The sequence below is a fragment of the Triticum aestivum genome, chromosome 4B (genome assembly GCF_018294505.1).
Source record: "Triticum aestivum cultivar Chinese Spring chromosome 4B, IWGSC CS RefSeq v2.1, whole genome shotgun sequence".
Lineage (NCBI taxonomy): Eukaryota > Viridiplantae > Streptophyta > Magnoliopsida > Poales > Poaceae > Triticum > Triticum aestivum.
In genome coordinates, this window is record NC_057804.1 from 461,154,970 (window position 1) to 461,227,058 (window position 72,089).

Here is a 72,089-nt window from a genome sequence, read left to right on the forward strand (position 1 = left end):
TTCCTCCAAGTATTAACCGTTGGATATGTGTATTGCATTCCACTCTCTTGTTGAGAAATACACAATTTATGGAGGACCACAATTTCTATTGGTCTTCTTAGCTTTTCGCCCATTTTGACAATTGATGCCAATGGGGGAGAAGTTTCAGAGAGTTTTGTGGAGAAGTTTAGAGAGTTATCTCCTCTTGCTTTGGTTTTGTTCCTTAGCATTTGCATCTCATACGCATGCACTATAGGTTGTTGCATTGCATAGTGAAGCATAATTCCTGATATAACTCTCTTTAAAGTGATTGTCATCAATTACCAAAATGGGGGAGATTGAAAGAACATGCGGTGCCCCCATGTTTGGTTTTGGTAATTGATGACAATCTCTATGGACTAATGGTTGTCTTGAGTTATATTTGAAGGATTTGTCCATAGGATTTTCTTGAAGTCCATGTGTTGGTTTCAAGGAGTTTATGAGTTGACCAAGGTGCTATTAAGGAATTATCCAAAGATTCGTGATGCGAGTGTTGAGCTTATTGCAAGCATGTCTTGAAGAAGAAGGTTGTGTGATCATTCATGTTTACCTTCAATACATCATCCAAATGAAGAGAGTTGCAAAGATTTAAGGTTGATCAAGACTAAGTCAATAGTGAATCAAGTTGATCAACTCACAAAGCGTAGAAGATGTACCGAGAGGGATCAAGTGATCCCATGGTATGGTAAGCATTGTCCATTGCACTTTGTGTACTAACCCATGGTCTATGTGAGAGTTCTATGTGGGGTTAGGTACGTATCCATGGGCTTGCATCAAGAGGAAGATATCATACAACCCATGGAAAGGATGACATCAAGTGGTGATTGTCATCAAGATTGCCGTGTGCAAGCTCAAGTGGAGCATCATGAAGAGACCAAGTTCTTGAGTCTTGCCATCCATTGTGGTGTCAATGGACTTGTGAAGATGAGCCGAAGAGTGGCTCACCCATAGTGGACTATGGGGGAGCAATCATCTAGTCTTCATCGAGCCAACGCAATCAAGAAAGGTGGTCCATCTTGAGGGAGTCAAGATCTTCATCATCTAGCTCAAGTGGACCATGTGCAAGGCAAAGGTTTGCCCTTGATAGGTTTTCTATTTTACCGGTCTCATGGTGGTAGTAGGGAGACCGGGTTATACGATCGTTTGCCGTACTATCAAGGCGGGCTCTCAAGTTGGTAGCTTGATCGTATCGTTAGTAGAGAGCTCAAACCCTTGCATCCTTGCATCATGTTTCTTGGTTCTTGTTTGGTTATCTTTGTGAGTCTTAGAGCTTATGGTCATCTTGATGACAAGCTTGAGTTCATCGAAAACGGAGTTCACATGCGTCCTCTATGATGTTTTCGGTGTTGGAGGTTTTACCGGTCTTTTCCGAGGAAGGGTTCTCACCATTTTCCTTTGGGACTTTTCTCATTTGCTTATTGTTGATATTTCTATCAAGATTGTGTTATCCCATGTCGTTAGCTTTCCAACAAACTTGGTTTCGTTGAATTCGGAGTCCGTTTGCAAAAGTTGTGGCTGTTTTGGTAAAGGCTGCAGCAGTACTACCGCGACTAGAGTGGATGTATTTTTTACTACCGCTCCAGAGCAGTACTACCGCGGCTCCTGAGCGGTAGTACCGCCACAGAGCAGTACTACCGCGGGTCCTAAGCGGTAGTACCGCTCCGGACCGAAATCTCGTGTTTTGCTCAGCGGAAGTAGGCACAGAAGTATTTTTTTGGTACCGCTCGCAAGCAGTAGTACCGCTACCATTTGCGGTAGTACCGTGAGGTCGAGCGGTAGTACCGTGAGGACGAGTGGTACCACCGCTCCGAAGGTTCTTTTGGCCTTTTTGCCTCCTCGTTGTTGTGTTTCGAAGGGGTACTACCGCCCTAGCGGTAGTACCGCTCTGTGCGGGCTGTGAGCATAACGGTTGGATTAGGGAGCTCCTATAAAAGGGGGTCTTCTTCCCCATTCAACCTTATCCTTTGAGCTCGTGTTCTTCCCCCTTTGTTGACCTTCTTCGAGCATGCTAACTCTCAATCCCTCCATGGATTCTTGCTAGTTTTTGAGGGAAAAGAGAGAGGAGATCTAGATCCACATTTCCACCAATCACTTTCTCCTCTATGTGAGGGGAACCCCTTGGATCTAGTTCTTGGAGTTCTTGGTGTTCTCCTTCTTGTTCTTCCTCTCATTTTCCTCCCCAGCATTAGTTGCTTCGGTGGGATTTGAGAGAGAAGGACTTGGGCACTCCGTGTGCCCTTGCCATTGCATTTGGTGCATCGGTTTGAGTTCTCCACGGTGATACGTGGAAGTTACAAGTTGAGAAGCTTATTACTCTTGGGTGCTTGGAACCCTTGAGCTTGTTCCTCTTGGGTGCTTGGGCGCCCTAGACGGTTGGTGGTGTTCGGAGCTCAATCATTGTGGTGTAAAGCTCCGGGAAAGCGTCGGGGTCTCCAATTAGGTTGTGGAGATCGCCCTGAGCAATTTGACGGGTACCGTTGACCGCCCCCAAGGGTTGCCAAAGTGTACGGGTTCGGTGACCGCCCCCAAGGGTTGCCATTTGTACGGATTCGGTGACCGCCCTCAAGGGTCCCTTAGTGGAATCACGGCATCTTGCATTGTGCGAGGGCGTGAGGAGATTACGGTAGCCCTAGTGGCTTCTTGGGGAGCATTGTGCCTCCACACCGCTCCAAACGGAGATTAGCATCCGCAAGGGTGTGAACTTCGGGATACATCGTCGTCTCCGCGTGCCTCGGTTATCTCTTACCCGAGCCCTTTACTCATGCACTTTACTTTGTGATAGCCATATTGTTCTTTGTCATATATCTTGCTATCACATAGTTGCTTATATTGCTTAGCATAAGTTGTTGGTGCACATAGGTGAGCCTAGTTGTTTTAGGTTTTGTGCTTGACAAATTAACCGCTAGGTTTACTCCGCATTTGTTCAAGCCTAAACCATAATTATTTTAAAACGCCTATTCACCCCCCCTCTAGGCGACATCCTCGATCTTTCAGTCGTCATCATCAACCATCCTCCATCACCAATTTCATGATGCTCACCGCCGTGCGTGAGTAATTCCATCGTAGGCTTGCTAGACGGTGATGGGTTGGATGATATTTACCATGTAATCAAGTTAGTTTTGTTAGGGTTTGATCCCTAGTATCCACTGTGTTCTGAGATTGATGTTGCTATGACTTTGCTATGCTTAATGCTTGTCACTAGGGCCCGAATGCCACGATTTCAGATCTGAACCTATTATGTTTTCATGAATATATGTGTGTTCTTGATCCTATCTTGCAAGTCTATAGTCACCTATTATGTGTTATGATCCGACAACCCCGAAGTGACAATAATCGGGATACTTCTCGGTGATGACCGTTGTTTGAGGAGTTCTTGTATTCATTATGTGCTAATGCTTTGTTCTGGTTCTCTATTAAAAGGAGGCCTTAATATCCCTTAGTTTCCGTAAGGACCCCACTGCAACGGGAGGGTAGGACAAAAGATGTCATACAAGTTCTTTTCCATAAGCACGTATGACTATTTACGGAATACATGCCTACATTACATTGATGAATTGGAGCTAGTTCTATATCACCCTATGTTATAACTATTGCATGAGGAATCGCATCCGGCATAATTATCCATCACTGATCCATTGCCTACGAGCTTTTCATATATTGTTCTTCGCCTATTTACTTTTCCGTTGCTACTGTTACAACTACTACAAAAACCCAAAAACATTTATCTTTACTTTTGCTACCATTACCTTTATTACCATACCACTTTTGCTACTAAACACTTTGCTGCAGATACTAAGTTATCCAGGTGTGATTGAATTGACAACTCAACTACTAATACTCAAGAATATTCTTTGGCTCCCCTTGTGTCGAATCAATAAATTTGGGTTGAATACTCTACCCTCGAAAGCTGTTGCGATCCATGCTCATCATTCTAGGACCAAATTTGGATGCTCATCATTCTAGGACCAAATTTGTAACCATAGAAAATACCATGCTGTTCTAAAAGACTCTCAAAATAATATAAGTGAATCATGAGAGACTTACAATTTCTATAAAATCAAGTCACCACCGTGCTCTAAAAAATATAAGTGAAGCACTAGAGCAAAAACTATCAATCTCAAAAGATACAAGTGAAGCTCATAGAGTATTCTAGCAGATTCTAATCAAATAGGCTTCTCCCAAAAGGTGTGTACATCAAGGATGATTTTGGTAAACTAAAAAGCAAAGACTAATATAATACACGACGCTCCAAGCAAAACACATATCATGTGGCGAATAAAAATATAGCTCCAAGTAAAGTTACCAATGAACGAAGACGAAAGAGGGGATGCCTTCCCGGGGCATCCCCAAGCTTAGGATTTTGGCTATCCTTGAATAGCTTGGGGTGCCAAGGGCATCCCCAAGCTTAGGCTCTTGCCACTCCTTATTCCATAGTCCATAAAAGCTTTACCCAAAACTTGAAAACTTCACAACACAAAACTCAACAGGAAATCTTATAAGCTTCGTTAGTGAAAGAAAACAAAACCACCACATAAGGTACTGTAATGAACTCATTCTTTATTTATTTTGGTGTTAAACCTACTGTATTCCAACTTTCCTATGGTTCATACCCTTACATACTAGCCATAGATGCATCAAAATAAGTAAACAACACACGAAAAACAGAATCTGTTAAAAACAGAACAATCTGTAGCAATCTGTAACTAACGCAAACTTCTAGAACTCTAAAAATCCTACCAAAATAGTACGTACTGGACAATTTGTTTACTGATCAGCAGCAAAAATAGTCAATGCAAAATCACGTTTATGTGATTTATTGAATTTTTTTCTCGTGAGTGCAAAGTTTCTGTTTTTCAGCAGAATCAAATCAACTACCATCATAGTTTATCCTATAGGTTCTACTTGGCACAAACACTAATTAAAAGATAAAAACACATGTAAATAGAAAGTAGATGCAAAATTTATTACTAAACAGGAACAAAAACAAAAAACACAAAGAAAATTGGGTTGCCTCCCAACTAGCGCTATCATTTAACGCCCCTAGCTAGGCATACAAGCGAAGATAGATCTAAGTAGTGCCATCTTTGGCACTTGATTCATAAGTAGCTCGCATGATAGATTCATAAGGTAATTTAACTTTATTTCTTGGAAAGTGCTCCATGCCTTTCTTTAATGGAAATTGAAATCTAATATTCCCTTCCTTCATATCAATAATCGCACCAATCGTTCTAAGGAAAGGTCTACCAAGAATAATTGGGCAAGAAAGATTGCAATCTATATCAAGAACGATAAAATCTACGGGCACCAAATTTCTATTTGCAACAATGAGAACATCATTGATCCTTCCCATTGGCTTTTTAATGGTAGAATCCGCAAGGTGCAAACTTAAAGAGCAATCATCAAGATCATGGAAACCTAGAATATCACATAAAGTTTTCGGAATTGTGGAAACACTAGCACCCAAATCACACAGAGCAAAACACTCATGATCTTTAATTGTAATTTTTATAGTAGGTTCCCACTCATCATTAAGCTAACGGATGGGTCATGTCCATCACATCATTCTCCTAATGATGGGATCCCGTTCATCAAATGACAACACATGTCTATGGTTAGGAAACATAATCATCTGTGATTAACGAGCTAGTCAAGTAGAGGCATACTAGGGACTATATGTTTTGTCTATGTATTCACACATGTACTAAGATTCTGGTTAATACAATTCTAGCATGAATAATAAACATTTATCATGAATTAAGGAAATAAATAATATTTTTATTATTGCCTCTAAGGCATATTTCCTTCACTGCCTCATGGGCACCTCGTGTGCCCTTCGGACTCCGTTTTCTTGCACGATACTTCTTTTGGTCGGTAAAAATTCATTATATAATGTCCGGAAGGTTTTGACCACCGTATAATGGCAAAATCCTCTGTTTTTTTGAGTTGTTTCCGCCACAGATTAGAGCAATATGTCATCCCAGGATTCAGGGGGAGAAAGCTATGTGGCTGATTACCTTGCAGACCCCAAGGTCTACAAGGACTTGGAGCATTGTGGTTGGACCATGGAGGAAGAAGAAGACTACGATCCTAAGGGAAAGGAGGAAACGAGCTCGGGTGAAGATGAAGTCCCACTACCTCAACCTGGGGATATGCACGTGGAGTTTAAAAATTCAAGCCTCCCTAATAGAGCAAAGAAACCTAAGATCGAGTTTATCTCTTTTTGTCTCTTGCAGGAGAACAAACAGGAACTATGAAAACGATATTAAGCCTTGAGCAGGAGATCGATGACCTAAGGGAGAAAAATTCTATCCTCAAGCGCAAATTAAGGAAGAAGCCTACATCATCAACAACTCCATCATCTACACCTCCGAAGAAAGAGACCTAATCACATGGGTATGGGCACTCCCCTTGGCAACTGGCAAGCCTGGGGGAGGTGCCCCGGTATCGTATCACCATCACACTTCTATCTTTACCGTTTTTCTTAGTTCGATCCTTTTGGTTATATATTGATCTAGTAGAATAAAGTTTAGTATGATCTAGTTTTGAGTTTTTGTGTTGATCCCTATCTATGTAATCGAGTCCATGAGCTACATAATAAAGATTAGTTTTGAGTCGAGGGCTTTGCTATCTTGCTATGATCTTGAGGGAATAAAAAGATAAAGAAAGAATAAAATAAAAAGAAACAAAAAGATCATATTGATCTTATGGAGAGTAATGACTTCACATATAAAGAGTACTATGAATAAAAGTTGTTGAGAGTTGGCAAACATAGTTTTGGTCATCGTTGCGATTAATAGGAAGTAATAAAGAAAGAGAGGTTTTAACATATAAATATACTATATTGGACATCTTTTATGATTGTGAGCATTCATTAAAATATGACATGCTAAAAAGTTGATGTTGGACAAGGAAGACAACGTAATGGGTTATGTTTTCTTATATCCGAAATAAATTATATTGTCATGGATCATCCCACATTTTGAGCTTGCCTTTCTCCCTCATGCTAGCCAAATTCTTTGCACCAAGTAGAGATACTACTTGTGCTTCCGAACATCCTTAAACCTAGTTTTTCCATGAAAGCACACCATATCTACCTATGGATTGAGTAAGATCCTTCAAGTAAGTTGTCATCACTACAAAAAAATACACTTCCGTGATGATACGTGTTTGTCACAGTAGGTCGCGTTTTTTGTCATGCATGTACATCCATGACGATTTTATGACAGAATCAAGATAGTCATACCTGTGCTGTCGTAGAAGTGTTCCATGACATTACCAAAATTATCATCACGGAAGTGTCCACTTCCATGATGATAAGCCACGCGTCACAGAAGTGATTTCGTCAAGGGTGACCGACACATGGCATCCACCATAACGGAACGCCGTTAAGCTATCGGGTCCCGTTTTGGATCCGATAACCCGTTAACAACCCGAACCAATGGGGATTTTCCACGTGTAAAATCATCATTGGCTGGAGGAAACACGTGTCAGCTCCCCATTGGCACAAGTGTCACTCATCCAATGGCCGTGATGCGTTTATGAAATGTTGACACATGGACTGGCCCAAAAGTGGCCCATAAAGTTTAAATGGGCCGGCCCAACTAAAGGGCCACAAGATTTTGCGGTCCATAATGGGCCGACCCAGCAAAAGGCCCATGAGATTTTGTGAGCCATAATGGGGGGCCCAGCTAAAGGCCCACAAGTTTTTGCGGGCCATAATGGGTCGGCCCAGCTAAAGGCCCGCAAGATATTGCGGGCCATAATGGCCGGCCCAGCTAAAGGCCCCGATGACTTTGCGGACAATAATGGGCAGGCCCAGCTAAAGGCCCATGAGATTCCACTGCCCATAATGGGCCGGCCCAGCTGAAGGCCCAAAAGATTTTGATGACACTAGTAGGCCAACCCATTAACAGGCTGCCATGTTTTGGGTCAAATGCCGGCCCATATTTGATCCAGTCTATTAACAGTCTGCTACATTCCGGGCCTAATAGAGGCCCATATGAGATCCAGCCCATTAAAATCCTACCATGTTCTGGGCCAAATTACGGCCCAGATCAGGTCCGGCCCTTTGAGAGGCTTTGGGCTAAATTATGGCCCATATCAGATTCGGCCCGTCAACTGGATGCTATGCTTTTGGGTCCATTTGATAAAGGGCCATTTAGTAATTCGACCTGATATTAGTTTCGACCTGTTAAAGGCCCATTTAACATTCCGGCCCTATATATATTTCGGCCTGTTAAAAGCCTGTCATATAGTTGGGCCTAACTACGACCCCGTTTGCATCCGGCCTGCTCACAACCGATAATCTAATTGGGACAAACAAGGACCGAGACAATTTTGGCCTGTTATAAGCCCATGATTTGATTGGCACAATCATGGTCGGGGTCTATTTCGGCCTGCTGCCGGCCCGTGAGCTGTTTGGCACGTTTCAGGCCCAACCTACTTTTAGGCCTCCTAAAAGCCCATTGAGTTTTCCTGGGAAAATAGGGCCGGCAGTTTACTCGGCCTATTAAAGGTCCGAATCTACTAGTGGGCCAGTTTACATTTAGGCCTGTTAACGGACCAAGATGACGAGGTCCATGATGCGGATCATACATAGTGATTTGCATGACGGCCCGATTATGTATCGTAATTTTACGGTTTGGCCGGTTTACTGCGAAGACAGGATATATGTACAGTAAAATAACTGCAGCATCGTGAATAAGAAAAAATCCTAGACTATACAATAAAGATATTACGGCATATTACATCCACTGGGCATCTAAGTTCGCCACTATGATAATAAAGCACAAGCAGACAAAAGATCACCACTAGTGCAATTAAACACGCCGACAAAATGATATACAAAACCGACATCACTTCAATAGAGTTCAAGAAAGGTTAGCCCTGCTCGGAAGCTGCAGCGCAAGCAGCTGAGCAAGCTGATGAGACTGCACTTGTTTGACACTTATGTCCTCCACACTCTGAAAGATAGACAAGCAGACAGATGGCAGGTTTTGCACATATAAGTATCAGTGCTAACAATTCATCACATTTCTTACTAACGAATAAAGTGACACAGTTTAAAATAGCATTAACACAATATGGTATTGTTCAGGTCAAGACATGGCAGGAAATGACATTGTGAAGGAGTTGGGAGATTCACGACACCACTGGATTACAGATCAAGAACTCATAAGTATCAATGGTAAGTGTGCTACCAATTTACCCATTTCAGATTGGCAAAATAAGATCACTTGCTCTGTATAGTTTAATTTACATGGCATGAAGAAGGAACTTGGTTGTACAACTGAAAACTTAAATTGAGAAGGACAAACTTTTGTTTTTGAACTACATAATAAACTTTAAACATGCAATTTGATGCAAACACCAAAAATAAACAGCTGTTGTAGTCATTGAGGGAGTCCTGGATAAGGGGGTATCCGGACAGCCGGACTGTATACTTTGGCCCGACTGATGGACTATGAAGATACAAGACTCAGGACTTCGTCCCGTGTCTGGATGGGACTCTCCTTTGCGTTGAAGGCAAGCTTGGCGATTCGGATGTTAGATCTCCTTCTTTGTAACCGACTCCGTGTAACCCTAGCCTCCTCCGGTGTCTATATAAACCGGAGGGTTTAGTCCGTAGGACGACAACAATCATACCATAGGCTAGCTTCTAGGGTTTAGCCTCTATGATCTCATGGTAGATCAACTCTTGTAATACTCATATCATCAAGATCAATCAAGCAGGAAGTAGGGTATTACCTCCATCTAGAGGGCCCGAACCTGGGTAAAACAGCGTGTCCCCTACCTCCTGTTACCATTAGCCTTAGACGCACAGTTCAGGACCCCCTACCCGAGATCCGCTGGTTTTGACTCCGACATTGGTGCTTTCATTGAGAGTTACTCTGTGTTGTTGTAGCAAGGATCGATGGCTCCTTCGATCATCAACAACAACACGGTCCAGGATGAGACTTTTCTCCCCGGACAGACCTTTGTGTTCGGGGGCTTCGCACTGCGGGCCAACTCGCTTGGCCATCTGGAGCATATCGACAGCTACGCCCCTGGCTATCAGGTCGGGTTCGAAAACTCGAACTACACGGCCGATATCCTCGAAGACTTGATCTTCGACAGATTCAGGCCTACGCCAGGAGCGCCGAACAGTCACAACGAACACGGCTTAGATCTCCTATCAGACAATATTCAGGATATTGCACCTGTAGTAGCTCCGGACCTAAATCTGGAGTAGATCACATCGTCCGAGGATGGGTGGATTGTACGCACCTGGGCCCTTCGAATCCGATTGGGCTCCGGTAATGGAGTTTACCGCTGCAGATATCTTTCAGCACTCGCCCTCCGGTGACATGCTGAATTTATTAGGGTCTCCCTCTCTGTCAGGACACTCTTGGCCGAACTATGTCCGGCTCGAGTGGGAAGCAGGCGACGAGGAAATTCGTTACCCACCCATCACCCACTTCATTGCCACTGTGGACGATTTAACCGACGTACTTGACTTCGACTCCGAATACATCGACAGTGAGGACGATGATGCAGGAGAAGAACAGGAACCACCGCCCACGGGGCGCTAGACATCCACCTCCTCATATGATATATATATGGTGGACATGCCCAAAGAAACCAAGGGCGATGAGGCAATAGAGGATAACCCCTTAGGGAAGAAATCAAAGCATGGGTGTCATCGGCGCTGCTCTAAGCCCCGCCACAGCAATACCAACACAGTAGATGAAAACAATCCGGATGGTGCCAAAGATGAATACAATCCCGATCAGCCTGCCTTCGAGTAGGCAGGACAGGAAGACGGGCAAGTTAGCCTAGATGAACAGGCGACGGACGGATACTTGGAAGAGGACAACTACATGCCTCCCTCCGAAGATGAGGTGAGCCTTGGCGACGGTGAATTCGGCGTACCTAAGGATCCCGTAGAGTAGAAGCGCTTCAAGCGCCGGCTTATGGCCACTGCAAGAAGCCTGAAAAAGAAGCAGCAACAGCTCCAAGCTGATCAAGATCTGCTCACAGATAGATGGACTGAGGTCCTGGCAGCCGAGGAATACAGACTCAAGCGCCATACTAAAGGTTTCCCAAAGCACAAATTGCTACCTCAACTCGAGGAGGAGGTCCTGAAGCCCACACCCCGACGCCAATACATTCCGACCCGGGACAGTACGCAGAACCTCGACACAGCAAACATAAGCGTCACAAGAACAATAATGACACCCAAGACACGGGAGTAGACACCGGATCCCGCGACTCCCAGTCCGGTCAGCAGAAAAAGAAAAATCTGGGCCCATCTGGCCTGGACCGCATACTTGACCGCCCATGTCAAGTTCATGGTACCACAGGAACGGCAGCCAATCATACCAATAGAGAATGTCGGATCTTCAAACAAGCTGGCTGGTCACGAGCCGGAAACAATAAGAAGGGGTCCTAACGCAATAAAGACAACAAGGAGCCTAGACCATTAAACATTATACGACAAAGGAAATTTCTCCGCAAACCAACAAGGTGAACGTGATGAACACCATACACATCCTCAAATGGGAACGAATGTGTACTCTTCAGGACGTCGACTCAACAAAGCAAGTCGCCCTAGGATAAAAAATACGGCCGATCATCTTCGATCATACACACAGTCCAGCCTATTCCAATAGTGGCACTTCAGTTGCACTTATCCTCAACCCAACAGTTGGCGGGTTCCACTAGACACGAGCCCCTAGAGGCAGCAGCCCAAATTTGCTGCACTACGACACAGTGCACCAGATAAATATTGATCGCTCAAGGATCAGACTCGCTAAGAAACATCTTCTCAGGATGTTGTTCCGGGTACAAAGGTCAGTCTTACAGGCCCACCACCCTGGAGGTTGTCTTCGGATCACCAATCACCATGCCGAAGAGTCGGTCTTTGGCATCATCCCCCTATACGGTAACTATTACGTACTGCTAGGACGAACCGCGTTGGCTTGATACAATGCGGTACCAAACCGTGCCTATGGCAAGCTTAAAATACCAAGCCTACGTGACACATTCACAATTACGGGAAGGGCCGAACTCCACCCCATCACCGGAAAGTATACCGCCGCTGAGGTAGCGAGTTGTGCCTTTCTATCGAACCTCGATTCGACAGCCAACCCCACAGACACCAACAAAGGAGTCTGAGCTACTTTACAGCATGATAACCCGGCACGACCAGGCTCCAGCCAAGCACTCCTGCATAAGTTCGGGAGGGCCCCGCGGCTCAACCGCCCTATGACACACAAATGTCTCTAAACATTTTATTTCCAGTCTCACTTTTGCGTAGAACGGGACTGGCGATACGAAATCAACTTGGATGCACAAAGAGGGAACACATAAATATTCCCCAAGAAGACAATCCGGATACACTTCAGATTCACACACAACTTCCCCCCACCCGGTCTCAACAGGTTCCGCCATCATACCTCTTTTTATAAGCGTACACCGTACTCATACACATAGATGTGTCACTCGACTACAACATATAGAGTTATATGACACTTACTGGCTACCATTCCTCGTTGACACCTTTTTTGTCATAATGGCATCCGCACATTGTGCCATACACTAATACGCCAGGGACTTCATTGTACCCATAATATGGCAACAAAGTCCGACCACCTTCTCGGTCGCCCGGCACCCCGAACTTATAGCATTATATGCATCAACTCTGAATCATGTCTTGGGTCATTAGTTGGGTTTGCCCGGCTCCAATGTTTTGGTACCTTACGTTCCGCTCTATCGGCTAAGGTAGCGCTTGGAGAACTACTGCGATTGTGTCCTGGTTCTTTCGGACGAGCACCTCAGTAGAGAAAGCCGAAAACTGACTGTCATGATACGGCGAGAGCTAGTCAGCTGTTCGAGAGGTTGTAAAATCTTTAAGGATTCATTCCGCATAATGCCATAACAAATGCAGAGTGCGACGTATTGGTCTTCCGATCAGGTGCGGTTAGAGCCCCTCGTACGGTCTTCCGAACACCAGGGGCTGCACCTACCATACTCTAATTCCTATGGCTAAGTGAGAGTGATAAAGCCCTATAGTCTGATTGCCTGGTTCACTGTGCTGAACACATCCTTCATGGACCCAAAAATGGGATAAAGAGTGTTCAGGTTTGTCCCGAACACCCCTGTACTTTCTACGTGGGGGCAGAAGCTGATGACTGGCCAACTCTCAGGATTTATATATATCAAACGGCCGCACATGAGGAAAAACTTTTATATTAGAGGCAATACATAATGAAAGTGCCAGCGTTCCGCATTACAAAGGACAACATGACTGTCTTGAGGCTAATATAACGTCCTTGGTACATCGCTCCACCACAAGGCGAGCTCCTTTAAGGACACCATCATAATATAATTCGGGCTTGTGGTGCTCCTTACCCTCCGGCGGTCCCTCAGTCATCAGTTTTTCAGCATCAAGCTTCCCCTAGTGCACTTTTGCACGGGCGAACGCCATTCGTGCACCTTCTATATAGACCAACTGCTTAATAGCTTCGAGCCATGAATAAGCACTCACGATCCGCTTCACAAGCCCGAAGTAACTGGTTGGAATTGGCTCGGCGGGCCATAGCCGTACAAGTAAGTCCTTCATGGCTAGTTCGGCCGCCTGGTGCAGTTTGATTAGTTGCTTCAGCTGATCGACAAATGGCACCAGATAATTCGGCGCCAAATATTGCAACCAGAAATGCTTGTCCATAGTCTTCTTCTCCTCAGCTCGGTAGAATTGACCAGCATCGGATATGCTGCGTGGCAGATCCGCAAATGCCCCTGGAGAAATAAGATTTCAATTCATCGTCTCGCATCTCTCTTGTCACTACATAAAAATCGCTTTGAATAAGAAAAATCCTTATCGGCCGCAATCCTCCTTGAGGGGGTCCTGGATAAGGGGGTATCCGGACAGCCAGACTATATACTTTGGCCGAACTGTTGGACTATGAAGATACAGGATTGAAGACTTCGTCCCGAGTCCAGATGGGACTCTCCTTGGCGTGGAAGGCAAGCTTGGCGATTCGGATGATAGATCTCCTTCTCTGTAACCGACTCTGTGTAACCCTAGCCCCCTCCGGTGTCTATATGAACCAGAGGGTTTAGTACATAGGACGACAACAGTCATACCATAGGCTAGCTTCTAGGGTTTAGCCTCTCCAATCTCGTGGTAGATCAACTCTTGTAATACTCATATCATCAAGATCAATCAAGCAGGAAGTAGGGTATTACCTCCATCGAGAGGGCCCGAACCTGGGTAAAACATCGTGTCCCCAGTCTCCTGTTACCATTAGCCTTAGATGCACAGTACGGGACCCCCTACCCGAGATCCGCCGGTTTTGACACCGACATTGGTGCTTTCATTGAGAGTTCCATTGTGTCGTCGCGATAAGGCTTGATGGCTCGTCTCGTTGCCAGGGACAACATCACCTTTGGGGGAGCCCTGGCCTTAGGCCATAGTCTCCGGCTGGGCGGCTTCATCATGACCACCCAATCGGCTGTCGCGCCGACGATGACTTCTCAAGTCATCAAAAACAGCCTCCACGTCAATTCGAAATTCGCGAACAGATGAACCCAATGGAGCTCTCTTCCCTCAATGATCTCTTGGATCGCATTGCCGCCCGGGGCGTCGCCATGGACTATGACCGGATTGGGCTTAAACCCGACCAGAGGGAGATTTACTCTCCGTCGGTCACCCATGAGATAGCGGTACTGGAAGAGCATCATCTGAATTCTCCCTCTATTTTGAGGACGAACTATGTCTGGATTTCTGAGCTCTCTAAGCCGGACACCCGCCCGTGGGAGGACATGGCCCAAACCTCGAATTTAGAGTCGGGCAGTGGGCCGAAGATATTGGGCAACATCCCGGAGCCCGAGCTGTTAAACTCGGAAGCTTCTTGGCCCCTGGGTCTTGGATTGGGTCAGGATTCGAATCCAAAACCACCCACCCACCCAGATTTATTCAATCTTTTGCATATCAGACAAGAGCCCCAAGAGACAGTACATCATTATTGGGCCAGATTCCTCCTTGTGTTAAACAGGGCCAAGGACTGTCGCGAGGAAGATGCAATCTCCCTCTTTTGCAAAAATTGCACGGACAAAGGGATCCTCAATGGTATAAGTCGCCGTGACATAGTACACTTCGCTGACTTAGCGGCCATAGTGCAGAAATACTGCGCAATGGAAAGCACTTGGAAAACCCAAACAAACTTCTGGGACAATCCGGCTCTCGCTAAACCCTTCGTCCAAACTAAAAGGGCAAACTCTCGTAAGTTACCCGATTCAATTACAAAAAGACCAAAGCTTGATACAAGGTGTGGAACCGTATTGGAGGAATGGCTCAATGGGCCCTGCAAACTTCACAACACACCGGACGCCACGCCAACTCATAGCCTTAGAGCATGTTGGATACTCCGGCAGGTAGCGAAGAGCGGCGAGGATCTCCTCATAAACCATACAACAGAACAACATCCCGCCGGAAATAACAATACGGTATTGACAGTCTTCGAGACTTTCGCCTCAAGCAATAGGTGCAAGCGAGGTCAACACAGTCTCGCCGAAGTTTGCCACATGGCAACAATAAATCCATGGAATGGCACGGCTATAACCTATAACGCCAGTGACGAACCTCAATTCCGAACAGTCCGGGCACCAGCGCTTTGGTCCTTAGTCCAATCGTGGATGGCTTCCGGCTCACTAAAGTGCTCATGGATGGCGGAAGCGGACTAAACCTCATCTACGAGGAAACCCTCAACATGATGGAAATTGACAAGAACCGCATTGAGCGAAGCAGCACAACCTTCAGGGGAATCATACCTAGTCGGGAGGCATGATGTTCCGGAAAAATCACACTGGATGTGGTATTCAGCACACCGGAGAATTACAGGTCCTAAGAAATCACATTCCAAGTGGCCCCGTTCAGCAGCGGATACCACACCCTCTTAGTGCAGGACGCATTCACGAGCTTCCAAGCTATACCCCATTACGGGAACATGAAGCTCAAAATGTTCGGGCTCAATGGAATAATCACTCTAGCTAGTGATCCGGACATCGCACTCCGCGCCGAAAATAAAACTGCCGCACTAGCCCTGGAGGCATTATCAGAAGCCCTCGCAGCCGAAGAACTGACTACACTGCAAGCCACGATGGACAGAGACGACGTGATACTAGACAAGCGACCCAACTCCACCTCCTTCAAGCTCGCGGACGAGATAGTCAAATTACAGGTCCACCCAACGGACCCTACAAAGACAGCTTCCATTGGGACACAGTTGAACCCCACAGTAGACGCCGCACTGCGAGATTTCCTGCACGAGACTTGGGATATTTTCGCCTGGCATCCTTCAGACATGCCGGGCATCCCATGCAGGTTGGCCAATCACAGCCTCAATATTCTGAAAGGATACAAGCTAGTCAAACAGACTCTTAGGCGCTTCTCAAGATCCTAAGCGGCAAGCCATGGGAGAAGAGCTAGCCAAGCTACTCGAGGCCGGATTCATTGGAGATATAAAACATCTGGATTGGCTAGCAAACTTGGTAATGGTACCAAAGAAGGACAAATCCTGGCGCCTATGCGTCGATTTCAAGGACCTCAATAAAGCTTGTCCCAAGGATCCCTTCCCCCTCCCCCGCATTGATCAAATTATCGACGCCACCGCAGGACACGACACATTGTGTTTCCTCGACGCATACTCCGGATACCATCAGATCAAGATGGCAGAGTCTGACCAAGCCGCAACAACCTTCATTATGCCATACGGCCCCTTCTATTTCAATACAATGCCTTTCGGTCTCAAAAACGCCGGCGCAACCTATCAACACATGATTCAGACATGCATGTAAAAACAAATCGGCAAAATAGTAGAGGCTTACATAGACGATATGGTCATTAAAACAAGACATGTTGAAAATTTAATAGATGACTTGAGGCTCACGTTCGACAACCTCCAAACATATGACATCAAGCTCAACCCGGAGAAATGTGTCTTTGGTGTACCCTCCGGGAAATTGCTCGGCTTCATCGTTTCAAATAGAGGAATTGAAGCAAATCCGGAAAAAATCCGAGCTCTGTCATAGTTGGCTATCCCAACAGACCTCAAGCAGATCCAGAAACTAACTGGATGCATGGCTGCCTTAAGCCGCTTTATCTCCCGATTAGGAGAAAAGGCACTACCTCTTTATCGCCTTCTTCGATGCACCGAACACTTCGAGTGGACGGATGCGGCCACGACAGGACTGGAAGAAATAAAGGCCCTCTTGGCCACAAATCCAGCCCTGACCATGCCAAATACTGGAGAACCCATGCTATTATACATAGCTGCAACTCACCAAGTTGTGAGCGCAGTGTTCGTCGTCGAGCGAGAAGGAGACGGACACAGGTTCCCGCTCCAAAAGCTGGTATATTACGTGTCCACTGTCCTCACTCCATGCAAATCTCGGTACCCACACTATCAAAAGATAGCGTTCGCGGTCTTCATGGTATCCCGGAAGCTACGATACTACTTTCAAGAGTGATCGATTACAGTGGCCTCCGAAGTACCACTCAATGATATAATAAACAGCCGTGACGCCACGGGCCGAATTGCTAAATGGGCTATCGAGCTCCTTCAGTTCGACATAACATATAAACCATGGTGGGCCATTAAGTCGCAAGTTCTAGCTGACTTTGTCGCCGAATGGACAGAAGCTGAACTCCCTAAAGAGTACGGCACCTACTCCAATTGGATCATGCACTTCGACGGCTATAAAATGCTAGCTAGATTGGGAGCAGGTGTTGTCCTGACATCCCCCACCGGAGACATGGTTCTATACATACTCCAAATACTATACACAGACTCCTACAATGCAGCCGAATACGAGGCTCTGTTGCATGGTCTTCGGATGGCAGTCTCCATGGGCATCCAACGCCTCGAAGTGCACGGGGACTCAAATCTTGCAATATCTCAGATAAATGGAGACTTTGATGCCAAAGATCCGAAAATGGCAGCTTATCATAACGCCGTCCTCAAAATGTCAGCTCGGTTCGAGGGGCTCAAATTCCACCATGTGGTCAGAGAAAATAATCAAGCGGCGGACGTCCTCGCCCGCATTGGTGCTAAACGCGACCCCGTCCCACCTAATATATTCTTGGAAAGGCTGTTCAAGCCATCCGTGGCATGGGAAGGGGAGTCCAGCAATATTAGTCCGGCTCCGCATACAATCCCAGATTCCGAACCATCTGATGTAATCGGAGGCTCTGCCACCGAAATAACACCCTCGGCCCAAGAAATCATGGATATCATCGCCCCATGGACCGAGCCCTTCTTAGCCTACCTAAATAGGCAAGAGCTCCCTGAGGACCAAAATGAGGCACGTTGTATCGTGCGACGCTCTAAGGCCTACAAAGTCCACGAAGGAGAGCTCTAAAAGAAAAGTACCACCAGAGTGCTCCAAAGATGCATCTCCGAAGAGGAAGGGCGGCAGCTCTTATCCGAAATCCATTCCGGACTCGGTGGGCACCACGCTGCAGCTCGTGCACTTGTAAGCAAGGCCTTCTGCATAGGTTTTTACTGGCTGACAGCCCGAGCAGATGCATAGGACCTTGTCCAACATTTCGTTGGTTGCCAACTCTTCGCCAACCAGAGCCATATGCCCCCTACCGCTCTCCAAACAATCACCATAACTTGGCCCTTCGTGGTCTGGGGGCTGGATATGGTCGGACCTCTTAAAGGGGGAAGCCATAAGAAAAAATACTTACTGGTCATGGTGGACAAGTTCACCAAATGGATAGAAGCCAAACCAGTTAAAACGGCCGAATCCGGACCAATGATATACTTCATATCAGGGGTCGTACACCGTTACGGTGTCCCCCACAGCATCATCACTGACAATGGCTCAAATTTCACAGCTGATGAGGAGAAAACATGGTGCAGCAACATGGGCATTAAGCTCGATTACGCCTCTGTCTATCACCCCAAACAAACGGTCAGGTCAAACGTGCAAATGATCTCATAATGAGCGGCATCAAACCAAGACTAGTGCGATCCTTGAAGGAATCAGACACACACTGGGTCGAGGAGCTCGACTCCGTACTCTGGGGGCTGCGGACCACGCCGAATCGTACCACCGGATACACACCATTTTTATGGTGTACGACGCAGAAGCAGTGCTACCCTGCGACATAATCCATGACTGACCTCGCGTGCGCATGTATGAGGAGAAGGAAGCCAAACTAGATCGGCAGGACAACTTAGATGCTCTGGAGGAGGAGCATGACGTAGCAAAAGCCCGTTCCGCATTCTATCAGCAACAAGCTCGAAGGTATCAAAGTAGAGAAGTACGGGCCAAAACATACAACATTGGCGAACTAGTTCTATGCCTCCCCGAGAAGAAGAAGGACAAGCTCAAACCCAAGTGGGAGGGTCCCTTCATCATCGATAAAGTTCTCACTGGAGGAGCGTATCGTCTGTGGAACGCATCTGATAACAGACTCGAGCCGAACCCATGGAACGCGGCCAGACTCCGAAGATTCTACGCCTAATGCCGGACCCAGCGTTCGTCTCCTTACCTCCGCTTCTTGAATTATGTTCCCCTTTTTCCTTTATCGCCCTCTTTTCCTTTTAACATACAACCTTAAAAACTGTACAGATGCTTTGTAATCCGGCCGCACTACGTGTGCTCATTATACCTGGGGGGCTTCCTATACGAAAGCTAAATATAACTACTATAATGGCTTTTTTCCAGCCACATATGTTTTTTTAATATGCGCCTTTTCTTCAACATTATATGCATCGATATGACTTCAATTTTGGCCATGCTGGGTTGCCTAGCTCCTGTGTTTATGCCCTACGTTCCAGTTAATTTGGCTAGGGCATAAGGGGATTACCTCTGCGATTGTTACTCCCGGTTCAGCCGGATGTGTACCTCAGACTGGGTGAAGCCGAATGCTAGTGTTCTTAAGGGAATATTCGGTCGGTGAACAAAAGATGTTTTCGTTTATTACAACGTGAATCCCCAGATGTTTTGTTTCCCGTGTTTTTGTTCGCAGCTCGGACATGCACATCGATGCATGCGCACCCAGAGAAAGGAACCCCTAACGGAACTATTCTCTCTGGAAGATGTTTCTTACTATCCATGTAATATGACATAACTAGTTGGGTACTAGTCTGTTCAAGCACTTATGACCCTACGCATGGTTTCCATGCATACCCCGGTTTTTCATAACTGTGCGGGTATTCAGATACACACCAGACTGTTGGGTCCGGGGGCTGAAGTGAAAAGGTCCGCCATGACAAATGATTTTCAATCCGGCTAGGGACTACATAAGTCCATTCAAAGTACATAGTCACTTAGACTGGCTGTATTCTTCCTCTATACCATCCAATAGGCTGTCTAGATTACAATCCTGTTGGGAATACTTTGCGGCTAACGCTACTTGGTCATATACCAAACTTACGGGTATCTCTTGTACATATGCCCCCGCCGGTCCGACTTCGGCCATATGGTTCGGGTCAGCCTTGGTGTATCACGTCTTCACCATGGCCCACACTTCCCTCGCACCTTGTTGGCAGGCTGATATCTTCCATAACCGGAAGCGCTGCTGTGCTCCTTTGAGCATCTCCACAAGTTCGCCCATGCCTCCTGGCAGAGAAGCGGACAGCCACAAGGCCTGGGAAATACCCTGCATCACTTGTCGCGCTCGTTCGTGCAGTTGTGAAAGATCTTGGAGCATATCGCCTGCGGATCCGGGCATCTCATCTTCAGGACGGCCCGTCAGCATACCTGCAGATATAACTCTGTCAATGCGCTTCCTCGCCGAACTATACTACAGTTCGTTTAAGCACTTACTATAAATGCCGCGTCGAAGCCTCCTGTTCTCCTTTACTGAGTCGGCTAGCTGAGCCCAAACATCTTTTAATTCGACACTCAGTTGGATATTGGCATCTTGGAGATTATTTCTCTCTTGAATAGCCTTTGTCAGCACACGCTCGCCCGCCTTCAGCTGACTTCGCAGATGTGGCTCATTATCTTCCACAATCTTCGGATTCTCTCTGGGATTGTCTATAGTATCTTTTGTTAGATTTATAAACCGCTCCGAATAAATAACTGGTACAAGGTTAGTCTTACCAGAAGAGGCCCTTTTTTATTCCTCTTGTTCGGCAACAGCGACCTTCAGATGGGCCTTGCATTCCTCCAGTTCTTGAGATAAATGGGTATTCTTCTCTATAAGAACCTATGCATACAATGATCCTTAAATCAGTTGTGCCAACTGTTTCAAGTCTCAGGGGCTACTGCTACACATACTTATCAGATTTTCTTACCCGTATATCCTTCACATACTAGTCTGTTGCTCTGGCAAGTCCATCTTGAGCGGTGCGAGTATATGCGTCTCCGGAGTTGAAGGCATCAAAAGCCTCCTCGGAGAAAATATCATTGCGAAGTATGGCCCGTCTGCGACGGTGATTCATGGCACTCCTCACTTCGGAGTTTGAAGCGGAAAGCATGTCCGCATCCTCTGCAGGAGGGCAATTCGGTGTTGCCCCCACATCAGCCTCCACCTGTGAATCTGCTTCAGGAATCCGGCTGCTTGAGGCATGGCCGACAGGGGATCCGGATGTAGTCCGACGGATGTTTTTCCTGCCAGTACGCAATGCAAACTGTCACAATTTGGCAAAGATAATCACGGAGCAAGTCCAATTTGTACTTCTACCCCGATGTTTCAATTCTAACCGCCTTCCTCTTACGCCTGCCCAAACCGGATGCCTCTTGCAGATGAGCACCCGTGGGCTCGGCACGGCGTCCTGATGGCCGTTTCTGCAAAAATACAACATGTGCGCTCAAGGCACGGCATAATTCGGAATTTAGGGCTCCGGCTTTACTCACGTTCGACACCGGGAGCAGCCCGGGATAATCAGCAAGGACGGCCACTAAAGCACCGTCACGGCTTGCTTGATCAAATGTCCCGTCTACAAGCTCCACGGATATATCCAGATCTTCTTCGAGTCCGGGGTCGAGAGCTCGGCCAGGATCCTTTAGCTGTGGAGGTGGGCTGTCGAACTCTTCCACGGCCCTTCTCAGTTCATGCTTTGGAAATCGCAAGATAAATGACTGGTGACAAAGGACGCAGGTGTGAATGGAGTCGAGTAAAGGAATTACAGCTTACCCATCTTGCGGGTTGTACATGGAAAATCCATCCCGTGACTTAATGCAGAGGAACTCCTCTTATTCCACTTTGTACAAATCGGACAATATTTTCGCCAGTGCGGTAGAGGAGTTCGGACCTTTACGACCGCAGCGGGTGGCGTCGTCTTCTCTGTTGAAGTGCCACATTGGTTTCCCCCGATATTGAAGTGGCTGCACCCCCCGTATGATGCATATTGACATAACCTCTATCATTGTCAATCCTGATTTGGCCAATTTTTATCCGGCCCATCAGATAGAGGACCTCTCTGTCGTCTTCCTCCTGGGGGCTCCGCGGGCGCTAGTTTTTGCGTTTCTTCAGCGGGGCATTGGTAAACTCAGGAAGGCCCGTCTGGACTGGGTCCGGAAGGGGAACGTCATCTACATAAAACCACTCAGAGGGCAAGTCTTCGGATGCCTTCTTTGGAGTGCCGGGTAGGTATCCGGCCTGGGCGATGCGCCATATTTTGGCTCCGCCCACTTGATAAATAGATACCTCCTGATTGTGATGGATGAGGCAGAATAGCCTCTTCCATAACTCGAAATGAGCTTCGCAGCCCATGAAGAGCTCGCAGAAGGGAACATACCCTGCGATGTGCAGTATGGAGGCAGGAGTGAAGTTGTGCAGCTGGAGACCGTAGAACTCCAGGAGCCCGCAGAGGAATGGGTGGATTGGAAACCCAAGCCCTCTCAGCAAATACGGGACAAGGCATATCCGCTCCCCCCTAGATGGGTTCGGAAAGGTCTCTACCTGCTCCCCGCCATTATAGGTGGCTAGTCCGGCTCGGACGGGGACCATGTATGCAGGTGGAAGGAACCCCTGGGTCTGCAACTCCACTAATCGGCTATGAGGGACAGAACACTTTTCCCAATCGCCTGGCTTAGAGCTAAGGGTGCGAGAGGAGGAGCTTCGGCGGCCAGCCATGATGGAATGGCTTTTCCCGGGCACGCTCGGTTGAATGCTTGCTGGGAGGAAGATGGTGTGATTTGGATCTGAGGATCCCCGTCTCTTCAAATAGGCGGTTGGCTTACAGGGTCAGGGTGGAAAATGTAAAAATGCCCCGACTTCTCGTATTCGCTTGGCACATGGAGATAGCCATTATTGAAACACATAAGCCGAGGAGTATGACATTAATGGAAGCCGGACACTATTCGCCACGACAGGTACTCTGGATTTGGATAAGAACCCACCTTGCAATGCCGAAGAAAATATGCGCGCCGGACTCATCGTCATTGAAGCCTGGTTCGGGGGCTACTGAGGGAGTCCTGGATAAGGGGGTATCCGGACAGCCGGACTATATACTTTGATCAGAGTGTTGGACTATGAAGATATAGGATTGAAGACTTCGTCCTGTGTCCGGATGGGACTCTCCTTGGCGTGGAAGGCAAGATTGGCGATTCGGATGATAGATCTCCTTCTCTGTAACTGACTCTGTGTAACCCTAGCCTCCTCCGGTGTCTATATAAACCGGAGGGTTTAGTCCATAGGACAACAACAATCATACCATAGGCTAGCTTCTAGGGTTTAGCCTCTCCGATCTCGTGGTAGATCAACTATTGTAATACTCATATCATCAAGATCAATCAAGCAGGAAGTAGGGTATTACCTCCATCGAGAGGGCCCGAACCTAGGTAAAACATCGTGTCCCCAGTCTCATGTTACCCTTAGCCTTAGACGCACAGTTCGGGACCCACTACCCGAGATCTACCGGTTTTGACACCGACACTCCTCGCCTCCTGAATGTCCTTCAGACCACCTTGGGCTTCATCCCGAGCATCATTTGCGGCTTGCAGAGCCTGGGCGAGTTCGGATTCTTTCCCTGATAGACTCTGCTCCAAGGTCTCGCTTTTCTTCACAGCCTCCTGGAGCTCTCGTTCATCTTTAATGACCCTGGCCTCGTGTTTCTCGCGTAGAGCCTGCTCCGCGGAGGCCTTCTTTTCGACTTCGGCCACAACCCTTTTAAGCACCTCAATTTTAGCACTCGCTCCTAGAACACACAATACAAATAAATTCATTGGGCACAATTACTCATTTGTGCTAAACTTGTCAAGATTTCGACTTACCTTGCTTGTCCTCCAACTGCTTCTTCACTCGGCCAAGTTCTTCTTCTTCACTCGGACTGCACAAATCTAATCTGCTGACATATTTCGTAGCGTGACATCATGCCACGGCTAAGCCTTTATTCGAATCGTTTTACTGTCCCACCTCAGCGCGTTTAGCGAGGGGGTTTCCTTGGCACATCTTGTTAAAGAAGAGATCGTGTCCCCTTATTCCGGGATTCTCATCAATACAGGCGTGGGTAACCCAACTGCGCCATTAATCATGGCGTTTGGGAGATAAGCGAGTTTTACTAGGCTGGTGGGGGTACATAGTTTCGTCCGCCCATATAAGGGGATAAGGATCCACTCTTTCCATTTACGCCTTCTTCCTCCTTTGCTTATCCATTTCCGCGCACTCGAGCTCCAGCGCCCAAGCCCGCACTTCCCACCTCAACCTTCTCCAGCCATGTCCGGAGCGGGAGGCAGATTGATGGCTTCCTCCATCACGGAGGGGCAAATCAAAAAGTTGAGGAAAGCCAGATACTTGTCCAACAACATTGCGCACCGGCTCCCAGATGAGGGGCAGCTCATCCCCACCCCTAGGCCCCATGAGAGGGTGGTGTTTCTCCCCCATTTCCTCCGCGGACTGGGCTTCCCACTCCACCCATTTGTCCGGGGGCTCATGTTCTACTATGTCCTGGATTTCTACGATCTGGCCCCGAACTTCATCCTCAACATCTCGGCGTTTATCGTCGTGTGCGAGGTATTTCTCCGCATCAAGCCCCACTTCAGGTTATGGCTGAAGACCTTCAATGTCAAGCCGAAGGTAGTGGGCAGCCAGCAGGCGGAGTGTGGAGGCGCCATGGTGGGCAAGATACCCAACGTCACATGGCTCGAGGGCTCCTTTGTGGAAACCATCAAGGGGTGGCAATCGGGGTGGTTCTAAATCACCAAGCCGCGCGACCCTGAATGGGCGGCGGCCCCCGAATTCTGATCTGGCATCCCCACTCGGCTCACCTCTTGGAAAGAGACGGGTCTGTCGTGGGGTAATTTGGAAGAGGTGACCGGTCTCCAAACCTGTGTCCAAAACCTGATGGACAAGAAGGTTAAACTTGTCAACGTAGTCCAGGTCATGCTCTTCCACCGGATCCTCCCGTGTCAACGACGTGCTTTCAACTTGTGGGAGTTCGACCCGGCCCAGCACCAAACTTTGTCCAGGCTCTTCGACACAACGCACGAAGACGCCTGGAAGGTGCTATTTAAGGGCTCCGAGGTTTCCCCTCCAATTTCCAAGGATCGCAGATTCTGCGTGAAGCGCCAAGCCAGCACGGTAAGCTTGTTTTACCCTTTATAGGATACTTGTTTTTTCATAGTTTGATTCTATGCGGGAACTAAGCTCCCGCTCCTTTGATAGGACTGGAAGAGGATGTCCGGACAGATCGACTGTCCGGCTCCTTTGCCCGAAGGGCCAGCAGACGCCCGCTTGGCAAAGCTGCTGGTTCTGGCACCTCGGGTGGTGCCGGAGAAGAAGGCCAAGAAGAAGGCCACGGGAACTCGAAGGAGCTCCCGGCGCCCAGTGGTGTCGGACTCATCGCCCGACGACCCAAAAGCGCACTCCTCCTCCGAAGACGACGAGGAGGAAGAAGAAGCCTCTCCCCCTCCAACGGGGGGAGGAAAGAAAAGGAAGGCCGCCCCAACTAGGGAGGCCGGAGGGTCCAAGAAGGGAAGACCCTTCTTCCGGACTACGCCTCCGACGCCGAAGACGGCAGAGAGGAGTGGCCATCCAGGGCCAAGCCCCTGGCAACATCGTAAGTATCCGGATACCAGAATAACTCATGGCATTCCTTTAGTGCAGAGTATCTTCTAATGCCAAACATAATCATGCAGTCCGCCCAAGGCCCAGCTCGACGCTTCGTCGAGCGAATCCCTGGATTCGTCAGATGTGAATAGTCTTTGACTCCCGACCGCTACCGCCCCTCGCCCCATGGACAATGCCGAGGCGGAGTCCCAAAAGGGGACGGGCCAGGAGGAGGTAGCCCCGGAAGCGCCACAAGGCGACCTTCCGGATTCTAGGCGCAAAGGGAGCAAAACCCCAAAGGGCTCTAAGTCCGGTACTGGGCCGGACGCCGCACCGGAACCTTCAGTGGTTCCGGAGTCCGGCAGGCGGCCCCTTCATAAGAAGGGCAAGCCTACGACGCCGGTGACCTCCGTCCAACCGGAGGCACCGGATAATTTGCTGGAGGTGCTCAACGGCGCCTCCATCAACGAGGAGCACCACACTATTATGAGTGCGGTGATCCAGAAGGTTCAGTCCACCAAGAGCGGGCTGACAGAAGCCTGTGCCAACCTTTTAACAGGCTTTGAGGTATGTATTTAAAACATGTAAAAATGTTACCGCATAGACAGTAGCTCTTGATGCTCAGTTTGGTGTTCGGAAAGAAAAGCCGGACTGAGGATCTAAAAAGATATACGCAGGAGTCTAACATAAATATGTCTGTCGGTGCCAAAACCGGCGGATCTCGGGTAGGGGGTCCCGAATTGTGCGTCTAGGCGGATGGTAACAGGAGACAAGGGACACGATGTTTTTACCCAGGTTCGGGCCCTCTCGATGGAGGTAAAACCCTACTCCTGCTTGATTAACATTGATGATATGGGTAGTACAAGAGTTGATCTACCACGAGATCAGAGAGGATAAACCCTAGAAGCTAGCCTATGGTATGATTGTTGTTCGTCCTACGGACTAAAACTCTCCGATTTATATAGACACCGGAGAGGGCTAGGGTTACACAGAGTCGGTTACAATGGGAGGAGATCTTCATATTGAATCGCCAAGCTTGCCTTCCACGCCAAGGAAAGTCCTATCCGGACACGGGACGAAGTCTTCAATCATGTATCTTCATAGTCCGGGAGTCCGACCAAAGGTCATAGTCCGGCCATCCGGACACCCCCTAATCAAGGACTCCCTCAGTAGCCCCTGAACCAGGCTTCAATGACGACGAGTCCAGCGCGCAAATTGTCTTCGATATTGCAAGGCTGGTTCCTCCTCCGAATACTTCATAGAAGACGTTGAACACAAGGATAGTGTCCGGCTCTGCAAAATAAGTTCCACATACCACCGTAGAGAGAATAATATCTGCACAAATCTAATCTGCTGACGTATTCCGCAGCGTGACATCACGCCACGGCCAAGCCTTTATTCGAATCGTCTTACTGTTCCACCTCAGCGCGTTTAGCGAGGCGGTTTCCTTGGCACGTCTTGTCAAGGCAGAGATCGTGTCCCCTTATTCCGGAATTCTCATCAATACGAGCGTGGGTAACCCAACCGCGCCATTAACTGTGGCGCTTGGGAGATAAGCGAGTTTTATTAGGCTGGTGGGGGCTTATAGTTTCGGCTGCCCATATAAGGGGATAAGGATCCACCCTTTCCATTTACGCCTTCTTCCTCCTTTGCTTATCCATCCCTGCGCACTGGAGCTCCAGCGCCCAAGTCCGCACTTCCCACCTCAACCTTCTCCAATCATGTCCGGAGCGGGAGGTAGATGGATGGCCTCCACCATCACGGAGGGGCACATCAAAAAGTTGAGGAAGGCCGGATACTTGTCTAACGACATCGCGCACCGGCTTCCAGATGAGGGGCAACTCATCCCCACCCCTAGGCCCCATGAGAGGGTCGTGTTTCTCCCCCATTTCCTCCGCGGACCGGGCTATCCTCTTCACCCATTCGTCCGGGGGCTCATGTTCTACTATGGCCTGGACTTCCACAATCTGGCCCCGAACTTCATCCTCAACATCTCGGCGTTCATCGTCGTGTGTGAGGTCTTCCTCCGTATCCAGCCCCACTTCAGCTTATGGCTGAAGACCTTCAATTTCAAGCCGAAGGTTGTGGGAGGCCGACAAGCGGAGTGCGGAGGCGCCATGGTGGGCAATATAGCCAATGTTACATGGCTCGAGGGCGCCTTCATGGAAACCATCAAAGGGTGGCAACCGGGGTGGTTCTACATTACCGAGCCGTGTGACCCTGAATGGGCAGCGGCCCCCGAATTCCGATCTGGCATCCCCACATGGCTCACCTCATGGAACGAGACGGGCCTGTTGTGGGGTAATTCAGCAGAGGTGACCGGACTTCAAACCTGCGTCAAAGACCTGCTCGACAGGAAGGTTAAACTCGTCACCGTAGTCCAGGTCATGCTCTTCCGCCGGATCCTCCCATGTCAACGACGGGCTTTTAATCTGTGGGAATTCGACCCGGCCCAGCACCAAACTCTGTCCAGGCTCTTTGACACAACGCACAAAGATGCCTGGAAGGTGCTTTTCAAGAGCTCTGAGGTTCACCCTCCCATTACCGAGGATCGCGGATTCTGCGCGAAGCGTCAAGCCAGCGCAGTAAGCTCAATTTACCCATCACGGGGTATTTGTTTTCCATAGTTTGACTCCATGCGGGACCTAAACTCCCATCCCTTTAACATGATTGGCAGAAGAAGGCCGGACAGATCAACTGTCCGGCTCCTTTGCCCTAAGACCCAGCGGACGCCCGTTTGACAAAGTTGCTGGTTCCGGCACCCCACATGGTGCCGGAGAAGAAGGCCAAGAAGAAGGCCACGGGGACTCGAAAGAGTTCCCAACACCTGGTGGTGTCGGATTCATCGCCTGACGACCCCGAAGCGCCCTCCACCTCCGAAGACGAGGAGGAGGAAGAAGAAGCCTCTCCCCTCCAACGGGGGGAGGAAAGAAAAGGAAGGCCACCCCAACTGGGGAGGCCGGAGGGTCCAAGAAGGGGAGGACCCTTCTGCCGGACTACGCCTCCGATGCCGAAGACGGCGGGGAGGAATGTCCATCCAGGGTCAAGCCCCTGGCAAAATCGTGAGTATCCGGATACCAGAATAACTTATAGCGCTCCTCTACTGTATGGCACCTTCTGACGCCGAATTCAATCATGCAGTCCGGCCAAGGCTCAGCTCGGCGATTCGTCAAGCGGCTCCTTGATTCGTCGGATGTGAATAGCGCTTCACTTCCGACGTCCTCCTCCTCTCTCCCTACGGACGACGCCGGGGTGGAGTCCCAAAAGGGACTAAACCAGGAGGAGGTGGTCCTGGAGGCGCCGCAAGGCGACCTCCCGGACTCCAGGCCCAGAGGGGGTAAAGCCCCAGAGGGATCTAAGTCTGGCCATGGGCCGGACACCGTTCCGGAACCAACAACGGTTCCAGAGTCCGATCGGCGGCGCATTCGCAAGAAAGGCACGCCTACGACGCCGGCGGCCTCCGTCCAACTAGAGACGCCAGACAATTTGCTGGAGGTGCTCAACGACGCCTCATCGACAAGGAGCACCGCACTGTTATGAGTGCGGTGATTCAGAAGGTTCAGTCTGCCAAGAGCGGGCTGACAGAAGTATGTACCACCCTGCTAACAGGCTTTGAGGTATGTATTCAAAACATATAAAAATGTTACCGCATAGACAATAGCCCCTGATGCTCAGTTTGGTGTTCCAAAAGAAAAGCCAGACTGAGGATCTAAAAAGATACACGCAGGAGTATAATATAAATATGTCAATATGCGAATGCAGGCTGCGCTGCTGACCTCTGCCGCACTGACTGCGGAGGTCGACGCATTGAAGCAGAACCTCGAGCGGTCCGAGAACGAGCTCAGCCATGCCAAGAAGCAGCTCGAGGACAAGGAGGGTATGTAATACCGTACGTAAATGTATATAGAAATACCTGGTTGCAAATAATGACAGGACCAACGTGAATGTTGCAGGGGCCACAACTCAGGTGGCAACCCTGAAGGAATCGCTTTCCAAGGCTGAAGACAGTGCGGCCATGGAGCACTCAGAGCGAGAGAAGCAAGAGGCGCAGGCGGCGTAGGTGCGGCAAGAGATCGATGCTCTTGTGAAAAAACATGAGAGGTTAGAGCTTGACTCGAAGACTCGGGAGTCCGAGCTTGCCTCGACACTTGAAAGCGCCAAATCTGCCAAGGGCGAAGCCCAAAAAGCCCTCCAGGAGATTGAGGCGATGAAAAATATTGCGGCGGGTAAGGCATTCTTTATGCAAAGCAAGCATGTGAAAGTAAATTACCTGTTACTTACCCGAATCCAGAGCTCTCCAGGAGCATTCGCAGATCTGCCCCGCAGTGTATCCGATGCTGCCGCATTCTACTGGGCCAAGGAAGGAAGCTCGACGGAGAAAGTGTTCTGGTCCCAGTATGCTGAGGCCGGACACCCGGGGCCCTTGACCGACCAGCTAAAGCAGCTGGTCGAGCTTCATAAGGCAGCCGAACAGGCCATGAAGGTCCTGATAGGCCGACTGTGGCCTGGTGAGGTCTTGCCTTTGAGCTACTTTGGGCTGGTGCGGCGGCTGGTGGATGCCTGTCCACGGCTTGAAGTTATCAAGCGTTTCGTGTGTATCGAGGGCACCCGTAGGGATTTTGCCCGTGCTAAAGTGCACTGGGGCAAGCTAGATGCTGAGAAGCTGGTGAAGGATGGGCCACCGAAGGGGAAGGAGCATCGCAAGCCCGAGATGTATTATGAGGGCGTCCTGAAGGGTGCCCGTCTTGTGGGGGAGGAATGTACCATGGATGTAATTTTTGAGTAAACTCGCTCATGTTTATCCTGTGCGCTGAAAACTTGTTCATATGCACTAAGCAACGCTTTCTGAATTTAAAATATTACCTTCTGTGCGGCCATTTATGAAATCTGAGAGATGCAAGTCATCGGCTTCTACCCCCATGCCACGAGTGCTGGGGTGTTCGGGATAAACCTGAGCGCTCTTCTTCCCATTCTTGGGTCCATCTAGGAAGGCACTCAGCACAACGAACAAGGCCATCGGACTTATAATGCTTTATCACTCTCACTTAGCCATAGAATTCTATAATTTTAAATTTTGGCGAAGCCCCTAGTATTCGGAAGACCGAGTTCGGGGCGCTATCCACGCCCAGGCTAGATAAATCCGGCTCCTCGCTCTAAGCGGCATTAGTCTTTAGGGACTCGAAAAACCTCGCCAAAAGTGACCGGTCTCTCGCAGTATCATGACGGTCAGTTTTAGCTTTCTCTACTGAGGTGTTAACCCAACTCAACTGGGGCACAATCGCAGTAGTTCTCCCAGCGCTACCTTAGCCAACATTGCGGAACGTAAGGTACCAAAACATGGCAGCCGGGCAAACCCAACTATTGAGCCAAGACATGATTCGGAGCCGATGCATATAATGCTATAAGTTCGGGGTGCCACACTCATGAGAGTGTTCGGTCTTCTCACACCGTATTATGGGGTGCTTAAGCCCCTGGTGTATTGGCCGTACCAAACTGTATGGTTGCATAGTGTCATGACTGAACATGTTTGTATAAAAATAAATGAATACAATAATAGATAAGAGCTATGTATTGTTTATTAAAAAGGGCTGATATGAAAGCAGAACAATACAAATAGTGTGATAAGAAAGAGATGGGGTTATTTGACATGTCCCCCCCAGGGGCAAGCTGCGAGATCTTAAGTAAAACAGGTATTTAGCTCGTTATAGAGACCACCTGGACATTTGACATGGCTTGTTGTCTCACTGGCTGTTGCATCGTGTGTTCGGCGAGTGTATTGCCGGATAGGCCTTCCGGATAGTTGGGTCCTGAAAGGATATATAAAAAAGGAAACGGCTGAATAGGGAGCCCCTAGTGCGGTTGAGCCGCATTCTGGGCGTGCGGTGGTTGTGCCCCTCCCCTTATGCCCATGGTATTTCCAAAGCATAATTATGTACGCGTGGTACCGCTATCGCCGTCTGGCGAGGGCTGGGGTTGGGGCCGCACAGCTATGCTTGCTCGGAACGTGCCAGCCGGTTTTGTTGTAGGTTACTTCGGGCGCGCTTGACGTTGTCCGGACGTTTAACACCCAGATTGGAGAATTGCCTTGAGAGGCTACTTTGTACTTCCGCCGCCAGGGCCGCCGTGTGCTCCTCCGTTCGGAGAGAGCGTTCGGTGTTTCCATTGACCGTAATGACTCCGCGAGGGCCTGGCATCTTGAGCTTGAGATATGCGTAGTGCGACACCGCATTGAATTTTGCGAATGTGGTTCGTCCGAGCAGGGCGTGATAGCCACTGCGGAATGGGACTATGTCGAAGATTAACTCTTCACTTTGGAAATTATCCGGGGATCCGAAGACCACTTCGAGTGTAACCGAGCCTGTACAGCTGGCTTCTACACCTGGTATGACGCCTTAAAGGTTGTCTTTGTGGGTTTAATCCTTGAGGGATCTATACCCATTTTTTGCACTGTATCCTGATAAAGCGGGTTCAGGCTGCTGCCACCGTCCATGAGGACTCTAGTGAGGTGAAATCCGTCAATGATTGGGTCTAGGACCAATGCGGCGAATCCACCGTGACGAATGCTAGTGGGGTGGTCCCTTCGATCAAAAGTGATCGGGCAGGAGGACCATGGGTTGAACTTCGGGGCGACTGCCTCCAACGCATAGACGTCCTTGAGAGCACGCTTCCGCTCCCTTTTGGGGATATGTGTTGCTTATACCATATTCACCATCCGCACTTGCAGGGGGAAGCCCTTCTGTCCTCCGTTGTTCGGCGGCCGGGGCTCCTCCTCATCATCGCTATGCAGCCCCTTATCTCTGGTTTCGGCACTTAACTTGCGTGCCTGCTTGAACACCCAACAATCCCTGTTGGTGTGGTTGGCTGGTTGTTCGGGGGTGCCGTGTATCTGGCACGAGCGATCGAGTATCCGGTCTAAACTGGATGGGCCCGGAGGGTTTCTTTTGAATGGCTTCTTCCACTGACCAGGTTTAGAGCCTCTGAATCCGGCATTAACTGCCGTATCCTCAGTATTGTCGCCGTTAATGCGGCGCTTGTGCTTGTTGCGATGTGACCTGCCATTGTTGTCCTTGGTATCCGAATTGCCAGGGCTCTTGGTTATGTTATTGCTACGAGCTAGCCAGCTGTCTTCTCCCGCGCAAAAGCAGGTCATGAGTGTCGTGAGGGCTGCCATAGATTTCGGCTTTTCCTGTCCTAGGTGCCGGGCAAGCCATTCGTCTCGGATGTTGTGCCTGAAGGCTGCAAGGGCCTCTGCGTCCGGACAGTCGACTATTTGATTTTTCTTGGTTAGGAACCGTGTCCAGAATTGTCTGGCCGATTCCTCTGGCTGCTGGATTATGTGGCTTAGGTCATCGGCGTCTGGTGGTCGCACATAAGTGCCCTGGAAGTTGTCAAGGAATGCGGATTCCAGGTCCTCCCAGCAACTAATTGACTCTGCTGGCAGGCTGTTAAGCCAATGCCGAGCTGGTCCTTTAAGCTTGAGCGGGAGGTATTTGATGGCGTGTAGATCATCACCACGGGCCATGTGGATATGAAGGAGATAATCCTCGATCCATACCGCGAGATCTGTTGTGCCATCGTATGATTCGATGTTTACGGGTTTAAAACCCTCGGGGATTTGATGATCCATTACTTCGTCTGTGAAGCATAGTGGGTGTTCGGCGCCCCTATACTGGCCTATATCGCGACGTAGCTCGGATGAGCTTTGTCTGTTGTGTTCGGCCTGGCCGTATTTATCATATACGGCGTGACGGTTATCTTCACGTGACATGGGGCGCCCACGCGATCCATAGATCGATCTTGTTTGCCTTGCCTTATCCTCCAATATGTCTTGCAGGTCTGTTGCGTTTCCCCGTGCTTTGGTATTTTTGGAGCGGAGCCGGGGTGTGGCTTGAGTTGAGGGCCGAAAGGCTTCTCTGTCGCAGCCACGGGGTGGCCGGTCGGGCACATCGTACGCTGGTGATGTAGGTTTAGTTGCTTCCTCCTCTAGTTGGGGTAGCAGCCTGTGCTTTGGGTAGCTCTTGGAGGGGCGTTCGAGTTTATACTCTTCGGCCGCCAGGACTTCAGTCCATCTGTCGGCTAGCAAGTCTTGGTCAGCTCTAAGCTGCTGCTGTTTTTTCTTGAGGCTGCTTGCCTTGGCCATAAGTTTGTGTTTGAAATGCTCTTGTTCGATGGGATCCTCTGGGATGACGAATTCGTCGTCGTCGAGGCTTGCCTCGTCTTCGGAGGGAGGCATATAATCGTCGTCCTCGACCTTCCTGTCTGCCGCTCTCTCATGAGGGCTGGCTCCTCCGTCCTCCTGCGCCGAATCTTGCTGGAGAGGGTTGTCTTCGGCCATGTCCGGGGTGTTGTTGTCTCTAGTGCTGGACTTGCCGTTTTTGCTTTGGCGGGATTTAGAGCGGCGCCGCTGACGTTGGTGCTTGGGTTGCTTCTTGGAGGGGTCGTCCTCTGTTTTTTCATCGCCATCCCCTGCTTTGGGGGTGTCCACCATGTATGTGTCATACGACGACGTGGCTTTCCAGTGCCCTATAGGTGCTGGTTCTTGGTCGTCTCCTTCATCGGCGTCCACGCCGTCGATGTCTTCGGAGTCAAAGTCGAGCATGTCAGTTAGCTCGTCGACAGTGGCTACGAAGTGGGTGGTGGGTCGGTTTCGAATTTCTACATCGTCCGCATCCCAACCTTGCTGACCATAGTCCGGCTAGGGCTCTCCTGACAAAGACAGAGACTTTAGTGAATTCCGGATATCGCCAAAGGGCGAGTGCTGAAAGACGTCCGCGGCGGTGAATTCCATGATCGGAGCCCAATAGGGTTCGATCGGAAGGGGTGCGGAAGATTCGGAGTCCGGCACCTTGGAGTCACAGGCCTCGCAAAGGGCTAGGCTGGTATTCGGCTCTATCGCCGTAGAGATTGCGGCTCCTGAGGCGGCGTCCAACCGTCCGTCCCCGACTGGTGCAGTCGGCTCCGAGCTAATGGTCGGAGCGGACACCTGAGCAGCGCTCTGGGCGCTGTCCGGCGGCAGAGCTAGATCATGCCCATTGTGACAGTGCGGTGCGCTCGGCCGTGGCTCGAATCCGCCGAAGATCAAGTCCCCGCGGATGTCGGCCGTGTAGTTTAAGCTTCCAAACCTGACCTGATGGCCAAGGGCGTAGCTTTCGATCTGCTCTAGATGGCCTAGCGAATTGGCCCGCAGTGCGAAGCCGTCGAATACGAAGATCTGTCCGGGGAGAAAAGTCTCACCCTGGACCGCATCATGGTTGATGATCGAAGAAGCCATCGGGCCTAAAGGTGACGACATAGAGGAACTCTCAATGAAAGCACCAATGTCGGTGTCAAAACCGGCGGATCTCGGGTAGGGGGTCCCGAACTGTGCGTCTAGGTGGATGGTAAAAGGAGACAAGGGACACGATGTTTTTACCCAGGTTCGGGCCCTCTCGATGGAGGTAAAACCCTACTCCTGCTTGATTAATATTGATGATATGGGTAGTGCAAGAGTTGATCTACCACGAGATCAGAGAGGCTAAACCCTAGAAGCTAACCGATGGTATGATTGTTGTTCGTCCTACAGACTAAAACTCTCCGGTTTATATAGAAACCGGAGAGGGCTAGGGTTACACAGAGTCGGTTACAATGGGAGGAGATCTTCATATCGAATCTCCACGCTTGACTTCCACGCCAAGGAAAGTCCTATCCGGACACGGGACGAAGTCTTCAATCTTGTATCTTCATAGTCCGGGAGTCCGGCCAAAGGTCATAGTCCGGCCATCCGGACACCCCCTAATCCAGGACTCCCTCAATGTCAATATGGGAATACAGGCTACACTTCTGACCTCTGCCGCACTGACTGCGGAGGTCGATGCATTGAAGTAGAGCCTCGAGCGGTCCAAGAACAAGCTCGGCCTTGCCAAGAAGCAGCTCGAGGACAAGGAAGGTAGGTAGTACCTTATGTAAGTATATATAAAAATACCTGGTTGCAAATAGTGACAGGACCAACGTGAATGTTATAGGGGCCACAACCGAGGTGGCGGCCCTGAAGGAAGCGTTGTCCAAGGCCGAAGACAATGCGGACATGGAGCACACCGAGCGAGAGAGACAAGAGGCGTGGGTTGCGGAGGTGCGGCAAGAGCTCAATGCTCTTGTGAAAAAACACGAGAGTTTAGAGCTTGACTAAAAGACTCGAGAGTCCGAGCTTGCCTCGGCGCTTGAGAGCGCCAAATCCGCCAAGGCCGAAGCCCAAAAGGCCCTCCAGGAAAATGAGGCGATGAAGAAGATAGCGGCGGTTAAGGCATTCTTTATGCAAAGCAAGCACGTGAAAGTGAATTACTTGTTACTTACCCGAGTCCGGAGCTCCGTAGGAGCATTTGCAGATCTGCCCTGCAGTGTGTCCGCCGCCGCTGCATTCTATCAAGCCGAGGAAGGGAGCTCGACGGAGAAGGTGTTCTGGTCCCAGTATGTTGAGGCTGGACACCCGGTGCCTTTGAGCGACCAGCTAAAGCAGCTGTTCGAGCTCCATAAGGTAGCCGAACAGGCCATGAAGGGCCTAATAGTCCGGCTATGGCCTTGGGAGGTCCTGCCTGGGCGCTACTTTGGGCTGGTGAGGCTGCTGGTGGATGCCTGTCCACGGCTTGAAGTCATCAAGCGCTCCGTATGCATCGAAGGCACCCGTAGGCCCCTTGCCCGTGCTAATGTGCACTGGGGCAAGCTGGATGCTGAGAAGCTGGTGACAGATGGGCCACTAGAGGGGAAGGAGCATCGCAGGCCCGAAATGTATTATGAGGGCGTCCTGAAAGGTGCCCGCCTAGTGGCGAATGAATGTACCAGGGATGTAATTTTTTAGTAAACTCGCTCGTGTTTATCCTGTGCGCTGAAAACTTGTTCATATGCGCTAAGCAACGCTTTTTGAATTTAAAATATTACCTTCTGTGCGGCCGTTTATTAAATCTGAGAGATGCAAGTCGTCGGCTTCTACCCCCGTGCCACGAGTGCTGGGGTGTTCGGGATAAACCTGAGCGCTCTTGTTCCCATTCTTGGGTCCTTCGAGGGAGGCGCTCAGCACAACGAACAAGGCAATCGGACTATAATGCTTTATCACTCTCACTTAGCCATAGAATTCTACAATTTTAAATTTTGGCGAAGCCCCTAGTATTCGGAAGACCAAGTTCGTAGCGCTATCCACGCCTAGGACGGACAAAGCCAGCTCTTCGCTCTAAGCGACATAAGTCTTTAGGGACTCGAAAAACCTCTCGAATAGCGACCAGCTCTCGCCTTATCATGACGGTCAGTTTTAGCTTTCTGTACTGAGGTGCTTAACCCAGCTCAACTGGGGCACAATCACAGTAGTTCTCCCAGCGCTACCTTAGCCGATATAGCGGAACGCAAGGTACCAAAACATGGGAGCCGGGCAAACCCAACTATTGACCCAAGACATGATTCAGAGCCGATGCATATAATGCTATAAGTTCAGGGTGCCGCACTCGTGAGAGTGTTCGGTCTTCTCACACCATATTCTCGGGTACTTAAGCCCCTAGTGTATTGGTCGTACCAAAGTGTACGGTTGCATAATGTCATAACTGAACATATTTACATTAAAAATGAATGCAATAATAGACAAGAGCTATTTATTGTTTATTAAAAGGCTGTTGTGAAAGCAGAACGATACAAATAGTGCGATAAGCAAGAAATGGGATTATTTGACATGTCCCCCTCCAGGGGCAAGCTGCGAGACTTTAAGTAAGACATGTATTTAGCTCATCATAGAGACCACCTGGACATTCGACGTAGCTTGCTGCCTCCCTGGCTGTTGCATCGTGTGTTTGGCGATTGTACTGCTGGACAGGCCTTCCGGAGAATGGAGTCCTGAAAGTAAGAAAAAGGAAATGACAAAATCGGGAGCCCCTAGTGCGGTTGAGCCACATTCTGGGCGTGTCGTGGTTTGGCCCCTTATGCCCATGGTATTTCCAGAGCGTAATTATGTACGCGTGGCACTGGTTTCACGAGTTTGCGAGGCTGGTGTTGGGGCCGCACTGCTATGCTTGATCGGAACGTGCCAGACGGTCTGGTTGTAGGTTACTCCGGGCACGCTTGACGGTGTCCGGACGTTTAACAGCCGGACTGGAGAATTGCCTTGAGAGGCTACTTTGTACTTCCGCCGTGAGGGCCGTCGTGTGCTCCTCTGTTCGGAGAGAGCATTCAGTGTTTCCATTGACCGTAATGACTCCTCGAGGGCCTGGCATCTTGAGCTTGAGGTATGCGTAGTGCGGCACCGCATTGAACTTTGCAAATGTGGTTCGCCCGAGTAGGGCATGATAGCCACTGCAGAACAGGACTATGTCGAAGATTAACTCCTCGCTTCGAAAATTATCCGGGGATCCAAAGACCACTTTGAGTGTAACTAAGCCTGTACAACTGGCCTCTACACCTGGTATGACGCCTTGAAAGGTCGTCTTTGTGGGTTTAATCCTTGAGGGATCTATGCCCATCTTTCGCACGGTATCCTGATAAAGGAGGTTTAGGCTGCTGCCGCCGTCCATGAGGACTCTAGTGAGGTGAAATCCGTCAATGATTGGGTCTAGAACCAATGCGGCGAATCCACTGTGACGGATGATAGTGGGTGGTCCCTTCGATCAAAGGTGATTTGGGTAGGAGGACCATGGGTTGAACTTTGGGGCAACTGGCTCTAACGCATATACGTCCCTGAGTGCACGCTTCCGCTCCCTTTTGGGGATGTGGGTTGCATATATCATGTTCACTGTCCGCACTTGTGGGGAAAACCCTTCTATCCTCTGTTGTTCGGTGGTCGGGGCTCCTCCTCGTCATCGCTATGCAGCCCCTTGTCTCTGTTTTCGGCACTTAACTTGCCTGCCTTCTTGAACACCCAACAATCCATGTTGGTGTGATTGGCTGGTTGTTCGGGGGTGTCGTGTATCTGGCACGAGCGATCGAGTATCCAGTCTAAACTGGACGGGCCCGGAGTATTTCTTTTGAATGGCTTCTTCTGCTGACCGGGTTTAGAGCCTCTGAATCCGGCATTAACTATCGTATCCTCAGTATTGTCGCCGTTAATGCGGCGCTTGTGCTTGTTGCGACGCGACCTGCCATTGTTGTCCTTGGTATCCGAATTACTAGGGCTCTTGGTCATGTTATTGCTACGAGGTAGCCAGCTATCTTCTCCCGCGCAAAAGCGGGAAGAGTGTCGTGAGGGCTGACATGGATTTCGGCTTTTCCTGTCCTAGGTGCCGGGCAAGCCATTCGTCACGGATGTTATGTTTGAAGGCTGCTAGGGCCTCTGCGTCTGGACAGTCGACTATTTGATTTTTCTTGGTTAGGAACCATGTCCAGAATTGTCTGGCCGATTCCTCTGGCTGCTGAATTATGTGGCTTCGGTCATCGGCGTCTGGTGATCGCACATAGGTGCCCTGGAAATTGTCAAGGAATGCGGATTCCAGGTCCTCCCAGCAACCAATTGACTCTGCTGGCAAGCTGTTAAGCCAATGTCGAGCTGGTCCTTTAAGCTTGAGTGGGAGGTATTTGATAGCGTGTAGATCATCACCGCGGGCCATGTGGATATGAAGGAGATAATCCTCGATCCATACTGCAGGATCTATTGTGCCATCGTATGATTCGATGTTTTACGGGTTTAAAACCCTTGGGGATTTGATGATCCATTACTTCATCTGTGAAGCATAGTGGGTGTGCGGCGCCTCTGTACTGGGCTATATCACGATGTAGCTCGGATGAGCTTTGTCTGATGTGTTCGGCCTGGCCATTTTTGCCATATCCGGCGTGACGGTTATCGTCACTTGTCGTGGGGCACCCACACGATCTGTAGATCGATCTTGTTTGCCTTGCCTTGTCCTCCAATATGTCTCGCAGGTCTAGCGCGTTTCCCTGTGCCTTGGTATTTTTTGAGCGGCGCTAGGGTGCGGCTTGAATTGATGGCCGAGAGGCCTCTCTGTCGCGGCCACGAGGTGGGCGGTCGGCCGCGTCATATGCTGGTAATGTAGGTTTAGTTGCTTCCTCCTCTAATCGGGGTAGCAGCCTGCACTTTGGGTAGCTCTTGGAGGGGCGTTCGAGTTCATACTCTTCGGCCGCAAGGACTTCAGTCCATCGGTCGGCTAGCAGGTCTTGGTCAGCTCTAAGCTGCCGTTGTTTTTTCTTGAGGCTGCTTGTCGTGGACATAAGCCTGCGATTGAAACGCTCTTGTTCGACGAGATCCTTAGGCACGACAAATTCATCGCTATCGAGGCTTGCCTCGTCTTCGGAGGGAGGCATGTAATTATCGTCCTCGACCTCTCTGTCTGCCGCTCTCTCATGAGGGCTGGCTTCTCCATCCTCCTGTGCTAAATCCTGCTGGAGGGGGTTGTCTTCGACACTGTCCTGGGTGTTGTTATCTCCCGTTCCGGAATTGCCGTTTTTGCTTTGGCGGGATTTAGAGCGGCGCCGCTGACACCGGCGCTTAGGCTGTTTCTTGGAGGGGTCATCCTCCGTTGTTCCATCGCCATCCCCTTCTTTTGGGGTGTCCACCATGTATATGTCGTATGACGAGGTGGCTTTCTAGTGCCCTATAGGCGCTGGTTCTTGGTCGTCTCCTTCATCCGCGTCCATGCCATCGATGTCTTCAGAGTCGAAGTCGAGCATGTCGGTTAAATCATCGAGAGTGGCTACGAAGTGGGTGGTGGCTGGGCTTCGAATTTCGTCATCCGCATCCCAACCTTGCTGGCCATAGTCCAGCCAGGGCTCTCCTGATAAAGAGAGAGACTGTAGTGAATTCAGAATGTCGCCAAAGGGCGAGTGCTGAAAGATGTCCGCGGCGGTGAACTCCATGATCGGCGCCCAATCGGGTTCGATCGGCAGGGGCGTGGAAGGCTCGGAGTCCGAAAAGGAGTCCGACACATTGGAGTCGCAAGCTTCACAAAGGACAAGACTGGTGTTCGGCTCGATCGCCATAGAGATGGCAGCCCCCGAGGCGGTGTCCAGCCACCTGTCCTCGATCAGCGCAGTCGGCTCCGAGCTAAGGGTCGGAGTGGACACCTGAGTGGCCCTCTGGGCACTGTCCGGCGGTAGACCTAGATCGTGCCCATCGTGACAGTGCGGCGCACTCGGCTGTGGCTCGAATCCTTCAAAGATCAAGTCTCCGCGGATGTCAGCCGTGTAGTTCAAACTTCCAAATCTGACCTGATGGCCAGGGGCGTAGCTTTCAATCTACTCCAGATGGCCAAGTGAATTGGCCCGCAGTGCAAAGCCGCCCAATACGAAGATCTGTCCGGGGAGAAAAGTCTCACCCTGGACCGCGTCGTTGTTGATGATCGGAGGAGCCATTGGGCCTAAAGGTGACGACACAGAGGAACTCTTAATGAATGCACCAATGTCGGTATCAAAACCAGCGGATCTCGGGTAGGGGGTCCCGAACTGTGCGTCTAGGCGGATGGTAACATGAGACAAGGGACATGATGTTTTTACCCTGGTTCGGGCCCTCTCGATGGAGGTAAAACACTACTCCTGCTTGATTAATATTGATGATATGGGTAGTACAAGAGTAGATCTACCACGAGATCAGAGAGGCTAAACCCTAGAAGCTAGCCTATGGTATGATTGTTGTTCGTCCTACGGACTAAAACGCTCCGGTTTATATAGACACAGAGAGGGCTAGGGTTACACAGAGTCGGTTACAATGGGAGGAGATCTATATATCCGTATCGCCAAGCTTGCCTTCCACGCCAAGGAATGTCCCATCCGGACACGGGATGAAGTCTTCAATCTTGTATCTTCACAGTCCAGGAGTCCGGCCAAAGGTCATAGTCCGGTCATCCGGACACCCCCTAATCTGGGACTCCCTCAGGCTTCCTCAAAATGCCCTAGGTCTTCGTGAGCAAGCAAGTTGGATGCACACACACTTAGTTTCTTTTGTTGAGCTTTCATATATTTATAGCTCTAGTGCATCCGTTGCATGGCAATCCCTACTCAGTCACATTGATATCTATTAATGGGCATCTCCTTATAGCCCGTTAGTACGCCTAGTTGATGTGAGACTATCTTCTCCCTCTTTTTGTCCTCACAACCACCATATACCACCATAGTGTTATGTCCATGGCTTAAGCTCATGTATTGCGTAAGAGTTGAAAAAGCTGAAGCGCGTGAAAAAGTATGAAACAATTGCTCGGCTCGTCATCGGGGTTGTGCATGATGGGAGTATTTTGTGTAATGAAAATGAAGCATGGCCTAACTATATGATTTTGTAGGGATAAGCTTTCTTTGGCTATGCTATTTTGATAGGACATGATTATTTGTTAGTATGCTTTGAAGCATTATTATTTTTATGTTTTATAAGCTTTTATTTTGAATCATTTGGATCTGAACATTCATGCCACGATAAAGAAAATCACATTATGAATTATGCTAGGTAGCATTCCCCATCAAAAATTTCTTTTTTATCATTTACCTACTCGAGGACGAGCAGGAATTAAGCTTGGGGATGCTTGATACGTCTCCAACGTATCTATAATTTTTGATTGTTCCATGCTATTATATTACCCCTTTTGGATGTTTATGGGCTTTATTTTACACATTTATATCATTTTTGGGACTAACCTACTAACCGGAGGCCCAACCCATATTGCTGTTTTTTTGCCTATTTCAGTATTTCGAAGAAAAGGAATATCAAACGGAGTCCAAACGGAATGAAACCTTCGGGAGCGTGATTTTTGGAACGAACATGATCCAGAGAGCTTGGAGTGCAAGTCAAGAAGCTTCCGAGGGTCCCATGAGATAGGGGGCTGCGCCCCCCCTGTAGGGCACGCCCCCTGTCTCGTGGGCCCCTCGGGCGGCCACCGACGTACTTCTTCCTCCTATATATATACCTACGGACCCCGAAAACATCCAGGAGCACCACGGAACACAATTTCCACCGCCATAACCTCCTGTATCCATGAGTAGTTTACCACAGACCTACGGGTCCATAGTTATTAGCTAGATGGCTTCTTCTCTCTTTTTGGATCTCAATACAATGTTCTGCCCCTCTCTTGTGGAGATCTATTCGATGTAATCTCTTTTTGTGGTGTGTTTGTCGAGATCCGATGAATTGTGGGTTTATGACCAAGTTTATCTATGAATAATATTTGAATCTTCTCTGAATTCTTTTATGTATGATTGAGTTATCTTTGCAAGTCTCTTCGAATTATCAGTTTGGTTTGGCCTACTAGATTGGTCTTTCTTTCCATGGGAGAAGTGCTTAGCTTTGGGTTCAATCTTGTGGTGTTCTTACCCAACGATAGAAAGGGTTGCGAGACACGTATTGTATTGTTGCCATTGAGGATAACAAGATGGGGTTTATATCATATTGCATGAGTTTATCCCTCTACATCATGTCATCTTGCTTAATGTGTTACTCTGTTCTTATGAACTTAATACTCTAGATGCAGGCAGGAGTCGGTCGATGTGCGGAGTAATAGTATTAGATGCAGGCAGGAGTCGGTCTACTTGTTATGGACGTGATGCCTATATACATGATCATTCCTAGATAATCTCATAACTATGCGCTTTTCTATCAATTGCTCGACAGTAATTTGTTCACCCACCGTAATACTTATGCTATCTCGAGAGAAGCCTTTAGTGAAACATATGGCCCCCGTGTCTATCTCTTATCATATTTTCTTTCAATCTACTTTTATTTGCATCTTTACTTTTTTAAATCTATATTACAAAATACCAAAAGTATATTACTATCTCTATTAGATCTCACTTTCGTAAGTGGCCGTGAAGGGATTGACAACCCCTTTATTGCGTTGGTTGCGAGTTCTCAGTTTGTTTGTGTAGGTGCGTGGGACTTTTGAGGAGCCTCCTACTGGATTGATACCTTGGTTCTCAAAACTGAGGGAAATACTTACGCTACACTTGCTGCATCACCCACTCCTCTTCGGGGAAAACCAACGCTAGCTCAAGACGTAGCAAGAAGGATTTCTGGCGCCGTTGCCGGGGAGGTCTTCGCTCAAGTCAAGACATACCAAGTACCCATCACAAACCCATCTCCCTCGCATTTACATTATTTGCTTCACGTTTTCCACTCCCCCACTTCACCCTTGCTGTTTCATTCGCCCTCGCTTTCCCAATCTCCTCCTCTCTTTTCGCTTCCCATTTTTCTGCTTGTGTGTTGGATTACTTGTTGCCATGGCACAAGATAATACCAAATTGTGTGATTTCTCGAATACAATTAATAATGATATCCTTAGTACTCCGATCGCTCATCTTAATGATGTCGAGTCTTGTGAAATCAATGCTGCTTTACTGAATCTTGTGATGAAAGATCAATTCGCCGGCCTTCCTAGTGAAGATGCCGCTACTCATCTAAGCAATTTTGTTGATTTGTGTGATATGCAAAAGAAGAAAGATACGGATAACAATATTGTCAAATTGAAGTTATTTCCATTTTCACTTAGAGATCTTGCTAAAGTTTGGTTTTCGTCTTTGCCTAAAAATAGTATTGCTTCTTGGAACAAGTGCAAAGATGCTTTTATCTCTAAGTATTTTCCTCCCACTAAGATCATCACTCTTAGGAACGATATTATGAATTTTAAACAACTTGATCATGAGCATGTTGCCCAATCTTTGGAAAGAATGAAATTGATGCTTCGCAGTTGCCCCACTCATGGTTTGAATTTATGGATGATCATACAAAAGTTTTATGCCAGTTTGAACTTTGCTTCTAGAAATCTCTTAGATTCGGCCGTGGGAGGCACATTTATGGAAATCACGTTAGGAGATGATACAAAACTTCTTGATAATATTATGGCTAATTATTCTCAATGGCACTCCAAAAGATCTTCTAGAAAAAAGTGCATGCTATAGAAGAAATCAATGTTTTGAGTGGAAAGATGGATGAACTTATGAAGATGTTTGCTACTAAAAATACTCCTCTTGATCCTAATGATATGCCTTTTCTTGTTTGATTGAGAATAATAATGAATCTATGGATGTGAATTTTGTTGGTAGGAATAGTTTCGGAAACAATGCTTATAGAGGAAACTTTAATGCTAGACCGTTCCCTAGTAATTCCTCTAATAATTATGGAAATTCCTACAATAATACTTATGGTAATTTTAACAAGATGCCCTCTGATTTTGAGAATAGTGTGAAAGAATTTATGATTTCTCAAAAGAATTTTAATGCTTTGCTTGAAGAAAAATTGCTCAAAGTTGATGATTTGGCTAGGAACGTTGATAGAGTTTCGCTTGACGTTGATTCTCTTAAAGTTAGATCTTCCCCTCCTAAGCATGATATCAATGAGTCTCTCAAAGTAATGAGAATTTCCATTGATGAGTGTAAGGAAAGAATCGCTAGATTGCGTGCTAAAAAAGAAAGCTTTATAACAGCGTGTTCTTCTAGTTTCCGTGAAAATAATGATGAGGATCTTAAAGTTATTAATGCGTCTCCGATTAGATCTATGTTTTGAAATATGATTTTTGATGATTATGGGACTGATGATGAATCAACTTTGCCTAGAAGGCGTCCCAAGAATTCGGAGTCTTTAGATCTTGATGCTAAATTTGGTAAAAGTGAGATTGGAGAATCCTCAACTTCTAATAACGTTGAACCCACTATCTCGGATTTCAAGGAATTTGACTATGATAATTGTTCTTTAAAAAGTTGTATTTCCTTGTTGCAATCCATTGTTAATTCTCCTCATGCTTATAGTCAAAATAAAGCTTTTACCAAACATATCATTGATGCCTTGTTGCAATCTTATGATGAAAAACTTAATTTGGAAGTTTCTATACCTAGAAAACTTAATGATGAGTGGGAACCTACTATAAAGATTAGAATTAACGATTATGAGTGTTTTGCTTTGTGTTATTTGGGTGCTAGTGTTTCCACGATTCCGAAAACTTTATGTGATATTCTAGGTTTCCATGATCTTGAAGATTGCTCTTTAAATTTGCACCTTGCGGATTCCACCATTAAAAAGCCTATGGGAAGGATCAATGATGTTCTTATTGTTGCAAATAGAAATTTTGTGCCCGTAGATTTTATCGTTCTTGATATAGATTGCAATCTTTCTTGCCCTATTATTCTTGGTAGACCTTTCCTTAGAACGATTGGTGCGATTATTGATATGAAGGAAGGGAACATTAGATTCCAATTTCCCTTAAAGAAAGGCATGGAACACTTTCCAAGAAAGAAAGTCAAATTACCTTATTAATCTATAATGCGTGCTACTTATGATTCAAGTGCCAAAGATGGAACTCGTTAGATCTATCTTCGCTTTTATGCCTAGCTAGGGTCGTTAAACGATAACGCTAGTTGGGAGGCAACCCAATTTTCTTTATGTTTTTTGTTTTTGCTCCTGTTTAGGAATAAATCTTGCATCTAATCTCTGTTTAGATGTGTTTTTATCTTTTAGTTAGTGTTTGTGCCAAGTAGAACCTATAGGATAAACTATGATGATAGTTGATTTGATATGCTGAAAAACAGAAACCTTGCGCTCAGGAGAAAAAAATCAATAAATCACAGAAACGTGCTTTTGCATTGATTCTTTTTTCTTCTGACCAATAGACAAATTGTACAGTACTACATATTTTGGTAGGAGTTTTAGAGTTCCATAAGTTTGCGTTAGTTACAGATTTCTACAGACTGTTCTATTTTTGACAGATTCTGTTTTTCGTGTGTTGTTTGCTTATTTCAGTGCATCTATGGCTAGTAAATTAGCTTATAAACCAGAAGGAAGTTTGAATACAGTAGGTCTAACACCAAAATAAATAAAGAATGAGTTCATGGCAGTACCTTATGTGGTGGTTTTGTTTTCTTTCACTAACGGAGCTTATAAGATTTCCTGTTGAGTTTTGCGTTGGGAAGTTTTCAAGTTTTGGGTAAAGCTTTTATAGACTATGGAATAAGGAGTGGCAAGAGCCTAAGCTTGGGGATGCCCATGGAACCCCAAGATATTCAAGGATAGCCAAAAGCCTAAGCTTGGGGATGCCCCAGGAAGGCATCCCCTCTTTCATCTTCGTTCATTAGTAACTTTACTTGGAGATATACTTTTATTCGCTACATGATATGTGTTTTGCTTGGAGCGTCGTGTATTATATTAGTCTTTTCTGTTTAGTTTGCCACAACCATCCTTTCTGTACACACATTTTGGGAGAAGCCTATTTGATTAGAATTTGCTAGAATACTCTATGTGCTTCACTTATATCTTTTGAGCTTGATAGTTTTCGCTCTAGTACTTCACTTATATCTTTTAGAGCACGAGGGTGGAATAATTTTGAAGAAATTGCTAGTCTCTCATGCTTCACTTATATTATTTTGAGAGTCTTTTAGAACAGCATGGTATTTGCTATGGTTACAAAGTTGGTCTTAGAATGATGAGCATCCAAGTTGGGTATAATAAAAACTATCATAGAAAAAGAATTGGATGCTATGATCAACTTGATGCTTGATAATTGTTTTGAGATATAAAGGTAGTAATGTTAGGGTCATGCTAGTGGGTAGTTATGAAATTGAGAAATACTTTTGTTGAAGTTGGCAAGTCCCGTAGCATGCACGTATGGTAAAAGTTGTGTGACAAATTTGTTGCATGAGGTGTTCTGTTGATTGTCTTCCTTATGAGTGGCAGTCGGGGTCAAGCGATCACTATTGGAATCAGCTACTTTGCCATCCGCCAGCTCTTTGCCGTCAGCTAGCAGACGGCAAAGAAGCTCTTTGCCATCAGCTACCCGAAAGCAGACGGCAAAGAACTGGCTGATGGCAAAGAAAGCCTTTGCCATCAGCCTGTTCTTTGCCGTCCGCTAGCTGACGGCAAAGAATCTTTGCCGTCCGCTAGCAGACGGCAAAGAGGGAGGGGGCCCCACTGAGGAGCTGGTTAAAAAATACTTAACGTCCCCCCGCTTTGCCGTCCGCCGCAGACGGCAAATATGATCAAAAGCGGACGACAAAGGAGGGCGGACGGCAAAGGCTACCCTAACTAACCTAACTAACGGCCCCGTTACTCATCTCTCTCCCTCGACCTCCTCCGCCCCCGCCCCCGCCGCCCGGCGCCGCCCCCGCCCTCGCCGCCCCCGCCACCACCCCCCGCCGCCCGGCACCGCCGCCGCCCCCACCCCCTCCCCACCCGCCACCGCCCCCACCGTCCTGCCGCCTAGCGCTGCCCCCGACCCTCCCGCCCCCGCCCCCCGCCCCCGCCGCCCGGTCATCCCACTGCCCCGGATCCCCGCCGCCCCCACCCACCCACCACCCCGGCGCCAGCGTCGCCCCCGCTCCGGTGAGTTTTTTTTCTGTTTTTCTTTTTTTTGCTGTTTAATTCTTGTTTAATTGTTTGTGTTAGTGTTAGTGTTAGATTTAGTGTTAGAAAAGAAGAAAATTTAGTGTTAGTATTAGAAAAAAGAATATGTAGAAGAAAAGAAGAAGTGGAAAAAAGATGAAAAAGAAGAAAAGAAAAGAAGTAGAAAAAAGATGAAAAAGAAGAAGAAGAAAAGAAGTAGAAAAAGTAGAAGAAGAAGAATAGAAGAAAAGAAAAGAAGTAAAAGAAGTAGAAAAAAGATGAAAAAAGAAGAAGAAGAAGAAAGGAAAGAAGAAGAAAGGAAAGAAGAAGAAGAAGAAGAAAGGAAAGAAGAAGAAGGATAGAAGAAGAAGAAGAAAGGAAAGAAGAAGAAAGAAGAAGAAGAAGAGAAGGAAAGAAGAAGAAGGGTAGAAGGAAACACCCCGACCCCGACACCACACCCCGACACCTGACCCCGACACCCTGACCCCGACACCCCGACCCCGACACCACACCCCGACACACAGACGACGACACCACACCCCGAGACCCCGACCCCGACACGACACCCTAACCCCGAAATAGCACCCCGACACCGACATGACACCCCGACCCCCTAAATCTCCCGAAAAGGTGCTCTTTGGCCTTCAAGAGGCCGACAGGGTTATATATTTGTGAATTATTAGTTAGGTCATATATTTTTCGATTTTGTTATGAAAAACATCATATATAATTGTGTTGATCGGGTAGATTTAAATGTGCAGTTGTTTCATCGCTGCGAGGTTTGGTGTTCGACGACCTCGCCGTGCGTTTGACGAGCTCTGCCCCTTCATTCATGGGTGAGCACAAATGACATGTCCTCCCCCATTAATTATTTGCACAAATGACATGAAATTTGGTAGCTAGCTATATATGTGTCTTGAATCATCAGTATGCATAACCAATATGTGTCTCCCGTTTGAAAGCGTCATAGTTATAAATATGCATGCATTTGCATATTTATAACCTTGATTCTTTCGAATTGTCCAACGCTATCCATGGACAGCCCGAGTATGTGTAGATTGGGTTCGTTTTCCCATATGCTTTGCTCCGGATCCGACGCATAAATTTCGTTAGTGCCTCCCCTGTTGTTCTCCGGATACACATCCTCTCTGTTTATTGCAGAGACGTGTATCAGGAGAACAGCGGGGAGGTGCTGCCGAAATTTTGCGTCGGATCCGGAGCATAGCTTGGGAAAATGAACCCAATCTACACATACTCGGGTGGGATTAGGACCTATCATTACCTATTAGAGTGTAGGTTGCATGGACGTAATAAAATTGACAAAGTAGATCAACTGATGAATATATACATGGTGAATTATATATATAATTGTTGTGTGTCCAGTAGCTCTGAAAGTCAAGATGAGTGATCGTGCGTGGATGTATACCGGTCACACTGGTCAGAACAAATGGAGCGCTGAATGGTTCACAAAAACCAAGGGGTTTGTGCAAGCCGCATTTGCAAATGGCCAGAGGAAAACTTGGTGCCCCTGTTTCCGATGCGGCAATTGGGAAAAGAGGACAGAGGCTGAAATGGGTAAACACCTGCAGAAGAATGGTTTTACGCCCGATTATACGGTGTGGACATTTCATGGTGAGTCTGCCCAACGTGACCGAGCTGAGGTGGATCATCGTCGCACCGACGAGCATGGTACCGGGATGGAAAACATGGTGCAAGACTATGATGATGCTCGGGATTCGGACGAGGAGATGGAGGAATCTGCAAAGGCCTTCAATGAAATGTTGGAGTCTTCAAAACGTCCGCTCCACGAGCACACTGAGCTTTGTCAGTTGGATGCCATCTCACAAGTAATGGCTTTGAAGGCTCAGTTCAACTTGGGCAGAGAATGCTATGACGCAATTATGACAGTATTTGGACGCTTTCTACCCAAAGGCCATGTAATGCCTGCAAACCTGTACCAGTCGGACAAAATCCTCCGTGCACTGAAGATGCCCTATGAGAAGATACATGCCTGTGAGAAAGGATGTGCCTTATTTAGGCTTGACTATGCAGACTTGAACTATTGTCCCATTTGCAAGTGTTCCAGGTATATTGTGGTAGACAACGGTATGGGTGAGAAGACACAAACCAAAATCCCTGTTAGTGTTCTTCGGTATATGCCAATCGTACCAAGACTTCAACGTCTTTTCATGGTCGAAGAGACGGCCAGACAGATGACATGGCACAAAACAGGCAAAAGAACCGAACTAGATGCAGATGACAATCTGATGATGGTACACACATCGGATGGTGTTGCGTGGAAAAGTTTGATGAATTACATGCTGACAAAGCAGCAGATCCGAGGCATCCTCGAGTCGGCATTAGCACCGATGGGTTCAGTGTGTTTGGTATGATGGTAGCCCAATACAGTTGTTGGCCCGTATTTGTCTTTCCACTCAATCTCCCCCCCGGACAGATTATGCAAAGAAAGAACATTTTCCTGACGTTGATAATTCCAGGGCCCAACTATCCGGGGAAAAATATGAATGTGTACATGCAGCCGCTTAAGGACGAATTGCAAGAAGCCTGGGATAATGGGTGCAAGACATACGACGCCTATAGCAAACGAAACTTCATAATGCGTGTCTGGTACATGTACTCGACGCATGACTTGCCGGCGTATGCGCTATTCGTTGGCTGGTGTGTGCATGGAAGGTTCCCGTGCCCCACATGCAAGGGAGCTCTTGAGTTTCGTTGGCTTCAGGCCGGTCGCAAGTTTTCTTGCTTCGACATGCATAGACAGTTCCTGGATCCTCGCCATAAGTTCAGGAAAGACAAGAAGAACTTCATCAGAGGTAGAGTTGTAAAAAACTCTGCACCACCTGCGTTGACAGGCCAACAGACCCTGGATCAGTTAAACGCTCTCGAGCCAGATCCAGAGCGTCCAGGGTACTTCAAGGGGTATAATTCTGAGCACGCCTGGACTCACAAAACATGCTTATGGGATCTGCCTTACTTCAAAGACCTCCTTTGCCCACACAACATCGACGTGATGCACACTGAGAAGAATATCGCCGAGGCACTTTTTGGTACATTGTTCGGCATAGATGGGAAGTCAAAGGATAATACTAAGGCTAGAGTCGATCTGGAGGCGCTATGTGATAGGCCGTTACAAAACATGAAAGAACCGAAAGGAAAGCAGAACTGGACGAAGCCAAAGGCATGGTTCAATCTTGGAAGGCCAGCTATGAGGGAAATTATCTTGTGGGTGAAAATGCAGTTGATGTTCCCCGATGGGTATGCAGCGAATCTAAAGAGGGGAGCGAGTCTTGATAAATTGAAGATATTTGGTCTCAAGAGTCATGATTGGCACATATGGATTGAGCGGGTAATGCCGGTGATGTTGCGTGGCTTCATCCCTGAGGATGAATGGCTAATACTGGCAGAACTCAGCTATTTCTTCCGTGTTCTTTGTGCGAAAGAACTATCGCCTGGCGTGCTAGAAGAAATGGAAGAGTTGGCGCCAGAGTTGATCTGCAAGTTAGAGAAGATCTTTCCACCGGGCTTCTTTAATCCAATGCAGCATTTGATTTTGCATCTCCCGACCGAGGCAAGATTGGGGGGGGCCGTGCAAAATCGTTGGTGCTACCCAACTGAGAGGATGCAGAAGACGCTTCGAGAAAAATGTAAAAATAAACGTAGAATTGAAGCGTCTATGGCTGAGGCATTCATCACTGAGGAGGCGGCAAACTTCGTGACAGCACACTACGAAACCAAAAATCGTCATTTGCATAATCCGAAGCCTCGGTACAATGCTGACGAGCCTAAAAAGGGTGGATCCAACCTCAGCCTATTCAAAGGCAATCTCGCACCAGCCAGTGTTTCAAATCCAGTATCTTTGGATAACGAAGAATGGCGGACCATTTCGTTGTATATCTTCAACAACCTGATAGAAGTGCGGCCGTACATCGAGTAAGTTCTCGGTACATTGTTTCGCAACTTCTATTTCCTTTGAACTGCTCTTATTCCTGGATATTTCATACAGTCGATACGTCGCCCTATTCTCGTATGGAGCGGTGATCCAAAAGGATTCCGTCGAAGAGTATGAGCTTCTCGCAAAGCAAGGAGGCGGCTATCCCGGTTTCATCTCTTGGTTCAAACAAACGGTAAATTCTATTAGACAATTTCATTTCATTCGCTAATTTGTGCGTAATGCAACAATCCTTTCATATTAAACTTGTAGGCTAATTCAGAGTCTATGGACGCCGAATTGAGACAAGTCGCTAATGGTTTTGACTATAAGGTCCGTTCATTTGACAAATACGACATCAACGGGTATCGTTTTCGTACCTATGGCAAAGAGCTATCTATGGCCGACCGAAAGTCTACAAATTGTTGTGTATCTGCTATCGGCGAAGGAGGTACCGAGTATTATGGGAGAGTTGAAGCAATTTATGAACTTCTATTCTATGGTGAAAACCCACCGAATGTCGTAGTCTTCAAATGTTATTGGTTTCAGCCGAAGGAGACTAGAAGGACTCATGAACATATAGGGCTAGTTGAAATCAACCAAAGCACCCATTTAGATGTTCCTGATGTCTATATTATGGCTCAACAGGCGACCCAAGTATTCTATCTACCCTGGGCCTGCCAAACTAATCCAAATCTGAAAGGTTGGGATGTTGTTTATGAAGTGCCGCCATGTGCTAGACTATCTCTCCCAAAGGAAGAGGATTATGAACCTCACATTAACCCAGACACATATGAAGGAGAATTCTTCCAAGAGACACGTCTTTCCAAAAAGCGTTTCAAGAACCGGTATACTTCACCCCAAAACATTGAAGTAGACAGCGACAGTGAATCCCACATCACCCCAGAGGAGGAACAAGAAGAGCCGGAACAAGAAGAGGTTACTGCTGCGGACGACCTCTCAATGCTTGACCGATTACGTAAAGGTGGCCTTCCACATGTTGATGCCACTGAACCCTATGAGCCCGTCATTGATTATAGTGATGATGATGATTATGCATTTATTGATGATACTGATCGAGATTATTAGTAGTGTCAGGTATTCAATTTTTTATGTTGTACTTGATGATGATACACTTAAGTGATATACATATTATTATTCATGTCGGTATTTTTTTATGTTGTACTAATTTCGTTTACTCTTTGTCATGGCAGGTGTTGAAAGATGGAAGGGGAGCCGACTGAGGCCAAGGACAAACGTGCCCAAATTGAAGGTGTGCCACACCATCAAGGTAGCTCCAGCTTATATCAGTTCGGGCGGAATTGGGTAATGTGGTTTGCTTCATTATTAATGCAATTCATTCATCATGCTAGCTTGAGCCCTTTAATTACTAATTTACTTTGTTTCTCTCTTTCAGGCATGCTACAATAAGACGGATAAGGTGCCAGAGGGGTACGACCTGTATGCCATGGCCCACACTGCCTCTTACAAGCAAGTCAAGGGGAAGGCGAGGAAAGGGGAGGAGTTTAACCCGAGCCAGATCCCCTACAATCCAGAGCAGGTGATGATATCTAGTGGCGGGAGGTCCCGTGGCTCCATAGCCATTGATCCAGAGATTGCTCCTGAGACCACGGTGAGTTTAATTTGAATGGACGTTACTTGCTAGTCTTAACATTTGAGTGTCATCATGCTAACGAAACATTGGAAATGATCTTTGGTGCAGCGTTACTCCACACAAGCATCACACGATCCTTCTCCAGCTACTGGCCTGAGCCAGCCCGCTCCCACACCTCCATGATCAAGGTAAGTTTCTCTAGTTTTTTGCTTAACAAATGCATAAAGACCTAGACTTAGCTTTATTTCATCCAATATGCTTACCTTAATGACCTAGACGTAGCTTCTTTTCCTGCAAAATGACTTAATAAGCTTACTGACCTCCAAAACCAGCCATTTTACCTAAGTTAGCTCTAAAACGATCTATACTTAGCTTTGTTTCCTCCAAAATGACCTAAGTTAGTTATAATATGCTTAGTTAACTAGGTTTGCTCAATAATGACATGTACTTACCTTACTTATGTAAAAAACGGCATAATTAGCTTAGTTAGCTCATAAACGATCCATTTTACCTACATTAGCTCTAAAATGATGCATTTTACCTAAGTTAGCTCATAAACGATCCATTTCACCTAAGTTACCTCACAAACGATGGCGTGCTTCTTCTTCTAGTCTTCTTCTTCTAGTCACCTTTTCCTAACTTTCTTATTTGCCATTTTGCAGATTTCATTCACTTCTCGGAAGCTAGCTTGCTATGATGGAGTGCTTGTTTTTAATTTCATTCTCTTCTAGTATTCTTCTAGCTTGCTACGATGGAACTTGCTATCTTGATGAAACTTTGCATTGTAATATGTATGTGCAACTTTGCTATCTTGATGGAACTTGCTATGTATGAGTGGATGGAACTATATATGTATGTACGATGAAACTTATGTGCTGTTAAATAGCTCTGTGAAATATATCTATATATGTCATATATATTTGCTGTGAAAATTGTTGGATTAAAAAAACAGAAAAAAAGAGCCAATATGCAGGCTCTTTGTCGTCAGCCACCGACGGCAAATGTCTCTTTGCCATCAGCAGCGGACGACAAAGAGGCCACGTGGCAGGCAACTGTGCTTCCTGGGAGGCTGACCTATTTGGTCAGTTTGCCAACAGTGGCTGACGGCAAAGAGAAAAAAAACTTTGCCTACAGCGGCGGACGGCAAAGGCCTTCCGATGTTTGCCGTCAGCGGCCGATGGCAAAGGCTTGCCGTTAACCACCTAACGGAGTAATAGCGCAATTATTGCCGTCAGTATTCTTTGCCGTCGGCAGCTGATGGCAAAGGACCCTTTGCCGTCAGCCACCCGAAGCGGAAGGCAATGTAGCTCTTTGCCATCCCGTATGTTGCCGTCCACTTTTGCCGTCCGCAGCGGACGGCAAAGACCTTTGCCGTCCATCCGTGCCTTTGCCGTCCATCGTGGCTGATGGCAAAGTAGCTGATTCCTGTAGTGGATGGTCTTTTCCTACCAATCTATCCCTCTTGGGGCATGCATAGTAGTACTTTCCTTCAAGGGCAAAGTAGACTTTTGCAATAAGTATATGAGTTCTTTTTGACTAATGTGAGTCCATGGACATATGCACACTCATCCTTTTACTTTGGTAGCCTTTATTATTACCGCACAACTTTCGCCGGTATCATAAACCCTTTATTTACCTTCCTCAAAACAGCCACCATACCTACCTATTATGGCATTTCCATAGCCATTCCGAGATATATTGCCATGCAAATTTCCACCATTCCGTTCATATGATGCACATTACTTTTGTCATATTGCTCTTTGCATGATCATGTAGTTTACATCGTATTTGTGGCAAGGCCACCTTCATAATTTTCATACATGTCGCTCTTGATTCATTGCATATCCCGGTACACCGCCGGAGGCATTCATATAGAGTCATATCTTGTTCTAGCTTTGAGTTGTAAATCCATAAAAGTGTGATGATATTCATTATTAGAGCATTGTCCTAGTGAGGAAAGGATGATGAAGGCTATGATTCCCCCACAAGTCGGGATGAGACTTCGGACTTTACAAAAAGAAAGAAAAAAAATGAGAAAATAAAAAATGAGAAAGGCCAAAAAGAAAAAAAGAGGCCAAAGAAAAAAAAAGAAAAAGAAAAAGAAAAAAAAGAAAAGAAAAAGAAAAAAATAAAATGAGAGAAAAAGAGAGAAGGGACAATGCTACTATCTCTTTTTCCACACTTGTGCTTCAAAATAGCACCATGATCTTCATGATAGAGAGTCTCCTATGTTGTCATTTTCATATACTAAGTGGGAACTTTTCATTATAGAACTTGGCTTGTATATTCCAATGATGGGCTTCCTCAAAATGTCTTAGGTCTTCGTGAGCAAGCAAGTTGGATGCACACCCACTTAGTTTCTTTTGTTGAGCTTTCATATATTTATAGCTCTAGTGCATCCGTTGCATGGTAATACCTACTCACTCACATTGATATCTATTAATGGGCATCTCCTTATAGCCCGTTAGTACGCCTAGTTGATGTGAGACTATCTTCTCCCTCTTTTTGTCCTCACAACCACCATATACCACCATAGTGTTATGTCCATGGCTTACGCTCATGTATTGCGTAAGAGTTGAAAAAGCTGAAGCGCATTAAACAATATGAAAAAATTGCTCGGCTCGTCATCGGGGTTGTGCATGATGGGAGTATTTTGTGTAATGAAAATGAAGCATGGCCTAACTATATGATTTTGTAGGGATAAGGTTTCTTTGGCTATGCTATTTTGACAGGACATGATTATTTGTTAGTATGCTTTGAAGCATTATTATTTTTATGTTTTATAAGCTTTTATTTTGAATCATTTGGATCTGAACATTCATGCCACAATAAAGAAAACCACATTATGAATTATGCTAGGTAGCATTCCACATCAAACATTTCTTTTTTATCATTTACCTACTCGAGGACGAGCAGGAATTAAGCTTGGGGATGCTTGATACGTCTCCAACATATCTATAATTTTTGATTGTTCCATGCTATTATATTACCCCTTTTGGATGTTTATGGGCTTTATTTTACACATTTGTATAATTTTTGGGACTAACCTACTAACCGGAGGCCCAGCCCGTATTGCTATTTTTTGTGTGCCTATTTCAGTATTTCAAAGAAAAGGAATATCAAACGGAGTCTAAACGGAATGAAACCTTCGGGAGCGTAATTTTTGGAACGAACATGATCCAGAGAGCTTGGAGTGCAAGTCAAGAAGCTTTCGAGGGCCCCACGAGATAGGGGGCCACGCCCCCCCATGTAGGGCGCGCCCCCTGTCTCCTGGGCCCCTCGGGTGTCCACCGACGTACTTCTTCCTCCTATATATACCTACGGACCCCAAAAACATCCAGGAGCACCACGAACCACAATTTCCACCGACGTAACCTCCTATATCCGCGAGATCCCATCTTGGAGCCTTCGCCAGCACTCTACTGGAGGGGGAATCAACCATGGAGGGCTTCTACATCAACATCCTTACCCCTCCGATGAGTTGTGAGTAGTTTACCACAGACCTACGGGTCCATAGTTATTAGCTAGATGGCTTCTTCTCTCTTTTTGGATCTCAATACAATGTTCTCCCCCTCTCTTGTGGAGATCTATTCGATGTAATCTCTTTTTGCGGTGTGTTTGTCGAGATCTGATGAATTGTGGGTTTATGATCAAGTTTATCTATGAATAATATTTGAATCTTCTCTAAATTCTTTTATGTGTGATTGAGTTATCTTTGCAAGTATCTTCGAATTATCAGTTTGGTTTGGCCTACTAGATTGGTCTTTCTTGCCATGGGAGAAGTGCTTAGCTTTGGGTTCAATCTTGCGGTGTTCTTACCTAGTGACAGAAAGGGTTGCAAGACACGTATTGTATTGTTGCCATTGAGGATAACAAGATGGGGTTTATATCATATTGCATGAGTTTATCCCTCTACATCATGTCATCTTGCTTAATGTGTTACTCTGTTCTTATGAACTTAATACTCTAGATGCAAGCAGGAGTCGGTCGATGTGTGGAGTAATAGTAGTAGATGCAGGCAGGAGTCGGTCTACTTGTTATGGACGTGATGCCTATATACATGATCATGCCTAGATAATCTCATAACTATGCGCTTTTCTATCAATTGCTCGATAGTAATTTGTTCACCCACCGTAATACTTATGCTATCTCGAGAGAAGCCTCTAGTGAAACCTATGGCCCCCGGGTCTATCTCTTATCATATTTGCTTTCAATCTACTTTTATTTGCATGTTTACTTTTTGCATCTATATGACAAAATACGAAAAATATATTACTATCTCTATTAGATCTCACTTTCGTAAGTGGACGTGAAGGGATTGACAACCCCTTTATTGTGTTGGTTGCGAGTTCTCAGTTTGTTTGTGTAGGTGCGTGGGACTTTTGAGGAGCCTCCTTCTGGATTGATACCTTGGTTCTCAAAACTGAGGGAAATACTTACGCTACACTTGCTGCATCACCCTCTCCTCTTCGGGGAAAACCAACGCTAGCTCAAGACGTAGCATGTGCGCGCACACACACACACACATCCCACGTATACATGTATACCTCTCACACATGCACGTTCAAGGTCTCTATGTCTCCATACATAGTTAATTACCCTCAACCCTAACTCCACATCGAATTGTTCTCCTCTTGTGTGCACATAACTTCCGCCTGGATGGGTAAAACACACACTCACACTTAACAATCTCCTTCTAGCTACCCCCTCCCTCTCACTCTTCCCATATATCCACGAAACCAATAAGACCATCCCTTTGTTTAATTCCCGCCTACATGCACCATCGATATATAGTAGTCTTCCTCGGTGTCTCTCGAACAAACACGTTCTCTCGATGTCGACTCCTCTCACGCGCACACACCTTCTCTTCCCTCTCTACGGGCATGTTCTCTCTCGCACCCCATCGTTGGTGGCCTCTGCCATACACATCACCTCTCTATGATGAAGCCATGCACACTTAAATTATATCCGCCACCAAGGACCACGCGACACACACACACACACACACAGATACACACACACACACACAGATACACACACAGATACACAAACACACACACACACACGCGCGCATACACCCACCCCCACCCCCCCACACACACTAAGACTCCATCTCTCTCTCTCTCTCTCTATCACACACACACACACAGACACACACACCACACACACACACTAAGGCTCCATCTCACACACACATCCTCTAGGCGGAGCATTTGTTCCTACCACCCTTCTCATCCAACCTTACCCGTATGATAAACAATCACCTTAATTTACTTGTATAACATAGACAAATTCCACTTTACTTTAGTAGTCAGCAAACTTATCATCTGCACCCTTATAAAAAACGAGTTGGCGATGATGGTGTGCCTGCCATCTTGTAATATAGACCGTCTGATCTATATCTGACGGATAGAAAGCAAACTATGATAATTTTACAAAAGATACCCACACCTCTCTCCACATCCTTATCTCCCACAACCTCATTGCTCAGCAATTAAAAAAGGAAGTCTCTGGAACAATCTAGCATGGTGGCCGTTGCCGCCTGCCGGCGCCATCCATCCCCATGCCTCCGCCCATTCCGACCACCAGTCACCACCATGCTCCACTCCTCCTCACCTTATCTCTCATCTTTTATTTTTTCGATGACATTCTCGAGATACCAGTTTTCCGATAAAATTCTCGAGATATCATTAGTTTTTACACATGGGATTACTCCTGCATGGGTCAATCACAACAGGTGTTTTGTAAAAAAATGCATATTGATGTTCCATGCAATGAACAAGCAGCTTCCTTGTAATTATATAACGCAAATCACGAGCAGGAAGTGACCTTTTTTTTACACAACCACATTAACATGGCCACGTAAATCACTAGATAAAGTAAATACCATTATACTTATATGCCGATGCAAAAGGTTGAGTACATGTATGAAGAGTAGAGTTGCACACACGCACTCTGTCTCTCAGAATCTCTCTCTCACACACACCAGTTACGTGACGCCCACTTAAGCAGACACGTATGTTACAATTTGTGGACTCGCGGGTACATGTGATGTTGCGCATTTATTTAAGCCAGACGGTAAACCCAAACAGTAGCTGCATTCATTCCACTCCCGCCGCCTCTTCTCTGGTCGCTGTCGCCCGGTAGCCATGGTCCGGCCGAAGGTAACAACATACGCCATACTCCTGCGAGAGCGCCGCTTTAATATGGAAATTTTAGTGGTCATGCATTCATCTTTTTGTGCTAGCACTCCTATATAAGGGTTGACCGGTCACTTCCTGCAGACGTGCGCGGGCGGTGGAAGAGGAAGGAGAAGGGAAGCGGGCTGTGGAGTAATGTTTTTTTACCACAATTTCTTAGGAAATCGAGTGCAATAATTGAGTAGTTTTGCAAACTACTAGTACTACACCTGAAACGGTTCAAAACCTATACTCCTTTGCCAGCGCGCGCTTCCCGCGTGAAACGATCAGCGTAGCCCTGGAGCGTCTGTGCCGCATTAATGCTCGGCCAGAGCGGAGGCGACATCTCACTGGCGCCGGCTTTGAAGTGGCGCAATGGCCGAGAGAGCACCGCTTCCCGGTGCACGCGACTGCTCCACGTAGAGACTGGCCATAGGCCCTGTTTGGATCCATGGGTTAGAGTTATTTTGAGCTAGTTGGGGCTCAAATAGCCCTAAAGTATCCAAGCATGAGGGTTTAAATTGGAGCAAGTTGCACCGAACCCACCAAAAAAAACTATCCCACCCAAGAGGTGCTAACTGGAGATAGTTCTCATTGGGACCACTGAAAAATCACTTTTCTCTCTCATTAAGTGCATTTATTGTCAATCTAACCCTATCACCCAAACACCTCTTTGGCTACAGTTAGTTCAGGGTTAGTCATGAGTTAGTCTAACCTCTAGCTAAGTTAGAGTATCAAACAGGAGCAGTATAGGACATGCAAGTTGCTCAAAGCATACAGTCAAATTCGTACGTGAAAGGATTTTTTCTTTTTGAAACGGAACGTGAACGGATTTTTTTTAGAATGCTCTTCGCATATCGCTAACATGTGATGAGTTAACCAACCTCAATAGAGGGCAAAAATGCCAGCCCGCCGCACTTTGAGAGAGACGAGGAGGGAGAAGCGATATAGGCTGCTGGATTACTAGAGATAGGTGTCGCACGGAAGCCAAGAAATATGGTGATAGTGTGGGTTAGGGCAAGTACAATAGAGCTGAGTCAGCGGGCTATACGGAATAAACTAGCATATTTCTGCTTAGTTGGAGGAAAGAGAAGAGGAGAGAGAAGGTAAGCGGGCTCTTCGTGAAGAGCCAGCTCTAGCACGTGCTCCTAGGCACTTTGTGAGAATGAAAGGTGGGCCACATAATAAAAAGGTAGTACATCTTTTGATCTACTATCGTACATGTTGACTATAAGATGGGATGTAGATGACATGGCACTGGCTTATAGCCAGCAGCTGGCTATACTATTAACCATGTTCTTAGCCATGTACTAGTATGATGTAACTACACTGGGCTGCCGTGTTTCGTACTCTTCCAGTCCACTGTGGAGATGATTGGTTGATTTTATATCGCTGAATAATATTAAATATTATGAGTGCCGACGCTCCACCACGAGGTTCCTTGCTCTTTCTCGGTCATCCGGAATCTATGTTCTTGCACTCTATTTTTTTACGTGACTTTGTTCATCCTTTTGCCAACACGCGAGACATCTAGCATCAAGGTGCACGTGTTATGCAAGGATCGTTCCATCTATATGAAGAACATGTGGGACTGGAACTATGAGACGGACATGTACCCAGGAGGGGATGTATGAACCTGAGTAATGTAGCAAAGTAAGTGAAGTAGAAAGGCACAAATGGTATGAACATGTGTGGCATATAGGGTGTGTTTGGTTGCGTTCTCGTCTCATCATAGTTGTTCCCTCTTCATGCATGCTCAACTCAACACCCCTCTTCATGCATGCTCTCTTCATGCATGCTTCTAGTGTATTTGTGCTAAAGTAGTGTGTACTCATGCACCCTCCATACACTCTACCAAGCACCCAAAAGTGGGTCGAGAAGGGAACTCTTGGGCGGCATTTGTCTCTTACTACGTACTACCACTAAATGTTGTACGTGCAATGCACGATGATGTTATGGAGTACGTGCCTAAGTACTCTACTACTACTATATTAGTTGGAGGCACATATTAACTTTTATATTTGTTTACGTGTATGCCCCGAGACCTTCCAACTAGACGTGTCTTTCTCTCCAGGTCGCACTTTGTATCATTCATACCACTAAGTGCTACTACGTGTGGTCTCCGACCCAGAAGTGGAAGAAGTGGAGATGCTCTACCACGCTTTTTTTGCGCTGGGCTCTACCACGCTGTTCATGTCCCAGTCCTTTCGCTGACGTGTGGGACGTCCAACACATGCCATGTTTGGCACTCTTCGTCGTAAGAGTTGAAATGCTAGCATTCATCAGAAATAAAAAATAAATATAAATCAACAGTGATACTATTTTTTTGAGAACCAATCAGTAGTGATACTATACCACGTGGTTTCCTTCCACCTCGATATCGAAAAGAATACTTCCGTTCGCCAACATGTGGTACGTCGACCATCCTGGTCCACTTGCCATGCATGCAGAACTCCAAGGAAGAGTCACCCCGGTTGTCGTGCCACAATAACAATGACTAATGAGCCATCAAATCATAGGCCCACTTCCCACTTTGAAGTTGCTCGGACGAAGGAACCATCATGACTTTGTTGAATTCCGCTTCTTGAACAAACTACTGTACCAGCAGTACTTCTAGCTACAGTAGTTACTCCAACAGAGGCCTCCTTTCGTTCATAGGATAGGAATTTTATAGGAATATGAAAATCATAGGAAGTGAGATGACATGCATCTCAATTCCTATAGAGAAAGAGATGCCATTTGATGCATAGGATAGGAATTGTTTCATTAAGTCTAGGCTAATGTACTGGTAATTTTCTCTAAAAACTACAGTAGTAACTAGTAGTACTGGTACATGCTCGTAATCAGACACAGACACACACACTAAGTACTAGTACTACTACTTCTCACATGCTGGCTAGACACCATCGTTCTCCTTCCCGGCTTTGTCGGCGACACCCCACCGTGCTTGGATCTCCGCCGACCTCTCCACAGCAGCGTGTGCATCCTCTTCTTTCTTGCAGCGCCGGGCCTCTCTTTTATGGAGTGCTTTCTGACTTTTCCGCTCTCTCTTTGCGGCTTTGGGCGCCTCTTGTTCTATCGCTCATTCGGCCTTGGCATCTTCAAATTCCTCCCACATAGGTGTGAGGTCGCGAGCGGCGATGAACTCGGCACGGTGGGATGCCATCGCTTCCCTACCATTTTGTGTGCGGTCGTGGACGGCGAGGAACTTGGCGCAGCGGGATGCCATCGCTGCCTTACCGGTTAGTGTGTGGTGCGGTGGCATGAATGACACTTGGTGAGAGCTATGGGGTGGAGTGGCCGGACAACCGTGTAGTAAATTGGTTTGTGAAGAGCTCAAGGACAAAAGACGAAGGTAATTTGGATTCCCCTTCAATCCTGGTCATTTATTACCGAGTAAAATGCATTGGCGGTCATCGAACTTGTCTTGATAGCTCACTTTGATCATTGTATACGAGATGTGGTGATTATACGGTCACTGGCTCAGCGTATAGCTCCGTATTTGTGTGGTTGACTAGTCAAACAGTCCGCATGCGCCTCATCAGCTCGTGTCCTTTATCTATCTACACGGGCCTACCTGTCAATGGAGAAAGAAATACTGTAAAAACCAAAATTATGCGTACGTGGGGAATCAAACCACGGACTCGTCGCTGCAACGCACCCTCATCAGCCAAATGAAAATGAAATACCTCGCGTCAGACACTCACGCTCACACCGTCAAAGCATGCTAATGCATGCATGTCACCCTCTGAATCAAAGTCCTGCTCATGGTGCAATGCAAACGGCGAGCCCATCACCTGCGCCCCGGCGGTGCCTGACATTACTGTTTAGACATTTGATAGAGGCCTACGCGAACGCCGAGCATGTATTCACCTGGCTCAACACCAACGGTCATACGCGGAGCGCCTTGCTCATGTATATCGTCTGTCACAACGACAATCTATAAAACAGCCTAGCTAGAGAGGGTACTATGGTAGTATGGTACGGAGTATGTACTATCATGAGCGACCAATCTTAGTGCCACTGCACATGAGTGTGTGCCTGATCGATTCGTCCATTATTCGTAAGTTATGCGTGGTTGTGTGGTGTCTATGGTGGTCGTCGAAGGCTAGCTGGCGACAAGAGCGGTTGTCAATACGTGCTACATATGCTTCAAAGGCGCATCATCCATGAGTTCACACTTTACCACCACGCCAGCGTCTGACCGCCCTGGCCTACCGAAACCCCTTCCATCACTAGTGCGCACTTCCCGCCTGAAACGGTCACCGTCTCTCCAGAACGTCAATGCCGCATTCACCGGACTTAACTGCAGGTGCAATTGGTGTGTCACTGGCATGCGGGCCACATGCCCATTGGGCCCACATGTTAGTAACCCAACGCATCTGCAGTTAAGTCACTGAAGCAGCATTCGCATTCACGCCCGATGAACCTTCTCCGGTGCCAGTTGTCCATCCGTCTGTCGCGGCTCATTGCCATTCGCCCGCTATATTAACTTGAGCCCCAGCTCCCAGCCATAGCCAAAGACCCACACTTATTCTCCTCCAGTCCCTTCCTTATGTCGGCACCATTCCAACCATGGCCTCCTGGCGCGCCGATGCTCCCTTGGCCGTACTGTCACAGGAGAAGACGAGGGGCATCGGTGGCTCCGCTCCGGGCATGCTCCAAAGCTCTCTTCGACGTACTGTCGCTGGAGCAAACGAAGAGTAGTACACGACCACGAAGCCGACACGCGTGCGCAGGCGCGGCCAGCAGCGAGGAAGAGTAGTACACGGTAGGTCGCCGCCGCTCTGGTCCCAGGAAGGCCACCGCTACTCTAACTCAGTCGATGCCTAGCTTGGTGGGGTAAACATCGGCAACCGATTAGCCGCTTGATGGCGATGTGGAGGCGGAAATCTTCATATCCTTGTTCTCCAGAGGAGGAGGTTATCGAGGCGGATGAGAAGGAGGCAAAGGCAATGGCCAGTTTTCTCGGGTTCATGGCCGGACATGGTGGTCGGGCGCCGGCGATCATTTAGATTAGGTTTACAGTAGGTTTTAGTATGGTTTGTGCGAAATATGTAATCAATTTCGTCCAGTTTGTAGGAAAAGTTTTCGAAATGTAATGAATTTCATCCGGTTAATTTGAAATTTGCTTTGTTCGCACGAATTTCGTCCGGTTAGTTCATATAGTTGTCGAAAGCTATGCGGGCAGCAACGGATGGCATCCATCAGTGTCCTCGGACAGATGCCAGTGTAAATTTGTGGGCCAGCGCTGGAGATGCCCTAACTACATTATTTGGCAGGGAAGAGTTATCCCTCGATCAAAATCAGATCCGTGGTGTTTCGCACTCCTCCCGTGTAAGAGTGTAAACTCTTGCTTACATAAAAATGGAGCAAGTGGACGGCACTGTAGCACATCATATCACTCAAACTAGCCCACCTAACGAGAGGGAAAGCACCGCCCTCGTCATTTTGTTCTGGATTTCTATCGATCGATCGCGCGAAAATGTTACACTTTGCAAGTTCTAAAGGAAAAGGTGGCACACTTACGACTCATACGCGTCGCACCCCCGATAGTCCGGCTCGCACGCCGCTCACCAGAGGGGACACGCGTTGTCTTGCAATTTCACTGACATGTGGGACTGGAATTGAATAAACCGTCGATACCCAAAATCTAATCGCTCGGCGAGCATCGGCTAAGAAGAGACAAACGGGGGAGGGAGAATAGATCGCCCGCCCGCCGCGCACAGACTCCAAGAAATGTATGGTGATAATGTGAGGTGGGCCATGCTGGAATCTGGACCGCTTCCGGAGTCCGCTCTGACCGCCCTGGACCCTCAAGACGCCAGATGCCCGCCGCATGCATGCATAGCAAGTACTAAAAAACTGGGCTATAAGCCCGCTTATGTGGAGGAGAGAGAGGCATTGACAAAGTCAAGGAGTGGGCTCTGCAAGAGCCCGTCTCTACACGTGCTCCTAGGTATAAAAAAATAATTCTAAAAAAGGCATAAAAACAATTGTGTCTAAAAAAGAAAGGTAAAAAACATTTCAGAGGATATAGATAGAGAGAGAGTGAGAAAAAGTTGTAATCTTATAGCCAACCTTATAGTCAACAGTATGGTAGCATTACATGAGGAAGGAGGGAGTGGTGCACATGCCAAGTTCACTGGGCTGCCGTGTTTCACACTCCTCCGTCGTAACAGTGGAGACAATAGCTTTCATCAAAAATAAACAATGAATACTCGTTGCTCGTCCTCTATATCAAAAAGAATACTTTCATTCGCCGACATGTGGGACGTCGACCATCCTGGTCCACCTTCCATGCACAAAATTATCCTGGTCTACCCAGTTATATCGTAGGCCCAACCTTTCCCACTGTAAGTTGTTGGGACTAAGGAACCATCATGACTTCGTTGATTTCCGCTTCTTCAAGAAAACTTATTGTACCCGCAATACTGCTACCACACGCGAAGACTAGACGGCACTGTACCACGTCATATCACTGAAACCCACTAGGACAAACTAGCCCGCCTAGGTCATCTATTTTGGAACGGAGGGAGTACGTCTCTGCACTGCTATGATTTTGTGTTGTACGTCTCTGTACTTTTGCTATGATTTTCCTACCCTATGAACCAAATGAGGCCTGAATGTATCTGTGTCGACTATTGTCTGATCGATCACTAAGCCTACATTTTTAGGAGCTAGGGATATTGGTCGATCGACGACGGATAAGTATAAGCGTACCATGAGCTTATCAGCCCCAATGTTTCTCTTCGGTGAGTGTTTTGCAAGTACTATAGCTCGCACAGTAGCTAGCCTACTAACACCAAAAATCATTAAACAAGCCCCGCTGATATGATAAACAGTTCAAACTTACATCTAAGCATGCCATATATTACATCAAAAGCTTGTGAGGATACATCCGTTTCCATAACTCGGAGAGGGTTCGCATGATTCACTATCAAACAAAAGTAGCAAGTACCGCCCACACAAGACAGTGCACTAGCCCTAATATGGTTTGATAACACGCATCGTTCTGGTAATTAAACACAGGGCAATGCAAACTACCCTGAAGGATTCGCGCGACCAACTATTTCTTGTCATCGATCTCTCGGGCAATGACCAAAGCACGGACATCGGCATGGGTAAGGATGGAAATTTTATCCATGGACATGGATATCCATGGATATCCGACCTGAATGGATAAGGTTTGGATATGCTTTTGTGTCCATGGGCGGCGCCCAAACCCGATCCGATTGTTCATAGGTAGGGCATGGATATAATCTCGTACCCATGGATATACCGAAACCCGACCCGATAGAATGACTTAATGGGGAAAAAATCTGCTACCCCTACCCCACGTTCACATCTCCCACGACAATTTTACACTTTTTTTTATCTAAAACATGCATAAGAAATTACAAAGTAACTTTTATAAGTTGATAGTCAATCCCCTCCGAAACATACTCCAACACCCCTTCCCTTATTTTTATCTCCTTCTTAAATGACTCGTCATTCTCATTTGTTAGAAAAATACTAAATGATCTTAGGTTGTTACTGGATGTTGATTTACCATAAGTGAAGCCTAGTCTGCCACGAGGTGAAGAATGGAAGAGTTTATGTTAATATTGTGTTAAGTCTTATTTATATGTCTCGGGAGGACCCAATGGATATCCAGTGGATATGGATATCCATCGGATTTGGACATGGACATAATTTTTCACCCATGGATTCTTTCATGGGCGGGCAAAGACTGTCTTCATGGATATGGATATGGATTTGATATTGTTCAACCCGATCCAAACCCGACCCATTGCCATCCTTAGGCATGGTAATCGATCTCTGGGGCGATGTCGACAGGACTGACCGTGACATCAGAATCGATCTCTGGGGCGATGTCCATAGGATGGACAGCAGCATTGGAATCGATCTCCGGGGCGATGCCAACAGGACAGACCACGACATTGAAAACGATCTCTGGGGCGTTGTCCACAGGACGGGCCGCGACATCGGAATCATCAAGGACGTCCACCGGCACCTGCACAACCCCAACATATTAGCAACCACATTGCAGATAATCAAAAACCAAAACTATGGTAATACTCCATTATTTTTACCTTGTGCAGCTCACCGGGGGATCTCATTCCTCCAGGGGCCATCTCCTCGTCCTCGATGGGGGCCAACACCTTGCCAGGGGAATACTGCTTCTCAACAGCGACTATCTCCTCAAACTCGGCCTTGAGCCTCGCATAGGTGGCCATCAGAGTTTCTGGGTAGGCACGGTGGGGCCCTTACTATTCTTCCAACTTTCTTTGAGGAATTCGTCCGCCAACGTCGTCAACTCTTTGGCCAGTGCTTGTTTCTTGGAGTTCTTCGTCTCCATGGGTTGGCCCGCCAACATGGTCAACTCGTTGGTCGGTGCTCGCTTCCTGGAGATCGTTGTCTCCTGTGGGTTGTCCGCCGGCAACTCTTTGCCTAGTGCTCCAGGATCCATCCATGAACTGAAAAACAAAAAGCAATCGAAAGGAAGCCACAATCGGAATGAAAACGGGAAAAGAATAGGTTGTGAGAACCGGTCAGTGCTTCGCAAAAAGAAGATACTTGGAATGAAAATATAGCAGCATAACTGATCGCCCACATTTCCTTCGTCAGTACAGAAGAAAAATGGCAGAAGTGAGTAGCCTGGAGTGAGGTTTTCTTCAAGAAAGGGAAGAAAGGGCTTCAACGAGCGTTCCAGTGAAATGATGGTTGCTTCGTCCAGTCCAACTTGGAGTCCACCTTACCACTGTTGGTAAAGGTGTGGGTTTTGTGATATGACAGGTCATGACGACCACACCGGCGTGACAGGTGAGTCTCGACTGTAGCACCTCGTTGTGATTAGGTGGATGGCACGTGGTCCCGGATGCTTTGATGTCCCGCATGTAGATAGAGCGGCTAGTCATATAGGAGTGCTCAATATTGCGCACCGCGACCAAGGCGGAGAGGAAAATGAGAGAACTACGTAATTAATGCATGATTTTAATTAGGATAGTTTTGTAAAGTACGAGATACATTCCTCCAATCGCAAAATGCCTTGGTTCATGAGATTTGAGATTTGAGCCCTATAAACTGGAAGGGAGGGAGTACTGCACGCGGTGTAGTCTAGTCACTTGTTTAAATCTCTAGAAAGGCAAATACTCCTTTCCGGTTTACAGGTCTATACTACTCCCTCCATCTAGGTGTGTAAGTCATCTTACGAAAACCAAATAGTCCCAAAACACTTAGGCGCGGTGCTTTAACTTCTACCTTGTTTCTTGTTTCTTAACATATCAACCAATAAGAGATGAGAGGTGTGCATGCTTTTAATGACTTGAGACTACCAACCACGATATGCAGTGGCTAGTTCATTGCATGCAATGCTATTAATTAGCAAATAAACATTGGTAACCCCAGGAGGAAATGGTGCTAAGAGCGTGGACCTATGTAGAATGAGTATCAACCAACCACTAGAAAAAAAGACACATTCGTGACATTTTGGGCCGAACGGTTTTTTTTCTGTCATACATATGACACTTCTATGACGATAATTGTGACAAAACCTGGTATCATCATAGATGTGGTGGGATCCTACTTCTATGACAAAAATCATGACTGACAATGGGCTTTTCGACCTGGGCAGGCCAGAGACGTAGCTGCATGACATTCTTTGGGCCGTCCATGACGGAAAAAACCATGGTAGAAGCGAGGGCGAGGAAAATTTCAGGGAGTTCCCGGTTACGGTGGGAGGTCGGGGGCCGAGCGATGCACGTTTCTCTCATACACGTACACACGTGTGTGCGAGGCGTTGGGCTCTAACTGAACCCAAGCGATTGCACTGCAGGCTACGCATTACTGAACCCGAGCGATCCATTGATGGCTGTTAACTAAACCCGATCGAGCGATTCCTTCGCTACTGCTGCTAACTGAAGCCGATCAATTGGATGAACAGTGAGCGTTGCGGGGGGGGGGGGGGGGTTGGATAAATAGTGAGCGATGGCCTTGCCTCTGGATGAATAGGACCCTGTGGAGGGGTGCTCGTGGAGGGGTGGTTGAACAGGACCCCGTGGTGTGGAGGGCTGGATGAACAGTAGACGGTGGAGGGGTGCCCGTGGAGGGGTGGTTGAATAGTAGCCAGGGGAGTAGCGCCCGGTGGACGCTGGATGAACAGGAGCCCGTGGAGGCTGGAGGAGGTCGACGGTGGATAAACAGTAGCCCGTGGAGGCTGGAGGAGGTCGACGGTGGAGATGAACAGTATCCCGTGGAGTCCCGTTTTGCGGTACGCCACACCCCTCCCGATGAACAGGACCCCGCTTCGACCGTAGCGCTCCAACACAAGTCCGTTTCGTCCGTTTTGCGGTACGCCACACCCCTCACGATCAACAGGACCCCCGTTTCGATCGTAGGAGATCCGTTTCATCCGTTTTGCGGTACGCCACACCCCTCCCGATCAACAGGACCCCCGTTTCGACCGTAGGAGGTCCGTTTCCTCCGTTTTGCGGTACGCCACACCCCTCCCGATGAACAGGATCCCATTTCGAACGTGGCGGGTCGAACACAAGGCCGGTTCCTCCGTTGTGCAGTATGCCAGGCCTCGTTTCCATCGCCTGTTCCGTGCAAGCCCTCCCGATGAACACGACCACGCATTCCATTCCAACCCAGCTTGTTGGCTCCCACACGTTCCGTTGGCTCCCGATGAACACGACACATTCCGTTGCCTTCCCATGAACACGACGCATTCCGTTGCCTCCCCATGAGTACGACGCATTCCGTTGCCTCCCCATGAACACGAGCCCTCGCCGTACGTATGCGCGAGTAGGCATTCGAGACCCCGCCCGTATGTACACATATGTGGCCGTATTTTCTTTCTTGCACCCTAGCCGCTGTACGTACGTGTACATGCTATGTAAGCGCCTCTACTATGACACGTGCGCGCCTATATATCCACCAGTATATATGTACGTACACGTTCGTGACCAGAATGACAACGCTACGTACTTTTGGACCAGGTGGGTCCCGACTGTCAGGCACTTCCTTGCCTGCGAAGATGTAGCTGGTGGGTCCCAGCAGTCAGGGGGGTGAATCGTTTTTTTTGCCAGGATGCACTTCCTTGCGTGCGAAGATGTAGCTGGTGGTTCCCAACAGTCAGGGGGAAACATTTTTTCACAAAATACGGTGGCCTGTCTGGTGGGTCCCCTCTGTCAGGTGGAGGAATCATTATTTTGCGCATAATAAGGAAGCACTTCCTTGCTGTGGCCGTGGACCCAGCTGTCAGCCTCTCCACATATAGTCCACGTCCGATGGAAGCCCTTCCTTGACCACGTTGACCACGTCGCGCCGAGAGCACCACGGCAGTGGACGACGGCAAGGCCTAGGAAGGGGACGACTCGGAGTCGGGGAAGACGCAGCAGTGGATGCCCACGCGAAGAGGAGTACGATGGTTCACTGGTTCGACTGCGATGTGAGGCTGTTGTCGCCGCAGAATAACAGGGGGTGTGGGTGAGTAGAGGGATGGCCTGGCCAGCGGTGGGAGTAGTAGGGGGCGGTGAGGCCTCCGCGGCATCACAGCCGGCCACAGGAGGCAGGAGCATGCGGAACGACCGGCGCTGGTTTGGGCGGCTGGAGAAAGAAGACCAGAGGTTGAAGAAGCACTACGGCTGTTGGATGAACATCATAGGGTAACAGGAGCTAGAATCGTTCATATTGACTAAGTTGACAAAGCCCTCCGTCCCCGACAACTTGGTAGGCCCACAAGTCAGCCTCCCACTATGATGGGTTCCAGCTGGCAGGGGAGTATTCATTTTTTTGTGCGTAATAAGGAGGCACTTCCTTGCGTGCGAAGATAGCTGGTGGGTCCGACATGTCAGCGGGGGGCACGTTTTTTTCGCGAAATACAGAGGCCCTTCCGGTGGGTCCCAGATGTCAGGTGGAGGAATCATTATTTTGCGCGTAATAAGGAGGCATTTCCTTGTGTGCGGCCGTGGACCCAGCTGTCAGCCTCTCCACGCACAGTCTACTTCCGATGGTGTCGTTCGTTGACCACGTTGACCACGCCGCGCCGAGCGCATCCAAGGTGGTGGACGACGGCGAGGCCCCGG